At 50.2% G+C, this 70,770-nt stretch overlaps 3 long non-coding RNA genes across 14 annotated transcripts; 1 reads left to right on the plus strand and 2 right to left on the minus strand.

Annotated features, from left to right (window-relative positions):
- The first annotated feature begins 1,667 nt into the window (after nucleotides 1-1,667).
- LOC128112745 (uncharacterized) lies at nucleotides 1,668-55,173 on the plus strand. 8 transcript variants are annotated; one of them, XR_008219137.1, is made up of 6 exons: nucleotides 5,103-5,262; nucleotides 14,563-14,885; nucleotides 15,243-19,927; nucleotides 30,582-30,760; nucleotides 45,928-46,276; nucleotides 52,416-55,173. It is a non-coding gene; the product is annotated as an uncharacterized LOC128112745 (long non-coding RNA). The 8 variants fall into 8 exon arrangements; XR_008219139.1 differs by having other exon boundaries at nucleotides 5,135-5,262; nucleotides 19,802-19,927; XR_008219136.1 differs by lacking the exon at nucleotides 5,103-5,262 and adding an exon at nucleotides 1,668-1,777 and having other exon boundaries at nucleotides 14,563-19,927.
- Nucleotides 2,753-5,341, minus strand: LOC128112746 (uncharacterized). 2 transcript variants are annotated; one of them, XR_008219141.1, is made up of 3 exons: nucleotides 5,231-5,341; nucleotides 4,097-4,243; nucleotides 2,753-2,999 (listed from the first exon to the last, which is right to left on the minus strand). It is a non-coding gene; the product is annotated as an uncharacterized LOC128112746 (long non-coding RNA). The 2 variants fall into 2 exon arrangements; XR_008219140.1 differs by lacking the exon at nucleotides 5,231-5,341 and adding an exon at nucleotides 4,897-4,962.
- LOC128112744 (uncharacterized) lies at nucleotides 15,941-53,532 on the minus strand. Of its 4 annotated transcripts, none has more exons than XR_008219131.1 (7): nucleotides 53,420-53,532; nucleotides 49,888-50,070; nucleotides 45,417-45,524; nucleotides 45,037-45,207; nucleotides 36,683-36,918; nucleotides 21,124-22,516; nucleotides 15,941-19,899 (listed from the first exon to the last, which is right to left on the minus strand). It is a non-coding gene; the product is annotated as an uncharacterized LOC128112744 (long non-coding RNA). The 4 variants fall into 4 exon arrangements; XR_008219129.1 differs by lacking the exon at nucleotides 53,420-53,532 and adding an exon at nucleotides 50,269-52,422 and having other exon boundaries at nucleotides 36,683-36,885; XR_008219128.1 differs by lacking the exon at nucleotides 53,420-53,532 and adding an exon at nucleotides 50,269-52,422.
- Nucleotides 55,174-70,770: the final 15,597 nt, after the last annotated feature.

A 70,770-nucleotide genomic window follows, 5' to 3' on the forward strand; every position in this document is an offset into this window, starting at 1 on the left:
TCAACAACAATAGCCCTTCACATGGGCCCAGCACCTCTGTCCACCTAAGTTTCCTAACGACCTCTCCAGGGAGTAGAGCCCAGGTCTTCTCCTCCATTACCTCAGACATGGGTACCTGACATTGTTGTCCACACTGTGAAGTGCTGGGCAGAGACCGACTTGCTGAGGTAGCAGCCACTCCCGTTTTACAAGTGAGAGGGACCAAGTGGCCCGTGGGCGGCTAGACTGTAAACCACAGACCTAGAACCAGCACACGTTTCTTTTAGTTTTCTGATTCTTTGAGGCAGGATTTCACTATGTAGCCCTGGCTGGCCTGAAACTCACTGTGTAGACAAGGCTGGCCTCACACTCCCATTAATCCTCCTGCTTCTGGCCCCCTGGGTGCTGGGATTACAGGCGGCTGCTAGCCTGCCGGGCTTGCTTCAGCCTCCTCCTGTCATCTCTCTGCTGTGAGCTGTAAAGCTGCCCAAACAGTGACCTGCTTCTTCCAGCACAGCCCAGTGTTCCCAGCTCCCCTGGTACACTGTAGACCCGGCCCCTTCACACCCCAATCCCACACTCTGACTGCAGCCCAGCCTTGAAGGCAGGACTGAAATCCTGGCATATGTTGCCTGAGTGCTCCAGGCTCCTGCCCACACCAAGCCTTGGTGTTCCCATAAATTTTTTCCAGAGTGGGGACCCCTCCGGCCTCCATCTCAGAACCTGCTTGGTTAGAGCAGCCAGGATCAATGTACAGAAAACCCAGTAATAACCCCAGCACAGGGAGCCGGGCTGCTGTATAAAGACAGATTAAAACCTCATCGGGTTGGGATGAGGAAATAACTCAACTGCTCGGCCACCGTGGAAGAGCCCGAGGTTGCAGGTGCTAATGGCAGGACATGGGAGCGACACTGGGGATGGGAGTGCTCTGGCCTTGGGAGTCTGCACCCCTCTGTCTATCTTGGTTCCACCCTCGGAGCCACCTTCCTTTGTTGCCTGCCTGGAAGCCAGGGCTGACACATCCCGGTCCCCTAGGGAGCGGTGAGGGGGAGGCAGGCTGAGGGAAGCCAGTCCCCGCCTAGCGCCACACGCGGGTTCATTCACTCCTCAGCGGGACATTATTTTGCTCACTTGTTAGTCTGGGTCTCCTCACCTAGACTATAAGCCCCCAGGAAGCCAAGGACCTGTTCGTTTACGCCCCGCAGTGTATCTCCTACGTGCAAGAGGCTCAGCTTGCATGCTGAGGAAACAAATGCACGGATTAGAATCCTGCTTCTTTCAGATCAGCCGCTATGCCCTCGCTGGCCTCGATTCTCTGCGCTGTGAAGTGGGCTGGGCTGCCTGGAAGGGCGATCTCAGTCCAGCAAGGGGCTTGTATCTGGTTAAATTTAAACCGGGTGTGGTGTCATACTCCTGTAACGCAAGCACTGCGGTGGGTAGAGGCAAGAAGATCAGAAAAAGTTCAAGGTCATCCCACGCAATGTAGCAAGTTCGAGGCCAGCCTGGGCTACATGAGACCTTATCTCAGAGAGAGAGAGAGAGAGAGAGAGAGAGAGAGAGAGAGAGAGAGAGAGAGAGAGAGAGAGAGAGAGAGGGAGGGAGGGAGGGAGGGAGGGAGGGAGGGAGGGAGGGAGGGAGGGAGGGAGGGAGGGAGGGAGGGAGGAAAAAGAAAAGAAAAAAAGGATTCCGCTAAACTGATTTTTTTCAGAAAATAGAAATCGCGTCTGACTCCCGAGGCGCCATCAGGGGGCGCCCTTGTGCAAGGTGCTGGGCGCCAGGCGCCTTCTCTGGCTCCCGGGTGAGTTCGGCCGTGGCCACCCCCACTCCCCGCCTCCACCTTTGGGGGTTACCTCCCCTCTCCTCCGTCCGGTTCACACGCCCACCCCCACTCCAGCGCGTGTCCCCGCTCCAAGGACTGTCTCCGCAGCCCAGCCCAGCGCCCCTCCATCCCCCGCCCGGCCCAGACTCCTTCCACCCACGCAGCCCCATATGCTGGGAAGAGCCTCCCACTCCCCATCTGTCAAGCCGCTTCCTTACCCCCATTCCCCCGCTCCGCCGCCATCCCCTCCTCCGGGAAGCCCTTCCTGATTGACAGGACGGGGGGGGGGGGGGACCAACATTGCGGGACACTCGCCTCCAGCCCCACTGTCCTAAGCCGAAGGCTGTGTTGGGCGAAGGATGAGCTCAGCGTCTAGGTTTGGGGACAGATGCAGAAACTCCGTGAGCTTCAGATCATGGGAAAAACCTGGCAAGGTTCAGCAGCTAGCAGGGACCCCCCCTCTTTTTTTTTTGTCCCGCCCCAGAGGCCAGGAGAATGGGGCGCAGGCCCCACGCCCCGCAGGTGCGGGATCGTGGGAGGGACGGGGACTCAGGGCCCGGGGAACTGGGTGCGGAGGAACAGGGTCTGCTTTTCTCGCCTGAAGGACCTGGTTTCATTTCGCAGATTGATTATGGCTTCATGTGTGGATGTGTGTGCGCGCGCGCGCACGCGCGCGCTGGGCGTCGTTAGCTGTTTCTTAAATGTACCTTGCTTGTCTAATGAATGTTTGATTGCACCTACATCCGGAGGCTGTTTTAATGAAAAGTGAAGGCTCCTGGAGGGAAATAAATAAATAAAAGACCGTTCCCCATTCCCTCTGCACCTCCTTCTCCCACAACTCTCCGTCCCCAGCTGTCTTCTGAAGCCCGTGCCTCGCGGACGAATCCTGATCCTGTTTGAATGTTCTTGTGTAAAGGATGTTTCTCTCACGGGGAAATCAGCCGCCTCCATCGGTCAATCTCCGGGCTTTTATTAAGGGTGCAAAGGGGAGATGAATGGAGAGAGGGGGCTGAGGAGGAGGAGGGGAGCCCTTTCTCTCCCGCCAGCACGCTGGACTGCCGCTTTGTTCACTTGTTGACTTGTGGGTTCTGTGTCAGCCTTTGCCTACGGTCAAGCTCGAGTCGTCAGAATGTGATCAGCAACCCACAACTGCATTCTGACTAGGAATTTGCTGAACTCGAGAAAGCTTCAGTTTCTTTACCTGTAAAATGGAGCCCATCGTATTCATGTCGTGGATGGTTGGGTGACGGTGCATTATGCAAAGTGCCATTAAGTGCAAAGTAAGTGCTCAGCGAAAGCGGCTGTAAAGATCGACTATGCAGGGGACAAGGGTGACACACAGACCCCGACACTGGTGGAGGCAGTGTGAGCTTGCCTTGAGAGGTGGAATGTCTGAGGTTCATCAGTCCGCAGGCCATTACCAGGGCCTGTGTGCCAGGCTCTGCTCTGTGCTCTGGATTCAGCTGTGAGAGCAGAGATGGTCTCTGCGTTCAGTATGTAGCCTGCCAGCAGACCCTAATAGCTGAGACATAGCTACAGAGTAGGACCACTTCAGAGCACAGAGGAAGGTGCCCCACTCCACCCCTGGCTTCTCAGAAGAAGGCGATTTCATCAGGCAAAGATGAGGCGCATCTGGGCATTTCCTGCTACAGAATGTTGAATTTAAGAGAGTGAAGTCATGGCTATTGTGGAACTAAAAGGTCAGTCCCTGTGTGCTTAGAAAAACAGTTCTGGAGACGGTGTGGTGGTGTGTGTGTTTACTCCCAGCACTGGAAGGCAGAGGCAGGCAGATCTCTGAGTTTGAAGCTAGCCTGGTCTACAGAGCAAGCTCAAGAGCTGCCAGATCTTAACCTCCAAACCCCCAAGACAAGAAAGAAGAAAAATAGTCCTGGGTTCAAATCCTAAGTTTCCTACTTTCTGTCTTTGTGACCAGATCTAGTTATTTAGCTTTTCTGTGCCTTGCTTTCCTCTTCTGTTAAATGGGTATATTAATAATAAAAGGCTCATCACAACACTCTTTTCATTGGGGTTTTGTGGAGAATGAGAGGGCATTCACCAAGCGCTTAGCACAGGCTAGGCATGAGGTTAACATTCGATAACTGCTAAATAGTATTAATACTCATTGGTCCTGGAAGATCATGGGCGGGGGGAAGAGATCAGGAAGTACCTTATAAACAACCTAAGCACAGTAGTGAGCAGGGGAGCCATCAAGTCCTCAGCATCCCTGATGTCATCCCTGGTTCACTTTACACCCAACCTCGGGCTCCTCAGCAGCCATTGTCAGCGCTACTGTCATACCTCATCGCGCCCCTGACGGTTCCTTGCCACTTCCACAGTCAGCACCCTGGTCCCTGCTGTCACCATCTCTCTTCTGCCTGGCTGCGGTGGCCTCCTGGCTCGTCTCCCCAGCTGTCTGCTCTCCACACTGGAGGTAGAGGGATCCTGCTAAAATGTGAGGTAGATCGCATCACTGTTCTGTCCAGGGACCTTACCCGGGGTGGGCAAAGCCAACGTTTTCATGATGACCTGACTGGCAGACACTGAAGTGAGGCCCATTGCCGAATCTCACCCCGCCCTCTCTCTAAAATAAATTACAACTATTTATTTATTCAGTGAGCTCATGTGAACACACCATGGCGTGCATGTGGAGCTCAGAGAGCAACTTGTGGGAGATGGTTCTCTCCTTTGACCTTGCGCTTCCTGGGGGTCCATCTCAAGTTAGCAGGCTTGGTAGCAAGTGTCTGAAGCTGCTGATATGTTTCACTGGCTCCCTTTTTGGTTTTTGGTCTTATTCTGTAGCTCAGGCTGGCCTAGACTATGTAGCCTGAGCTAGCCTAGAACTAGATGGTCATCGCTCTGCCTCAGCCAAGCAAGTACTAGGATTACAGGTGGGTACCCTATGCCTCGCTCCCTCTTTTCTCGGTCCTCCAGGCTTGCGGGTCTCTGCATCCCTCCTTCAGAGTGAGTTTGCAAAGCTCTGTTCTTTCTCAGGATTGCTGCCTGGTCCAGCCGCAGGTGTCAGTGAGAGGATGCTCCCCTACCTCTTCAGGCGGAGGCTCAGTGAGGCCTTCCTTCCCTCCCCCATATAGCAAGCCTACCTCCTGCTCTCTGGTTTCCTCCTTTTTAGTAGCAGTGACCACCACGGAACACCGCAAATTTGCTGGATTACTTACCACTGGTCCCTCCCCACCTCATCAGAGCGCGCAAGCCTCGCGAAGACAATGGTTTTGTTTGTTTCATTGTTATACCCTTGTATCCAGGGCAGTGCCTGGCACACAGTAACCTCTCCATAGCCATGTGTTGAGTGAGTGGGCTGAATGAACATGTGCCAGAGAAACACAAGCGGTGCAGTGCACAGAATGGGTGGGGCCACGCCGAAGGCAGAGAGGGAGACCTTGACAAGCATCCAGGGCAGGGGCGTGCTCGACTCACATGGACCAAGGAGGTATTGCTGCTGGAGAGGGGTGAGCTGCCTGAGAAGTAATTCAGTCCGGTCTGCGTGGTTGGGAACCACTCGGCTGTGGAAGAAAGGATGAAGTGAAGGATGGTGGGCATGAGTGATGCTGGTTTCCGGCGTCTTGGTGGTTGGTGGTGCCAATTACTGAGCTGGAAGGAGGAATGGGCTGGGGTGACTGTTACCGATCTCAGCGTCTCTCAGCCTCTGTTACTTCGTCAGCAGAGTGGGGAGGTTGAGTCCTGCCACTGTCTGAGGTGATGATGAAGACAGAGAGGAAGATGAAAGAAACGGCAAGCCCTGTAGGAATTGCCTAGTTGGTTAGACAGGTGTTGATTTGGGGAGATCTGGCAGGTAGGTGAGATACTGACCTGCAGTAGACTGTAATAAGAGGCTGGCCCAGAAGGAAGGAAATGCCAGGGAAATTGCTTTGGTCCATACATGTAGGCGATAGGAGAGGGAGAGAACAGTATGATATGAAGTGTCATGGCTGTGTGGAGGCGGGACTTGGTTGATTCTGGAGTGAGAATTGGGTACCAGAGCGAAGGTTGAGGTTTAGCCCGAGGTTTTCATGCAGAGAGACCACAGGGTAGCTTGAATTTAGGTGTGGGCGGCAGCAGGATGGGGGTGGCATAGAGACACAGGGTGGATGATACTGACTGCCATAGACATCCTTCTCCGCCCCCGCCTATCACATAAGAGAGACGTGGTGATGCTGAGCACGGAGAAGATAGATCTGAGTAACCGGATGCGAAGCCTCAGAGCACAGCCACTGGGTGTCTTCCTCTCCATGTTACCCCCCAGTTGTGCTTATGTTGGGGGTCAGGTAGAGTGGGATAGCAGAAATTCTGATGTTTTTATTTACTGGATTATGTTTGTAGTTCTGGGAATCATGCGTGCTATGCCACTGAGCCGCACCCCAGGTTTCCCTTTGCAGCTTCTGAGGCCTCTGGAAAGTGCTGGGCAGTGTGGACTTGCAGGCTTGTACCCGCCCTCTGAGAGGTCAGGCTGTGGGGAGCAGAACCTTCCCTGGGCCCATTGCAAGCTGTGCCAGCACCCTTACTTTGCAGGGAGAGGCTTTCCAATGTCAATGTCCCTTGGTTTATAAGAGGTAGAACTGGGGCTTGAACCCACAGGGTTCGTGTCCAGAGCCCGGGTTTGTAACCACAGATTAATCTGACCAGGGTCGGAGAGTCTGATCCGAGTTTTACCTATCAGAGGATAGACATGTGGCTGTGGACACCTGGAGAGGTCACCAGAGAGAAGTGAGGTCCCTGAAAGTAAAATGGCCTTTAGAGGGAGCCAGCCGGTAGACACTGCCTCATTCATTTCTTCTTTCACTCATTCGTTTTATATTAATAATATAATTATATATACAAAATATCGATCTCCTGGGTTCCAGGCACAGGATGATAGAAACAGTTGAATACCTTTCATGTGCCAGACACTCCTAAGCTATAGGCTACTGTAGGAACTAAGCAGCTTGAACTCCTGCCCCAATGGAACTTATGTAACATACATAATATATATATTATGTATATATAATACAGAAGAGACAAAAGAAGCAAGACGTGTGTGTGTGTGTGTGTGTGTGTGTGTGTGTGTGTGTGTGTGTGATAAATAATAAATATCAAGAAGGAAAAACAGGGAGTGATATGAAGTTGAGATTCCAAGCAAGGTGATGGGGAAAGGCTTTCATGGCAGGAGATGAGAAGCACAGGCAAGAGTCATAGTATGCCAGGCCCTTCTGGTGGTGAACATGTATGTATTTATCAGCTATAGCTGTGCACATTGACAATCCAGGCATCCCGGAGGCTGAGGCCAGCCTGGGCTACACAAAGAAACCTTGTCTCAAAAAGCCAAAATGAGGCTAATGATGTAGCCACACAGTGAAACCTAGCACACACCAGGCCTCGGCTTGGGTCCCCATAAATGTGGTTTGGTGGCAAAGGCCTGCAGTCTCAGCCCCTGAGAAGGGGAGGCAGGAGAGTTATAGATTCAAGGTTATCCTTTACTACTTGTGAGTTCCAGGCTAGCCTGGGTTATATGAAACCCTGTCTCAAGGTGTGTATTTTATAAATACATATTCATAGTTGGGCATGGTGGATTGTGCCTGTTAGGGAGGTTGAGGCAAAAGCCACAAGTTTGAGTCCGACCTCAACTGCATAGTGAGTTCAGGACCAGCCAGGGGGAGACCCTGTCAAAAAATAAAAAAATATATATATATTTGTATCTATAAACATTCATACACATTGCCGAAGGCCGGTGGAGTGTTTTGTGTTGAGTGCTTGGCTTTGCTTTTGTGCATGGAATCTGTTTAAGTGTTCTTTGGGCTCAGTCCCCGTGCAAGAGGGACTGAAGTAGGAATGTACACTGCAAGGGTCTGAGGTCCAGGTCCAGCATCAGACTTGGTTGGCCCATGGGGCACAGGAGAGCTAGAGCATCCTTCAGGAGTGTCTGGAACTGGGTAGCTGGCTGCTCTTTCTGGTCAGTTGTGGATATGGAGACCTAGGTGGGTCCTCAGGCAGGTTCCTTTATTTAAAACCTCTAAACTGCCCGCTGGACAGTGGTGGCTCACACCTTTAATCCCAGCACTCAGGAGGCAGAGGCAGGCAGATCTCTGTGAGTTTGAGGCCAGCCAGGTCTACAGAGTGAGTTCCAGGACAGGCAGAGCTACACAGAGAACCCTTGTCTCGAAAAACCAAAACCAAACAAAAGAAACAAAACAAAAATTAAAAAAAAAAGATACAATCTCTTACCCCAAGCTGGAGGGTGGGGAGGAGCGCTGTGCCACGCTGTCCTTCTGAACATGACGGAGCTGTTCCATTCCTAAGTCCACATTGGTGTGGTCACCTGCATAAGGCCTGCACAGGGCCAAGCCAACATCAGGCAACTGCCCAGCAGAAATCACTAACTGGACTCAGTGGCTTAAAAAAAAAGTGGGTAGGGGATTTATTGGGGGTTGTCCCTGGGAAATTAGAGGTAGAGTTGGATAATCAAGATATACCGTATAAGTATATAAAATTGTCAAAGAATAAATAAAAAAATTGTAAGATTTTTTTTAAAGCTAGCTCCTTAATTATTTTATGTGTATGGGTATTTTGTCTATATTTGTCTCTAGCCCCATTTTTAGTTTAATTTAGTTTAGTTTAGTTTAGATTTTCGGGACAGAGTTTCTCTGTGTAGTTTTGGTGCCTGTCCTGGATCTCACTCTGTAGACCAGGCTGGCCTTGAACTCACAGAGATCCACCTGGCTCTGCCTCCTGAGTGCTGGGATTAAAGGCCTGTGACATTTAAATTATAAAAATAAATATTTCTTACCCTCCTTTTTTAAGGCAGGGCTAGGGCTGGAGAGATGGCTCAGTGGTTAAGAACTACTGCTCTTCCAGAGGACCTGAGTTCAGTTTCCAGCACCCACATCAGGCTGCTCACAATCACTTGTAATTCTAGTCCTAGGAGGTCAGACTCCCTCTTCTGGACTTGGAGTGCACCTGCACACATGTGGCACACACACACAAACACATGAGTACATACACACACGTACATACATACATATGCACAGGTACATTCACACACATTCACACACACAGGGACACAAACACACACACACACACACACACACACACACACACACACACACACACACGTAGATAAAAATAAGCTCACTATGGTACCACATACCCTTAATCTTATTACTTGGAAGACAGAGGCAGACAGGTCTCTGTGAGTTCCAGGCTATGTAGTGAGACCCTATCTCAAAATAAATAAATACATGATAGAAATAAATACTTTTAAAATAAGAATAAAGATCTGGGTGGTATATATATATATATATATATATATATATATATATATATATATATATATATTTGTCTTCTTTTTTTTTTTCAGAGCTGAGGACCCCAGGGCCTTGCGCTTGCTAGGCAAGCGCTCTACCATTGAGCTAAATCCCCAACCCCTGGGTGGTACATATTTTAATCCCAGCATTTGAGAGGCTGAGGCAGATGGATCTCTGTTAGTTCCAGACAAGCTTGGTATACAATAGTGAGTTCCAGGATAACAAAGGCTACACAGAGACCCTGCCTCAAGGAGGAGGAGGAGCAGGAGGAAGAGGTGGTGGTGGTGGAGGGGGGGGGGGGGGAGAGAGAGAGAGAGAGAGAGAGAGAGAGAGAGAGAGAGAGAGAGAGAAAAGGAAAGAAGTCTAGAGTACAAGAGTATCAGGATCTTGCCATGGAGCAGCCTAGGCTTATCTGGAACTTAGAATGTTCTCACCTCCGTCTCCTGAGTGCTGGACTTTCAGCCATGGACCACCATGCCTGACCTCTCTCTCTCTCTCTCTCTCTCTCTCTCTCTCTCTCTCTCTCTCTCTCTCTCTCTCAAGATTTATTTATTATGTATACAGTGTCCTTTTGGCCTGAAGAGGGCACCAGATTTCATTATGGATGGCTGTGAGCCAGCATGTGGTTGCTGGGAACTGAACTCAGGACCTCTGGAAGAGCAGCCAGTGCTCTTAACCTATGAGCCAACTCTCCAGCCCCGCCTGACATCTCTTACCCCACCTTAGATGAAGGAGGGAAGGAGGTGTGTTTGCACTGGCTAAGACTGTCTTCCAGGCTCTCAATCCAGCTCTCAACCCCAGCTCTGGGCCCACAGGAGGGGATCAGAACCTGCTCTACTCAAGAGAAGGGGCCCAAGAGCAAATCAGGAAGAGGATGGAGTGAGACATCTATCTCTTGCCTGGAGTGGACCTGTTCTTTAGGAAGGGACTTGAGAGATGGGGGCCAGAGGCTTCTTGGGGCAGCCTTGATGGGTTGTCAGAGTGCCTCTGGTTTCAGTTTCTACTCAGATGCATGACGCCTGGCCCCTGGCCTTGGGAGGCTTTGCTGGCTGGCCGGCCTGCCACGCCCACGACGGTGTCGCCTGCGTGACAAATGCCTTGGATGAGGTGGTTACGTGGGAAAGGGGGGCTCGCGGCCCTCGGGTCTATGCCCCCGGCGACCCCTTATCAATCTGCCCGAATCATGGTGCCAGGCTACACGGAACCACGCAAAATCTGCTTGCAGAGGCTGGCTGGCACTCTGCTTTTTTCTCTTTGCAGCTGTGACTATTGCTGTTTCCTTGTGTATTGATTTCAGGGAGTTAACTCTCAATGTTTCTGATGTGCCCCATAAAGAGAATAATGATTCCTCAAAAGTGGCTCAATACCCCCACCTATAATTCAAGCTTTTAGGCAAACAGTTAAAGAGGGTCCTAGAAGTTTGGGGGAATTTATGAATGACTTAGAACAAAAAGAATTTATGACTCAGAGGGACAAAGAGTCTAGCGAGGAGAGATGAAAGTAAAAGTCCAGGAACTCATAAGCAATCCACACGCGCAGCCAACAGCAGCTGCAAGGAAGCAGTTACAGGAACTAGCCAGTCCTACAAGAATTATCAAGGGACAAATAGAGTTTCTCATCAAGGGTCGGTGGTGGCAACCCCCTAACTTTAATCCTAGATATAATAATTATTTGGAGCCATTGCCCTTTACGGGAGCTTATGATAAACATGGGAACCAATGGGTGAATCATAATAGCATGAAAACAGAATGGCATAAGTTACAGTTCATGGAAAGAATAGCTAGGTCCCAACCCCCCTGGTGCCTTCTCACTTGCAAGCAAAGGTTAAATATTTTCACACAAATGAAACCATGGTTAGAACGATGGTGGGAAGGGTTTAATTTTGATACAAAACAAAGGTCTAATAACTACGTAGAAGGAAAAACTTCAGCTAGGGCCGTAATGTTCTCTGTCTGGATGAGGGACCACAAAAGAGGAAATAACACCTGTACTCATGAGATCTATTAATCATTCTGAGAAAATTGTGAGACCACATTGTTAATTCTATGTCTATCGCCCCACTGGCCGATTGCCATGTTTCCTCAAATGAATGTATAAAAAACACTGCTTGATCTGAGTAAAATTGCAGCAGTTCACAGCATACTCTGGTGTCTGTGTCTGTCTGTCATTCGCCGAATCCCACTTATCCTGAGTACCTTCAACCCGTTCTCCCTCGGTCTGGTGTTCCTACTGAGACCCAGTCCGCGGCACCGGCCCAGGAAGCTTTTTCTCTGTCTTACCAAATAGATGACCAAGCTGCTTGCCTCCTTAGTCACTTTTCTATTTTTATGATGAAACACCATGACCAAGCAACTTATTTTGTGGTTGTTGTTGTTTTGCTCTGTTTTGTTTAAAACAGGGTTTCTGTATGTAGTCCTGGCTATCCTGGAACTATCCAGACTAGGCTGGCTTCCAACCCAAAGATCTGCCTGCCTCTGCCTTCCAAGCACACAGGTTAAAGATGTGAGCCACTACTGCCTGACTGACCCAGGCAACTTACAAAAACAGCATTTAATTTGAAGTTTAGCATTTCTGAGGATTAGAGTCCATGATGGCAGAGCAAGGGTATGGGGTCAGAAAGAGCTGAGAGCTCACCTCTTGACCCTCAAGTAGGAGGCAGAGAGAAACAGACACTGGAAATTGCAGAAGTATTTTGAAACCTCAAAGCACACCCTAGTGACACATCTCCCCCAACAAGGCCACAGCACCTAATCTTTCTCAATAGTTCCACCAACTGAGGACCAAACATTCAAAATATTAGCCTGGGGGTGAGGGCATTCTCATCAAACCATCACATCCCACTCCCTGAACCTTCCCTCAGAGGCTCATGGCCATGTCATAATGCAAAATGCATTTAATCTAACTTCAGAAGTCCGCACAGTCTTTCAGTCTCAACCTAGTTTAAAAGTCCAAAGTCTCGGGGCTGGAGAGATGGCTCAGAGGTTAAGAGCAATGGCTGTTCTTCCAGAGGTCCTGAGTTCAATTCCCAGCAACCATATGGTGGCTCACAACCATCTGTAATGAGATCTGGTGCCCTCTTCTGGGCTGCAGGGATACATGCAGACAGAACACTGTATACATAATAAATAAAATCTTTAAAAAAAAAAAAAAAAAAAAAAGTCCAAAGTCTCTTCTGAGACTCAAGGCAATTTCTTATTTAACCCCCCCCCCCATAAAATCAAAAAGCAAATTCCGTACTTCCAACATACAATGGTGCAGAATATACATTACTGTTCCAGAAGGGCTGGAAGGGAGCATAATGAGGAAATACTGGCCCACAGCAAGATCCAAACTCAGCAGGCCAAACTCCAGATCTTGTAGCTCCATGTCTGGTGGACGCTAAAGAGCTTAGATGGCTCTGCCCTTCTGGATTTGCTGACTACCACACACTTCCCTCTCTAGGGCTCCTTCCACTCCCTGTGTGTAGCTTCCCTTGGCAGCGATCCCATGACTCTGACATCTTCCATATCTTGGGCTCTCCAACGAAATCTAGGCTTCATTTTCACGGCTTCTCAGGACCTCCATGCAGGGACTCCCTTGCCCCATGCCTGGCCTCACCAGTGCTCCTTAGCCACGGGAGAAGACTCCATAACCTCTTTACCCGTGTACCCTTCACATCTCTGAAGCCAGAACCACCCAGCAGATGATGCCCAGTTCAGCTGCCTGCTTGGGCCGGAGCCCACCCCACCCCCCCCAAAGCCCTTGAATCTCATTTACAGCAGCTCTTCTTTGCTGTTGCTCTTCAGGAGCAAAGGACAAAATTCCTCAGGCCTTCCCTTTTTACAAGTTGGAGGCTTAGTTGGGTGGGGTCTCACCCTGAGACCTTCGATTCTGTTTCAGAATACATCTTATCTCTTTAATCTTTCACATCTTTTAGCACAAGCCTTGACTCCCACATTAAACCTCCTGATGCTCTTTTTTGCAGAGGAGGGAACGAAGTCCTTCATTTTGTATTTCTTTTAGCCCTGCTTGTTCTTTTTCATTGTATCCCTGCATGAGAGTGACTACTAATAACCACATGACAGAGTCAACATTAGGCTGTCTTGAAATCTCCTCTGCCAAGAACATTAATCTAATACCTTTCAATTTAGCCTCAGGCAGATTCCTAGGACAAGAGCAGAAATCTAGAATGCCAAAATATCGTTAGGAATGGTCTCTAGCCCAGCTGTTAATATTATTCCCACGCTGAAACCTCTTGAGCTGGGCCTCCGTAGTCCACATTGCTCTCAGCACTATTGTCTTTCAAGCTTGCACTAGAGTGGCCTACTAAGCCCCCATCAAGGCATTCAACGTTCCTAGTCCAAAATTCCCCAAACCTACTATATCCTCCAAAATCCAGCATGGTCAGGCCTGTCTCCCTGGTACCAACTTTTCAGTCTTAGTTACTCCCTGAGTCTGGTCAAAGTCCAGCCTCTTTTGGGGAGCAAAACATAGAGAGGGGGGATTCCAAAAAATGACCCGTAGAGGCCTTTGCAAGGCCTCAGGCTACTGGCTGGGGGGGGGGTGGTGGTGCTCAACTGAGGATAACCATATCAACCCTGCAATTTCCAGCCAGTTTGAACCTTGGCTGCCCCTCCTACCTGGAAGGTGTCGGCAGTGAAGCGGGGGAATTGCTCTATCAAGTGTGACCTGGGGTTGGGGATGAATAGCAGAGATGGTAGGATCAGCTAGAATAACATGTCACACGGTGGGCTGCGTGCAGGAATGCTGGATTGGGTGACTGGCAAATTGAAAGGCTCCTTCATCCTATAATGGTTAAAGAAAAAGGGAATTATCTCATGCCTTTCTTTTCGTCTATCAAGGTGTCAGCATATGCTAATTACCTGGCAGAGGCTTCAACGGGAAGAGGAAAGAACAACTATTATATTTCAGAGGAAAGATTTATCTTGTGTTGTTGGCGCCAGTTGGAGGAGGAGGTGGGGTGGTAGGGGGGGGTCAGAGAGGCAGAGTGAGAGCTGTGGCTTGACTTGAATGGAGTCAGAGATGACTTTGAGCTGAGCTTTCTCGCCTATGATTAGGAGGGGCTTTTGCACTGCATCGTGGGTCAGGGAAGGATGCAGCATGGGCAGAGACCTGAGCGCCCAATGCTTGTGGGCAGGGCTCAGGTGGTACAGCAGACCTGGAGGTTTGCAGGGGCTCCTCCACCCCTCCACTGGTTGCACTAAAGGGCTAGCTATATGAGGTGGGGATAAGGGGTACAGGCTAAGGACCAGGGAGCTCTACTTTGGCATCCTGGCTCCACTTCTGGCTGTGATCTGTGTCACATGACACTATCATCCAGATCCTCAGTTTCCTGGCATGGGAAGGTGTGTAATATCTCCTCTCTGTGATGCCTGTCAGAGCTGAGTGGGATCCTGTAAATGAAAGGCAGGGCAGCTTAACCAACAATAGCACCCATGATCAGAGTTGCTTGACACAGATTTTTTTTTTCAGCACCTACTGGAGTCCAGCATGCAGAAGGGAACAGGGCACTGAGCTCTGCCTGCAAGGGGATCACCACAAATGGACGCCAGACATGTTCTTTGCTCCCACACCCTCAGGGTCCCAGAACATGGACAAAGGGGACACAGAAACAGGCAAAGGCCCTTAAGCCTCACACAGACCATGTTTGGACCTGTTATGATGATAATGACAGTGACCTTGAACTGACTGTTTGATGTGCATGAACTCAAAGTGGAGCTTGTCTAGGGAAGCGATGGGGGCCAAAGGGTCATGGCAGGAAGGGACTTGGACGAGCCAAGCTACTGTTGCTGATGGTGAGCGGGGGACTGGCTTTGAGAGGGGCCAAGATTTGGAGGCCAACACTGATTGATTTCACATCTGGGGGGGGTGTCTTTTCCTCAGGGGTAATGAAGCCTTGGGATCTGATGAGATGGCTTCCATATACTGACCTGGCTGCCTATGTTGAATCCCAGCTGTCTCACGCTCTTTTCTCCAGGACCAGCTGGGTGGGGAGTGAGGGAGCTGGAGAGAGAGGCAGGCTGGTCTGGGAGCAAGCGTACATATAGACTGTGATGGCAGAGATCTGAGTTCAAATCTTACCCTTCAGGAACACAGTAGAGTCTACTGAGTCGGCTGGAGGTGATTTCTAAGCTATGGCCATCTTTTTCCAGCTGGATTTCATTCTATCCCGCCCCGTGGCCTGAAGTAGAACTAACTACTACGAGGATGGCTGGGAGCGGAAGGGAACAGGGTGCTACCAGGTGGGCTGTGTGACAAGCAGAGGCTTTGAGCAGGTAATGGCTGTCAGAGACCAGCAAATCGCAGGTGTCTTGAGAACAACAAGAGTTACCCTCAGACACCAAAGAACAAACACGCAGCACAGGATGCTTTGCCGAAGCCGAGCTGTTTTGATCGTTCCCGGATGTGACACGCGTCACATGAGAAAGGCGAGCCTCTTGCACAGAAACTCCCTAATTGATAGCTGGTGGTTCCAGGAAGAGCGGGTCTGAGTTTGAAGGGGCTGGGTCCAGAGCAGCCCCCTCACACTGCCCATCTCCCCCTTGGCCCCTGGGCAAGCCTTCATCAACCCAGGCACTCAGAGTGGCACGGGGGTATGGGGTGAGGGAGGCTCACTACTCCAGATGCCCTGAGGTCCAGCCTCAGTCTCCACCTTTCCAGGCCCTTTCTTTCTGCCTCATTCCTGGAACCCGGGCTGTGTGCCAATCTAATTGAGCTTCTTGACTCGGCCAAATGCGCCAGGCTCTGTCTGGCCTTCAGGCCTTTGCTGTCTTCTCTGCCTTGGGTCCCTCTCCTGTTCTCCCTCCCATCCACCTGGCCAGCAATGGCAACTTCGACTTAATAACAAATATCATAGCAGCTTATCTTTATTGAGCGCTTACTCTGGGCTAAGTGCTGCCCAAATGTTTTCCCGTATCTAAGTCTTACGACTTATAAGGAAAAAACAGTGACAGTTGACACATCATACATTCTACTGTTGACCAGGAACTGTTCTAAGAACATCATGTGAATTAACTCAGTCCTTACAGCCCCATGACGGGAAAGTTGGCATCATTATTCTGATTTCACATGTAAGGAAACCGAGTCACGAAGAGGCCAAGCAGCTTGTCCAAAGTCACCAGCTCAAAGGAGCAGAGTTCACACTGCAGTTTGACCCAGAGTTGAAGTTTGACATGGCCATCTCATCGGCCTCTACTACCACCTCCCTCTACAGCTGTGGATGAGGGCCTCTACCGACGTCTTGTGGAGATCATTCGTGTATCCTCTGGGCCTGAAATGCCTGACATCGGGGACAGGCTAGCCCAGCATTTCAGTTTCAAATCCTAGCCCAGCACCTGGCATGCAGCCGGGCTCATCTGTACAGACAGCCAGTCTGAATCCTGCAGGAGTAGTCTTCCTCTGGGTTTCCCCGTTCAATCACAGGACTACAAAACGAAAAAAAAAAGATGCAATTGCATAAAATCTAGGTTCTCATTTTTGCATATATCTGAGTTTTGTTGTTATTTTGAGACAAGATCTCACTATGTATCCCTGGCTGGCCTGAAGCTCTATCTTCCAAGTTATGGGATTAGAGTCATATATCACCATACACGGCTTGGGCTTTTTTTTAATTTTTTTTGGTGGGTTTTTGCTGTTGTTGTCTTTTTGATGCACCCGTCTGAATTGATAAAGAACGTGCAGATGGTAAAACTTTTGCAGAATGAGATCAATCCTATAGCAAAATGAGGACGCGCCAGGGTGCAGGCAGCCACTTCCTGGCACTCCTGCCCCCTTTTGAGATACGGGACTGGGTGCAGAACAGGAGCCCTGCAGCAACTCTCCATTATGGCAGATCTGAACTTAGGGTTCTTGTGAGAACATTCAGAGGGGTGTCACCATATTTATTCTCTGCCCAACCTTGGCCACACGTTCAAAGGGTTAAATTTCTGTCAGAGGACCTGGGAGCCAGAGGAGACGGAAGAGTGTGGTGGGCTCTGGTCTCCTTCCAAACACGGTTTCTGTGCTTAAACCACCACACTTTCGCTTCTTGAGCAAGCTCCTTTCTGGTTTGCTTTGTTTTGTGTTCTTGAGACAGAGTCTTGCTATGTAACCTTGGCTGGCCCAGAACTCCCTACATAACCCTAACTTGCAGCAATCCTCCTGCCTCTGCCTTCAGATTGCTGGGATCACAAACGTGAGCCACCGTGCTTCAGCTTAATTAAACTCTTCCCCCAGAGTTGATTTCCCCCCTGCCAAACTCGGAGTTGTGGGCTAATGCCAAAAGAATGGGGAGCTCCAGCCGGAAGTGAGGGCCTGGCCCAGAAAGGGCCACTGTGCTCTCTCTACCGCTCTGGAAGAGGTGGTCTCCGGCTGGCCCATCCCCTGTGGTTCTAACGAGCAGGCAGGAGCCTCAGCCTGCAGCTCACCCTGTGAGCCAGTGACAGCTGGGGGTGAGGTTCTGACAGCCTTCACGGCCGCCGCCGCACCGCTGCCCCGCCCCCCAGGTGCACAGCCTGCCCGCTCAGGCTGGGAGGTGTGAGTGCCTTCCTTTCCTCACCAATAAAATGTAGATAATGATAATACCTTCCTCCCAGGCCTGCAGTGAAGATCAGATGAGAGGACGTGGGGAAAAGCGACTTACATGCTATAAAAGACTCTGACAAATGCTCATTATTTCTTCCTATTCTTCTCCTGGAATTTATCAAACACTTTATGAGCCCTGGAGGTGTTTTTTTTTCTTTTTCTTTTTCATCCCTTCTATCTTGCATGGATTTCTCTGGGCCACAATTCTCCTGTCCTTTCCTGCTGTACCATAGAGAAGCAGGGGTAGTGCAGTGGTTAGGGAGCCACAGGCTGGCATGAGTTTGAATCCTGGCTCGATATCTTTCTAGGCCCGATGCAGGACTAGGAACACAACCTCTGTGAGCTCTGTTAGCTTTCCCCTGTATAAAATGGGTATAAAAATTGAGCTTAAGCATAGAGTTGATAGGAGGACTGAGATGATTTGTGTAAAACTCAGTACTGTGCCTGCAACAAGTTCAGGCAACGCCTGCTGTACTGTGCTGTCAGGTACTCTCTCCGGCGGGCATGGCTACCCTCTTTGAGTGGTAGGACCAGTGAAAATAGACCTTGGACACGATTTTCACAGACTTCCTTGTCTTCACGGGCAGAAAGGGGTATATTCATTCATGCAGCAAATCCTTTCTGAGTATCTTCTTGGTGCTGGGTACTCCTGGGGCAATAGGAAGTCTAGCTTGTAGTCCCTTGCACTAGGGGATCCCACATTGCAGTGGGGCAAATATTCATTCATTCATTCATTCATTTATTCAGTGCTCAATTCTCATCCATTTGCAGGGTCTATAAAGCTCTGTGCTGGCCTTTGAAATAGAAATCTGGGGGTGGGGCAGGGAAGGAAAGAAGCAAGATCTGGTTAAGGTCCCTTGAAGCCTCGGCTCTCCAGGACATGTCTTCCTACTTCCTGTCGCTTGGCCTCAGTCTCCCCGTTTGTATGCTAAGGGGTCACTCAAGCTGATCCCCAGTCTCCTGGCCCACACCAACATTCCAGGTTTCTGAGCCAGGACGGACAAATGACGAGTGACACCCCGTCTCTGCTCCCGGCCCACACGCTCACTTGGGTCTTGGGCATCGATCGGCTAGGAGCTCATTAGTGGCCGCACAGCCGTCGCCGCATGTCACAGGCTCTTAAAGTCTCCATTACTGAGGGACCTCACTCCTCTGTATTTTTAGCCTGCATCTGGAGGAGATGGCTGGCATCTCCTGCAGTTATACACATTAGGTTCAGTGCTTTCGACAGCTTCTCAGGCCTCTGGGCACCTGGATGGAGGTGGGGGCCCCAGATCTGCTCCTGGAAAAAAAAATAGTGGGAGGTAGGGAGTCAGGGGTCCTTTCCTCTCCCATAAAACCCCAGCCTACCCCTATAGGACCACCTTCCATATAGGACAGAGTCGAGATGACTGCCACACTTCCAGGACACTGACAGCTCCTTGGATACACAAGAACGAGGGCAGGTGATGCCCACTTAGGAATAAAACCCAGGCCAGTAGGATGTCCCCAAGGATCAGCCACCATCTCTAGTTACAGACAGGTAAAGCGAAGCTTGCTGAAGCCACCCAGCATGCCGTCATGTCTCACAGTCAGATCAGGGTTCTGTCTGCCTGTGGGGGACTGAGCCGGCCTGAGTAGCTACCCGGCCCCGAGAGCTCTGGGCCCTCTTTCATTATGTAAGGACTGCATTTCCCAGACCCCAGAGGGCAGGAAAGGATGCTTTGCAGGCAATGACTCAGAGAGTAGTGGGACTTGTGAGAAACAGAGCATCACTTGCTTGGGAAGCTAGGGAGGTTAGGAGGGACCATGAGGAGGAGATCCCTCCTTCAGTAGAGGAGGGGCCAGTCCCCAGCCTGAGATAGGAACAGAGCTGTGACCATGTCGAGCCTGGACTTCAGGAAGAACACAGACTCTGACTCTGTCAGACACTAGATACATCCCTCCGACGCGCGCGCGCATTCACACACACACACACACACACACACACACACACACACACACACACTAGCCATGAAATCAACTCACTGGCAAAATAAGATGACAAGATAACAGTATCGGATTTTTCTGCCCCAACCCCAGTGTACCAGATACGTGCCTTGTGTTTCCTTGCCAGAGTAGTGATCTTCCTGTGAAGGTGGGAGCTCTGGTGGCCATTCTTGTCTTACAGATGAAGGAAGTGGAGCTCAGAGAGACCAAGCAAGTCACCCATGCTCACACAGCTGAAAAGCACCAGAGTTTCTATCCAGAGGGCCAGCGAATCCTTTGCTGTACCAAAGCCAAGGAAATAAATAAAGTGAGTTACCCAGCAGTGGCTTTTTTTTTTTTTTGCTGATGATAAAGTGAGAAGACCGGGCTGGAGAGATGGCTCAGAGGTTAAGAGCACTGGCTCTTCTTCCAGAGGTCCCGAGTTCAATTCTCAGCACCCACATGCAGGCAGAACACTGTGTACCCAATAAAAAACTAAATCTTTTTTTTTTTAAAAAAAGTGAGAAGACCATAACATTGTGAGGTGTTTTTTTTTTTTTTTAAGATTTTTTTTTATTATTATGTATACAGCATGTATGACAGCAGGCCAGAAGAGGGCACCAGATCTCATTACAGAGGGTTGTGAGCCACCATGTGGTTGCTGGGAATTGAACTCAGGACCTCTGGAAGAGCAGTCAGTGCTCTTAACCTCTGAGCCATCTCTCCAGCCTGGGTGTGGAATTTCTGCATGAGGCAAATTATCTACTTCCCTCTGGGCTTCAATCAGGGGCCGGGTTGAAATGGGGAGGAGCTAGCCTGGCATGGTGATGCACGCCTTTAATCCCAGCACTCACCAGGCAGAAGCAGGAGGATCTTTATGTTCGAGGCCAGCCTGGTCTACAGAAGTGAGTTCTAGGACAGCCAGAGCTACACAGAGAAACCCTGTCTCAAAAAAGAAATGGGGAGGGACGAGTCTCACACTACACACTCGCTCTGAGCTCCCCTCGACTGACAAGATGATGAATGATAATAACAGAAAACAAACATAGCTGGAACATTTTCCCAGAGCCAGGAGTATTGCCCGTGGTGCTTCGTTTAATCCTCATCCCACCTCTGTGAGCTCTATCCTTAAATGAATATGGAAACGGAGCTCAGAACGGCCGAGCAATCTGCCTAAAGGTGCACAGCGAATAGGGAGTGAAGGTGGGATTTGAAATGCAGTATGCCTGCCTTTGGGGTGTCGGTCAGTCCTAGAGGCCTGTTTGGAGAAGTGGGAACTTGGGAGGCCCTTAGTCAGACAGGGGCAGAGGAGGGGCTCCATGCTTCCAGGAAACACTTAGCATTTTCCCGTGATGCTAACAACTTCCTGATATTCAGGTTCAGGGAACTGCTTGCCTCTCCTGGTGCCCTTTCACTCCCTCCATCATAGTTCTCCCTCCTCACTCCTCCTCCCCCCTCCCCCCAGTGCCCTAGAGCTTCAGCACAAAGTGCCCCCCAAAGGAGGAGGGGAAGAGTCTGCTATACCTTTGTGCATCTGGAGGGGCCAAGAGCAGCAATGGGGATCACCGAGCACAGGCACCTGGGAACTTCTGAGCCCCGGCATCATCTCTGTAATCACCAGATAGATACTGTGCCTATATGGCGTCAGATGCCATCAAGGGCACAGTTGCCAAACACTGTCGTGTTCTGTTGAAACCCTCCGGGGCACCATCCGTCCATAGATGCACACAGTCCCATGGCCGAGCTGGGGATGTTGTGGCAAGCAAGGCAGAAGTGACTTCTAAACCCAGACCAGAATGACAAATGGGAATGGCCTGCTTATGGGCGGGGAAGGGGGACAGAAGGAAAGTGTAACCAACACACAATATGATACGATTCTAACATTAACACAAGCAAAGGGGCTAGAGAGACGGCTCAGTGATTAAGAGCATCGTCTGCTCTTCCAGAGGACCTGGATTCAGTTCCAGTTCCCTGAGATCTGACACCCTTTTCTGACCTCCATGGGCACCAGGCTTGCATGTGGCACATAGACATGCATGGGAGCAAAACACCATACACATCAATAAATCTAAACAAACAAAACAAAAAACCTGAACAAGAGCACTCGGAGCCTTTGGTCTTTCACTCCATCAACCCATTTCTCTGAAGCAGACGGAGAGTACTTATTCCTGGAACTTTCACTGGAGGGTGACCCATGAACTGGGCCTTTCCGGGGAGAGAAGAGGGAGAGGACCATGCAAGAGAAAAGCCCATGAGCAAAGGGTGTGGCTAGAGATTTGATGGGACGCTAGCCCTGGCCTCGATCTTTGCCTCTCTAGCTAACCTTGATATTTTATATTTTTTGAGCATGTCTCATCTGTTAATAAGGATTCAGATAGGAGTGTAGAGATCAATGGATGGCTGAGGACCCTTTGAGGTACTCTCTGGAGCAAATGCTGGGTTTGGGCAGTTCCTTACTTCTTCAGACAGTTCGTTTCTCACACATGTGCTTTCCTGGTGATGCCTTCTCCAAAGATGTGAGGGCTCCCCTCCAGAGCCCAGGTGGCTGCAGTCAGTCTATGTTGTCCTGGATGATTGTGACAGGAGGTACCTACGGGCCCACAGGCTCCACTTTCAGCAGCAATATGTGACATATTGGGCGTGTGGCTTCTCCTTGGTTTGAGGAACAGGGCCTCTGGCCTCCCCAGAGCAGAGCCCTAGCCCTGAGATCGTCTGTGTGATCACTGAACAAGAAGCCTGAAGTTTGCCTTGTGGGTTGATTGGATTAGCATTTTGGAAGAGTCCCCTTCTAGTGAAGTATATTAACGATTCATTCCAGCTGGTCTTTCACCCAGGGCGGGCTCTTTGTAAAGTGCCTCAGATTTCCTAGGGATCCTCAGAGACACTTTGACATTCTGATTGTCACTGCCAACGTGGGCTGCGAAGAAATTAATTGACATGGATGAAACCCTCAATTTCCAAGGGCTGTGTAATAAAATAAAGGTTATTGTATTATTGCGGATTCCACTACTAATGAAAAAGGGCTAAAGACCATAATCACAATATGGCATGTTTAGTGGGGCTTTGATTTCCACAGGCAACTATCCTGAACTATAGAGACTAAGAAGAGTGATAGTAATTATTTATTGAAAAGTTACATATGCCGGGCACTTTACCAGCGATCTATGCGTTATCTCTTCCCACAAATAAACCAGTGAGGGAGGTGCTGTCCATCTCTGAGGCCCGAAGAAATGGAATGAACGTGGCAGGAAAGTGTAGGCTAGAGCAGATACCCTTGTGGATAAAGCACTCTGCTCTTAGATGTGGGGGAATATTGAAAGATCTGGGCAGGCAGGGGTAGCCAATTAGCCAAGTACAGGGCATTCTAGGGGGCAAAGTATTAGGCGAGTTTGTGTGTATTTTCTAGACTTGAGAAAACATCTTCATCTTTCCCCCTCAGACCCCAAGAGTTTCATTCATCTGTCTCCTCATCCATCCACACAAAAGAGGCCATCCATTTATCATCTACCCATGTACCCATCCATTTATCTATCTATAAATCTACTTGTCCATTGACCTGTCATCCACCCATCTATTAATGCACCCATTCATTTAGTTATGCATTCATGTATTCATTTACTTAGTCAAATCAACAGTGTCTCTGATTAATTCCCAGCACCTGTCATGGAGGTGAGTGTCCACTGTGGTCTGGATGTCTGCCACTTAGCAGGTGGGAGAGAAGCAACAGAGGAAAAAAGCTTGGAGGAACAGTGTCAGCCCCGCAATTTGTAGAATTTCTCCAACTTTCTCATCTCTAGTCTCCCTACATGGATAATGTGGATAACATTTGTATGACATTGTGAATTAAAAGGCAACAAATTTAGAAAATGTTTTCCAAGCCGGGTGGGGGTGTCGCATGCCTTTAATCCCAGCACTCAGGAGCCAGAGGCAGGCGGATCTCTGTGAGTTCTAGGCCAGCCTGGTCTACAATGAAAGTTACAGGAGAGCCAAGGCTATTCAGATAAACCTTGTCTTGGAAAAAAAGAGCTTTGCATATGTTTATGTATCATCATCATCACTAATATCACTATCACCACCATCACCGTCATCACCACCACCACCACCACCACCACCATCACCACCACCACCATTATCACCATCATCACCACCACCACCACTACCACCATCATCACCACCATCACCACCACCACCATCACCATCACCACCACCACCATCACCATCACCACTACCACCATCATCACCATCATCACCACCACCACCACCACCATCACCACCATCACCACCACCACCACCACCACCACCATCACCACCACCACCACCACCATCACCATCACCACCACCACTACCACCATCACCACCATCATCACCACCACCACCACCACCATCATCACCACCATCACCACCACCACCACCACCACCACCACCATCACCATCACCATCACCACCACCACCATCACCACCACCATCATCACCATCATCACCACCATCATCACCACCACCACCATCACCATCACCACCACCACCATCACCACCACCATCATCACCATCATCACCACCATCATCACCACCACCACCATCATCATCACCACCACCACCACCACCATCATCACCACCATCACCATCACCACCACCATCATCACCATCATCACCACCACCACCATCACCATCATCACTATCATCACCACCACCACAACTATCACCATCATTGTCATTATCATCATTACTAATGCAGGATATTCTGGAAACTGAAATATCCCTAAGTTTGAGAAATCACATCTACCACAGAAATCCTGAATAGGTTCAAATATGGAACTTGATGAAATGAAATTCGAAACTTCAAATCATGAGATTCCTCAATTTTACAACAGTCACATCTATTTCCTATGCTCTTGGTGCTACGGTGTTGGGCAGTAGAACTGGAAAATGACTTGGTAAAAGGACTACTCCATCATGATATACCAGGTCTGCCATTTCCAGGTGAGTGGATAGAACTCTCCATGTGTCAACGTGATTGTTCAAGGGCTAGTCCCTGTTGGTTGCAAGGACAGATCGGGAGATAGAGTATGGAAATACGTTTCTGGAAACTCGGGAAAAGACAAACAATGCAGTTCCAGAATGAGCAGGAGCCACAGGAAGTGTAGGCTGCGAAGATACTGTGTCTGTCAGCTCAGGTGAGTTTATGCTGTGGTAGCAAAAAGTCCCCTAGCCTCAGATCTCTTTGACAAGGTTACATCTCCTTTGTGTGTCTCTCTTGGGTCAGCAGCAGCTCTGTTCCAAATTTTCTTCACTTTGAAACCCAGGCCAAAGAAGAACACATTGGTTCTTTATAATTTTTATTATTTTTAATTTTTATTTATTTTGTGTGCGTGAGTGTGTGTGTGTGTGTGTGTGTGTGTGTGTGTGTGTGTGTGTGTGTGTCGGGGGGTGCACACATGCCACAGCATGCATATGGAAGTCAGAAAACAATTTCCAGGAGTTAGTTTTCTTTTTCCACCATGTGGATGCTGGGATCAAATTCAGATAGTCAAGGTGGGTACCAGGCACCTTTACCTGCTGGTCTGTCTCACCAACCCTGGCTAGTCTAGAACTTGAAGCAATCCCCCAGTCTCAGCCTCCTGAGAGATGGGATTGTAGTGCCCAATTATAGGCCAATCTTGAATTCATGATCTCCTGCCTCATCCTCTTTACAATTTTCATATTGGTATTATCTTATCGGAGTATCTACCAGGGCTAGCCACAATGTTTTTGTTTGTTGTTTGTTTGTTCTGAGAGAGGCCCTCACTGTGCAGCCCTGGTTAGCCTGGAACTTGCTATGTAGACCAGGCTGGCTTTGAACTCACAGAGATCCATCGTCCTGTCTCCAGAGTGCTGAGAGTAAACATATATGCCACCACAGCGGGTCCCCAGTGATTCTTAAAGCTTCACCTCACATTTTATGGGCCAAAGCTAAACACACGGCCAAGTCTGACACCATGGGAGCAATATTCCACCCACGTTTAGAGAGGACACCGAAGGAGGGACAGTGGATGTTTTGAATAGTGATCCAATCTCCCTTAGACTGTAACTGCATGAGATGTCGTTTGGAACCTCAGGATGGCTTGGAGGAAGGACCTTTGCAGGCAGAGGCTGCAGTTCAGGTCACGCAGCTTTCCTGTGGGTTTGCTTCCTCCCCATTGACACCCACTGGCTCTGGGTACGTTTCTATCTGAGGAGTCTGCTTTTCTGTTTGCTGTTTCCTCAGCTTGCCATTTCCTCACGACTCTGCTTTCCTCCTTATGGTATCTTTGCCCTTTTTCTCTTTGTCCATTTTGCATGTGTATGTATATGTGGTGTGCTTAGTATGTATGTGCATGTCTGCTTGTGTGTGTGTGTGTGTGTGTGTTTATGCCTGTGCATGCATATGTGTGTGTGTGTTCCTGAGGTTAATGTCAAGTGTCTTCCTCAATTGCTCTCTATGCAGTATATTGAGGGAAGATCTCTCTTCAAATTTTTTTTATTTTATTTTATGAATATGTGTGTGTGGACATGCATGTATGTATGTATACCATGTGTGTGATGCGCTTGGAAGCCAGAAGGTGTTGGATGTGACAGTCGTGAGCCATTTGATGTGGGTGCTGGGACCCAAATTCAGTCTTCTGCAAGAGCAGTAAGTACACTAGCTGCTGGGCCATCTCTCCAGACCTGCGGCAGGGTTTCTAACCCCCCCTCCCCAGAGCTTGCTCCTTCAGTTAGGCTGGCTGGCTAGCTTGGCCCAGGGATTCCTTATTGCCATGTCTCCTGTTGGGATTACGGTTGTCTGCCATGCCCCCTGGCTTTATGGGTGGATCCAAATTCCAGTCCTCGTGGTTGCCAGGCAAGCGTTTTTACCACTGTGCCCTTTCTCCAGCCCCTCTCTTTTCTTATAACTGTTTACCTGATGGCCTATGCTGTGAATTCAACAGAACTCTCTAGTTCAGGTACTAGAAGTCCAAACCAAACCTATGTAAAGAAAGACGGTACGTCCATTATATTTCTCACTGCTGTGACCAAGCACCCGGTGGGGAGCAACTTAATGGAGGGAGGGGCTTATTTGGCTCATGGTTTGAAAGGACAGCTCGTCACATCAGGCAAGCGGATCTTGACTGTGTCGGCAGCACCATGAGGCTACTTGCTCACAACTGGGTGGATCAGAAAACAGACAGGACAGAAAGTCGGGTTGGCCATAAAACCTCAAGGTCTATCCCCGTGACCCACTTCCTCCCGGGAGGCTCTACCCCTTGAAGATCCCACACCCTCTCCAAAAACATCACCAGCTTGAGGCAAGCATTGAGACACTTTTCGGTAACATCTCACATTCAAACCAGAACAGAAAAGCTCTGGCCCACATGTGAAAAGTCACGGGTAGAGCCGTAGGTCAGCGCGGTCCACCCTGTGAATCCCAGTGATTCTCTGTCGTCTCGTCCCTCTTCCCACAGTGTGAATGTCTATGTTGGACATACTCTATCATCGCCTGATGGCCTGATTCCCAGTAGCCATCTCCCTCTTCTTCCATGGGGGCCAAATATTTCGGTTGGTAATATGGCCCTTCCCTGCAGCTAGGGATGGTTCAGACGTAGGTCCTGGCTAATGGATGTGAGTAAAGGTGATGTGCACACTTTGTACTCCCCTTTCCCACTGCCTCTCTCTGGCTGCAGTGTGGCTGTGTGGACAAGGTGAGCTCATCCACAAAGCAGAAGGCACCCGAGCTCCTCAACCTTGTGTGGGACAGAGCTACCACAAACACTTGGGAGAAAAAAAATTAACTTTTGTCTTGCCTAAAGTACTGCTGTGTGGGTCTTTGCTACAGCAGGCCCAACTAGAAAGAATCTCAATTAATTTAGTCTCCTTCACAAGCCCAGCATGGCAGTCCAGGGCTAAAATCTGCCAACTGAGTCCAGTGTAGTGGTGCAGGCCTAAAATCCCAGGTCAGGAGGCTAAGGTGAGATTGTAGGTTCACAGCCAGCCTGGTCTACAATAAAGATTGTATCTTAAAAAAAAAAAACCCAAAAAACAAAAAAACAAAAAACCCAACAATAACAACAACAAACAAACAAACAAACAAAAAGCCAACAACAAAAATCAACTGACTGTCTGGCCTTGGATTGGGCCCCTGTGTCAGAATCTAGCACCTGAAAAGGGTGAAGGAACTATTCCTATAGAATACTGGGGTGCCATCACCAGGAAAAAGGGGGCTTGCCCTCATGGCAGCAAAGCCCATTTAAGGGCCTCATTCCCTTTGTGTATTGCCTAATGAGATTCCCTGAAGAGGAGATCTAACTTCTGAGTGTCCCAACTTGGCTTTTTCCTCTCACTAGGCACCCGAGGAGGCCTCTGGTCTTGTGCATCATCTGCTAGGTGCCTGGGAACGAGGGAGGTAGTGTCTGTGATGGACACATCCTGTGTGGTTCGAGTGTCTTCAGAGCCGTGTGAGCCCCAGCTGCCGTGAGTGGGTTTTGTGAGGTCTAGAGGGAACTAAGGAAGCAGCTAGTGTTTTCGTCCATTTGGGTTGCTACAACAAAACACCGTAACCCAGGAGGCTTATAAACAACAAAGTTGATTCTTCGAAATTTTGCAAACTGGGAAGAGCAAGATCAAGATGTTGATAAATTCAGTGTCTCCATAATATTCCTTTTGTCAGGGTCTGTTTTCATGGTTCTTGAATATATCTTCTCACTGTCCTCACATGGAAGAAGTGCTAAGAAGCTCTCTGGAGTCTCTTTTAAGGGGCACCCATCCCATTCAAGCCGGCTGAACCCCTGTGATCTAATTGCCCCAAAGATCCCACCTCTAGACACCACCGCATAGATTTTTGTTGTTGTTGTTGTTGGCTTGTTTTGTTTTTGAGATAAGGTCTCTGGTAGCCCAGACTGGCATGGAACTCCCTCTGTGGGAGAATTCCCCTGAGTTTCTGATCCATCCCCGTCTCCACCACCCAGGTTTAATGCAGTGCTAAGGATTGAACCTGGAGCTTTGCACATGCTAGACAAGCCCTCTGCCAACAGAGCTAGTTTCTTAGCCCTTGATTTTCAATATATGAATTTTGGAGGTGTTCTTGGTCAGGATTTGAACAACCTAGAGTCACCTGAGAAGAGAGCCTAATTGAGGAATTATTTAGATTTGGCTGTCCTGCAGTCACGTCTGTGGGAGGACTGTCTAGTTAACTGGCACAGAAGGATCTAGCCCATTGGGAAACACCATTCCATGGACAGGAGGTACTGAACTACGTAAGCCCGGAGAAAGCTGGATGAGGACGGCAGACAGGCGGCAGGGGTGCATTCCTTTCTCTCTGCTCTTGACGGCCCATGTGATGTGACAGCTGTGGAAATCCCTGACTTGACTTCCCCGAAATGATGGACGGTAACTTGAGACTGTAAGTCCAATAAACCCTTCCTCCTCGGTGTTGCTTTAGGTCAGGGCATTTGTCAGAGCAACGTATGAACAGCAACAGGAGGCGAACGAACGTTTAGACAATAGCAACTGGGGAATGGCTGAGGGCAAAGAGGGTCTGGCTGGTGGCATCTGTATCTGTGCCCTCTGCCTGCATCCTCAGTCTGTCTCTGCCAGCGATCATCTCTGCAAAATGACACAAGGATCCTAGTTGGGTCATCTTTTCTGTGCCAAAGGCAAGACAAGTCCTTTAAATTTACTGCAAACACTCATTGGGGATGGGCTAGAGTGTTTGTTAGCGGCAAACGCCAGTAAGTGTTGATAAATAAAGCCATTAAAAATGTGTTATGGCTCTGACACTTGGCGTAACATCTTCCCTCCTGCTTTTCCCCATGTAACATTTACTTTAAATGGCCCCAGCCAAAAGCCAAGCACCAATAAAACTGGCCCACGTCTCCCAGAACATCTTCACTTGTGAAACACTAGAAGGTTCTGCACTCAGGCGGGGGGGGCGGGGGGCGGGGCGGGGGGGGGGGGGGGGGGAGGAGAACCACCGGAGGCCCCACCCAGAGGCCTCACTGTTGTGTAAACTGCACATGTTGCACTTCCTGTGGTTGACGCCGAACTGTACATCACATTTGCAATTTTGAAGCTTCAATTGCTTAAAAATATTGTAACTGCTCCTCAAACAGGAAAATTGCATTTAGATTTCCCTCTGTGTTTAACCTTAGACTAGCAAGAGATGGTCTTCACATTTTCCCAGCAAATGAAATCATTTTTGGATTGAGATTGCTTAGGGATGGTTCCTATCATAAGGAAAAGAAAACCTGGGAACAAACACAGCCATATATTCTGCGCAGGCCTGTAATGCGGACAGTAAATGATCGCTTTTGGCCTATACTCCTTGGCATGAAGGGCCGAGACAAGGAAAGACAGTCTTGAATATGAGGTTCAGTCACATCTGAACTGTTGCTGAGGGAATTACAGGCTCCTGCACTCAATTTTCCTAGGGCCAGCCTTCTGCAAAATTGGCATTCCTTTGGCACGTTTCATATCAAAAATTCCTTCTTCCTGTAGAGGCTCAAAGGCTTTCAAACCACATCTTTCCCCTCAATCAAGCTTATAACTCATTCGCCCTAAAGTATGATTGCTTACCTCTTAAAGGGAACCAATAGAAATTGGGAAATAGTTTACTCGAAGGGAATAAGTGACATTGGAGAGATCCTACACAGTAAGAGTCTATTAGGTGACTGTTAAATGGAAGTCTTTTTCTGTCTACGCATAAGTCTGGTGACTGTTTTGTTTGGGTCTCAAGTAGCCCAGGCTGACCTCAAACTCAATATGTAGCCAGGGATGACCTCCAACTTCTGATCCTCCTGCTTCCACCTCCCAAGTGCTGAGATAACAGGCTTGCACCACCCGTTCGGGCTTATGTGCCACTCTGGATCAAACCCAGGGCCTCCTGCCTACTAGGCAAACACTCTACCAATAGAGTTACAGTGCTACCCAGCCCATGAGACTAGTCTTAACTCTGGCAAGTCTGTCTTTTCTCCTTTCCCTTCCTTATATCCTGTCAGCAAACATCACTGAGGAGCTCTGCTTAGAACAAGAGCTTCCTGTCACAGAGAGGACAACGCAGCCCAAGAAGCAGCCGTCACAAACATGTAGCTGTTGTGGGGATGTACTGTAGGAGTGCCCACTGCATGCCAGGGGCAGCCTGCCATGGACAGCATTTTCTTCTCAGCACCCCAGCCAGGTAGGCAGCACAGTTTCAAAGACAGAGGTAGCAATTTTTTCTCTTCCAGGTCACACATAGGAAGGCACGGTGCAGGGCTATCAGCACGGGCAGTTTGATTCCAGAGCCTTCTGTTCCAAGTGAGATTAGATTAAAATAAGCATATAGGGCAGGCTTTGAGGAGACTGTCTTTAATGTGCTCTGCACTACCAGAGAAGCTGTGATGAGGGGCAGGAAAGAGGGCCAGCCTCTTGCTGAGCAAGAGGAGCCTCGGGTGAGGGCAGCTGCAGTGGGTCACCCCGCTCTTGCCCCCTTCCTCCTCAAAACCCCCCTCCCCTTACCAGCAGACACCAGAAGCCAGCAGGCTGGCTGCGCCCCAGGCAGGCTCTGGTCAGGAAGAGGGAAGCTTTTGTGAGCTGCAGGCCTGGTCTCTGTTAATGCCAATTAGCGTTTCTGCCTGCTTGGAGCTGCAGGGCCAGCAGGCTTCTGTGATCCTGGTGGCTAGGGGTTCTGGCCTAGAAACGCTCCCTATGTGGGACGAAAGTCAGAGAGTCTGAGGGGAGGGACTTCGTCATTGAAAGGAGAGGAAATGGGGTTTCACAGACGCTCCACGGGGCCCTGCAGCCTCAAGAGCACAGCTCCCTGGGGCCAGAAGAAGAGAGAGAGAGAGAGAGAGAGAAAAAAAAAACCCAGCTGGCCTGCCTCCAGCTGCCCTAGCTGGCCTCTCTATGAACCAGGGTCTGGCTCCTGAGAGAGAAGGTGGAAAGAGGTTTCCCATGCTCCTAAATTTGTTGGAGACCTTGGGACAAAGCTCGTCTGGGACTTGAGCTATCTAAGCTTGTGATGCTTCCCAGTCCTCAGGATCTGTGGTCGTCTGTTTGCATCAGTGCGAATAACGACAACGCACAACAGCTCGAGTGCTTAGGAAGTGCTGGGCCACGCTACCCTCTCCCTGTTAAAATAGGCTGCCGCTGGGCTGCCAGGAGGGCATGACCGAAGGACCCCAGGTTTCTGAGGCCCTGGCTTTGGCCCCATGTCAGCTTCCCTGTCCTTTCCTGACGGCCTGTCCCCTAAGCTGCTCTCCTGTAGCTTCTACCCGCTTCCTGTGGCCCTGACACCTGTCCCGTTTGCTCCCTCCCTTGTGGTCTCTTCTCGCCCTTTGCTCACCACAGAGGCTGCCTGGCTGGCAAGGCCTCCAGCAGAGTCATTCTTCTTTCTCCCATTCCCAGGCCTCCTTGAGCCGGACCACATCGCCCTCCGCCTTCTGTGGGAGGACTGTCCCTTGTGTCACGGGCAAAGCAAGCAGACACAGAGAGCCAGGATCTGGTCCCTGTCTGTCCCTTCCCTCTCTGCTGGCTTCGGCTCTAGGTAGTTAATAAGTTGCCCTTTTTTTATTTTATTTTATTTTTATTTTGGTGAGTCACCCAGGTGTTCCAAGGGCATAGTTTCCCAAAACCTTGTCACTGCAGCTTCAAGGAAAACACTTGACCTTGCCAGCACCAAGCTTGTCCTACCCTGATCCCTAGGGGTGGTTCCCCTCTCTGCTCCTCTTCTCTAGGTGTGTGTGTGTGTGTGTGTGTGTGTGTGTGTGTGTGTGTGTGTGTGTGTAAGCCAGAGGACAACCTTGAATGCCATCTTAAAGAATGCCATCCACCCACTGAGATGGAGTCTCTCGTTATCCTGGAGCTCACTGAGTAAGCTAGGCTGGCCAGCTAACGAAGTCTGTTTTTACCTCCCCAGTGGTGCTGGGATTACACGTGTGTGCCACTGGATTTGTACATGGATGCTGAGGATCGGACGTGGGTCTTGAGACTTGAGAAGCTAGTGTGTCATGAACAGAGGCATTCCCCAACCCCCTTCTCTCCCGGTCTTGAGATATGCTCTTACTGCGTAGCCCAGGCTGCCTTTGAACTGTCGATATTCCCGCCTCTGCCTCCTAAGTTCTGGAATTAGAACCGTACCCCATACTCATACCCAGCTCTAGCAAAGTCTTCCCAAGAAGCACATGTAGAGGCAGAGACAAGGAGGTGGTATCCACGGCTGGAAATCATCGGGCTTGGTCCATTTCCCGATCCAGACCCTTTTCTCTTTCTTGCGCACCTCACTTTCTTCTTGGGAGTTTCTGAAAACTCCCAAGGCTTTCTAACTGAGGAAACAGACAATTTCAAGGTTAGAGAGGACCCGAAGAGTGACAGAGGGCTCACACTGGCTTCTTGTGTCCCAGTCATCGCCTCCTCTGACACTTCAGGACAATACCTCAACCTAGAGCACAAATGACTGGTTTTTTCCCCTTTTTTGGGGGGGGGGGAGGGGAGACAGAGTCTCACTATGTAGCTCTAGCTGTCCTGGAACTCACTATGTAGCGCAGGCAGGCTGGCCTCAGACTCACAGAAATTCGCCTACCTCTTCCTCCTCGGTGCTGAGATTAAGGGTGTGCGCCACCACACTCGACTCAAATGACGATTTCCAACAAAAAAGTTTGCTCCCTCCCCGGAGTCTGAGGTGGGTAAGCAACTGTCACTTCATGCTGTGTTGGCCACCTGCTGGCCAGCCAATGAAGTCCAAAGTCCGTAAGTCTGGTTATTGTTTTGTTTTGTTTTGGAGACAGGGTCTCATGTAGCCCAGGCTGACTTCAAACTCAATCAATATGTAGCCAGGGATGACCTCCAACTTCTGATCCTCCTGCTTCCACCTCCCAAGTGCTGAGATAACAGGCTTGCACCACCCCTTCCGGCATATGTACCCCTCTCTGGATCAAACCCAGGGCCTCCTGCCTACTAGGCAAACACTCTACCAATAGAGTTACAGTGCTACCCAGCCCACGAGACTAGTCTTGACTATGGCAAGTCTGCCTTTTCTCCCTTCCCTTCCTTATGTCCTGTCAGCAAACATCACTGAGGAGCAGACTTCGCTCAGGGAGACTTGGGGCACTGCTGTGCTTTGTGGCAAGAGCTGAGAAAGGGCCTTAGGCTGCCGCACACTGGGTGGCTCATCAGCAGAAGAGGTTTTTCTGCTTGGGTTGAGATTGGATATCCTGGGCTCTGGTTGTACTTCAGCCAGAAATATGAACGCAATTGGAGCCGGAGAATTCAGACTGTCATGTACAGCTCCTGTGTGTCGAATAGAGTCACTGAAGTCTTTGTGGACAGTGCTACAATGATTGCTGCTGAGGAAATGGAAGCTCAGAGGGGTTAAGGATGTGACCACGAAAACACAGCAAGAAAGGAGCTGAGGGTTGAGTGGAAATCTGTCTGGCTCTGGAGCCCCGAGATTGTACAATACTTCCTGGATACGACTCTTAGGACCACTTTCCACCCCCCCACACCCCGAATATCTCCATTGCTTCAGCTGAACAGAATCACTGCTGGGGTTCTGAAAGCACGGAGTTAGCGTCCTTGAAGACCATCTTAAGGGACCTTACGATGTGGGAGCATCAAGATTGGGAAGGATCTATGGAGTTTTCTTCCCATCCATTAGCCATTTTTTTTTTTTTTTTTTTTTTGTCATTGGAAGCTGGCAGAGGATGCTTTACCAACAAAGGTATCACAAAAGCTTTTTGCCAGCCTATCACCTATCACTCCCTGGGAAAGGGCAAAGAACAACAGTCTAAAGGCCCAGGGGCCAGCCAGGTCATGGGACCAATCGTTGGGCTTAAGCCTACCCTTCTAGAAGGTGCTTGAGTTCTGCACTGGTCCCCACAGCCTGAGGCACACGGGAAGGTGGGTGGTATTCACCGATTCCTTGGGGCATCCCCTGACTGCTCCAGCCAGCAAGAGCTCCAGCCTCCTGCCCTCATGGCTTACACCATTGAGCTGGACTCTGACGATCTATTGTCATGCATTAGTCTTATTTTCCCAGTTAGCTCATCAGCCTCTTGAGGGCAGGAGACCCTCTCCCACTGGACTTGGTGAAGGGGTGTGCTTTCTTGGAACTCAGCCAATACTGGCTGGCTACTTGGAACCCTCTAGACCATGTTCAAGGACTGGCATGCACATGTGTATAGGTTTACTTGTGTACATGTGTCTATATGATATATGTCTGATATATACATAGGGTATATATGACCCATACATACATACATACATAGGTGCATGTGACCATATGCATCAAAATGGCTCACATGCTTGTGCCATGTTCCTACATAATGTGATTCACCAGATATTAAGGACAAATTGAGTATGAAATAGACTGTCCAACCCCAGAGCTAGGAAAGAGACCATTAGAGGAGCAGTAACAACATGTGGCAACGTGTATCTGTAATCCCATCCCTACGGAACTAGAATAAAGAGGATCGTGAATCTAAGGCTAGCCTGGGCTACATATGGAAACCCTATCTGAAAATTAACAGCCTTCAGCAAGTTGAAGCAGATGAAGTACCACGATTGGAAAGTACATGGCAGAGTCACAGCTTAGTCAGTCTAGGGAGAGGGATCAGGGAAGGTTAACAAAGAAAGGGAAAATTGGCCAAGACTTGAAGTCTGTTGGGAATTGAACTGCCCCCCCCCCCCCCGAACCCTAGGATGTGTTCATCTGACTCCTAACACATGTGAACATGACCTTGTGTAGAAATTGGGCCTTTGCAAATATCATCAACTTAAGATGAAGCCATGCTGAACAAGGGGACATCCTAATCCAACAACCAGTGTGCTTCTGGAAGGACATCTGGTCACAGACAGAGTGACAAGAATGTCACATGACCAGAGAAGCAAGACTGAGGTGATAGTCCAGTCTCCAGAAACTCCTGAAGGTCGTGGGCCTCAGGTGACTGTTGTTGGTGGTTTTTACTCTTTTGGGGGGCCCGCTACCTGGCTCCCAAATAGATCACTCACAGAGGCTTATTCTTACAAATGCCCGGCCTTAGCTTGGCTTGTTTCTTGTCAGCTTTTCTGAAATTATCCCATCTACCTTTTGCCTCTGGGCTTTTTCCTTTTCTTACTTCTGTATACCTTACTTTCACTCTTACTCCATGACTGGCCATGTGGCTGGGTGGCTGGCCCCTAGCATCCTCCTCTCCTTGTTCTCTTGTTCTTCGTTTCCTCCTAGATTTTTCCTCTCTCTGCCTGCCAGCCCTGCCTATCCCTTCTCCTGCCTTGCTATTGGCCATTCAGTTCTTTATTAGACCATCAGGTGTTTTAGACAGGCACAGTACCACAGCTTCACAGAGTTAAACAAATGCAACATAAACAAAAGTAACACACCTTAAAATAATATTCTACAACAGGTGACTGTTCCCTGCCTACCCCTGTGAACTTAGACAAGAGTTAGAACTTTCTTGAGACTCAGGCATAGAACAGACCTTTTCTTCAAAGCCCTCAGGAAGGAACTTACCCTGATGACATGACCTCAGAGTTCTGGCCTCCAGAACTGTAAGTGAATAAATTCCCATTGCCTTTAAACCACCTGATTGTGGGAATATGTTATGGCAGCCCTGGAAAATGAAGCCAGAGGTGTCCTAGGAATCCACTGGGTGGGGAAAAAGAGGAAAGAATGATTCTGTCACAACGAACCAGCTGCACTGGGGCCTGGAGGAGTGAGAGCGCACTGCAGAGGGTAACAGAAAGCTCAGTAGATCAGGAAAGTTCCCTGGGAGGTGGGCAAGGGGGATTACACATTAGAGCCGGCATATTTATGTGTATGCTTTACAGGGCTGTGTGATTACATGAATGTGTGCCCATGCATGTACTTCCTGGAATTCCACTCTGCTTTTATGATTTCTGGTTTAGTATGCTCCTGCGTGGTTGGTGTGTGCCTTGACCTGGATGTGTGACTTGTATGCTAGGGCATTAATGTGGACAGTCTACAAGTCTGTGCGTTGAATTCAAAGCAGCCATAGGGAGACTGGAGCAGGGACAACCCTGTTTCTGTTTGCATTCTTGGTGCACACTGTAAATACGCCTGGCCAGAGTATGTGATGACAGGCAGAAGGCAGGGGCTGGGGCTTACCTGTCCTGGTTCAAGAAGATGAGACAGGCCAGGAGGCCTGTGAGGAACAGAGGTGTTCTGTTCTTGGACTGGAAAGATGGCCCAACAGTTAAATGCATGCAGAGGATCTCTTGCAAAGGCCAGGGTTCAGTTCCCATATGTGCTTGCAACAGCCTTCAACTCCAGTTCTGGAGGATTGAATGCCTTCTTGCCTCCTTGGACTCCTGCAGGTATGTGGTGCACATATATTCATGCAGCTTCACACATATACACACAAATTTAAAACAAAACCAGAAAAAAAAAAGTGCTTAGTTCTTGAGATTGACAGCTCTAGGTGGCCGTAAGTATGGTTATGGTCCCTTTTGTACCTTGGTCCAGCCTCACTGGCACAGCTCCTGAGGAGTCCTCAAAACTCAGTTTACAGAGGGGCAGGAGAGATGGCTCAGTGGTTAAAAGCACATACTGCTCTTGCAGAGGATCTGAGTTTTGTTCCTATCATCCATGTCAGGCCCCTCCTAGTTGCCTGTAGCTCCAGCTTCAGGGTTATATGACACCCTTTCCTGGGCTTTGGGGGCACTTGTGCACAAGTGTGTGCGCTACAAGTAATTAAAAAAATAAAATGATCTGTAAGAATAACTGAATTTATAAAAGCACACTGTGGTTTGTTTGGTCAAATCCCCACCTGCCTGGGAATCTCTTCGAGGAGCCCCACTCTTTGGAGAAAGGTTACAGCTGAGGGCAGGACCCAGGGGAAGGACCACCCAATCCCAGCTCCTGCAGAAGGTTGCATGTGTGTATGCTTTTTTTCTGGGGACATCCCAACCAGCAATTTCTATGAAATGTAAGAACCACTTCTGTGCTCCAGGCTGACATTGAGAGCTTGAGTGTGTGCATGTTGTGTGCAGGTGTGTGCAAGCATGCGGAACTTCCAACCTGCTTCCTCTTCGAGAATATGGTTAGATCAGGATGTCAAGTGCAGCCCCAGGCCCTGCCAGCTGCTGCCGTGGTCAGATTGCAGGGGGCTGTCCTTGATGGAGCCGGTAGAACAGACAGAGCCTGTGGTAAGGACAGGAAGAGAGGCGAGGCGGAGGCTGCTGCTTTGAGGGGAGGGGCGGCTCCCCTGGCTTGGCGCTCTCTGAGATCAGCCTTTGACAGACACTTAGACTGAGATTGTTTCAGGCAGGAGCAAGTCTTAAATTTGGAGCTGGGATGGACAGGTAGGATGAGGATGAGAGGTGAGTGCATGCAACACCGTGAGGAAAGAGCTAGGACTTTTCAGCACCTTGGCCAGTACCCTCGGGTTCTGGGGGCGCCAAAGCTGTCCACCAGTTTCCAGATGCCTGGTCTGGGGCAGGCCTCTGGGTGCAGTGGAGATGCTGAGGGAAAGGGAAAGGCACACCTAAAACTTACCCGGGGGCTTTATTGGGGTTATAGAAGCTCTTGAGAAGCTGGATGTGGAAGAGGGTCCCTCACAAGTAAATAGAGGTAAGCCCCCCAAGAACGAGGAAAGAGGACCTTCTGGGGCTCAGATATGGGAAGGAAGAAAAGCAGCTTGCAGGTGGGGGGTCATCTATGCTGGGATTGTATTTCTTTGTCCTCTGTGTCAGGCACGGGGCCAAGCATTCTGGGCTTTAGCGCGTTCCACCCCTGGATAACCGAACTCTATTGTTCCTTTGGGAAGCGGTCCAGGAGCAGGGGCACTCCTGTAGCTATTCCTTGAGGCTTCTCCCATGTCCTTTCTTGCCGCTGCCTGACACGCTCCTGTGCCTGCCTGCTGCTGCCACAGCCCTGCCCTTTGCAGCCCTGTTACAGCCAGCAAGACTTCACTGCCGCCACTGCAGGGATGCTCCTCGGCCTCCCAGACCCCATGGCTGTCTTCCTTCCAAAGAACTTTTTAAGAGCAATTAATCAACCTTATCACATCCTTTCTATGGAGTCCTGCACAGGGAGGGATACAGGAATAAAAAACATCCTGCTCCTAGAAGCCAGTCATGTGGATATGTGGGTACCCAGGCAGCTGGTTGACAAATTCTTCCCTGGGGACTGCCACCTCTTCCAGCTTTGGAAGTGACTGCAGTATGTGTCAGACCCGGGAGGAAAAGTGGGGACACTCTGCTTGCTCTCAGCCTTGCCTCATTTTCTTACTCCCTTCCCATTCACTCCCTTCAGTTACTTCAAGTTTGTTCTCCCAATCCTTTCCTAGGCAACTTCTTGGGTCAAGGGTTGTGTGCAAAGGATTTGGGGATGAACAGCCATGAGTGTAGAGAAGGACAACCTCCATGAGTGACAGTCTTTCCCTTGCACATGGGGCCCACCATTTTGCAGCAGCCAAGGACATGGACAAATAATGTGTCTGAATGCAAATGGGTCCAGTCCATCCAGCAGCACACAGTCCTTTGGACAATCTAGCCTAGGCTCTGATGTTTTGGTTTTCAGAGAGTAGCACATCAAATAATGGGGCCCTGGGTGAGAGGAATCCTAGGGCCATCTTAGCTGGTCCTGATGCCAGTACATGGAGCCCCATCACCACTCTGTTCTAGGATCCATGCTGGGTCTGGGGATGTCCCTAGTGGGTAATATGGTAGCTAAGGAGAAGCGGAGCCTAGACTAGACCTAGAGAAAGAAGACTGGGGCAAAATGAGACATTAACTATGCACCAGCTGGTGACAGTTCCTACCCTACATACCCTCCACAAATGAACTCATATTGCCCATAAGCTCTTTTTTTTTTTTAATAAACACTTTTATTTAATGTGTGTGTGTGTGTGTGTGTGTGTGTGTGTGTGTGTGTGTGTGTGTGTGCCATGTGTGCTGTTGCTCATGGAAACCAGAAGAGAGCGTTGGAGTTCCAGGCAGTTGTGAGCCACCTGCTGAGGGTGTGGGAACTGACTCAGGTGCCCTGAAAGAGCAGCAAGCATTCTTTTCTTTCTTTCTTTCTTTTTTTTTTTTTTTTTTTTTGATTTATTTATTATGTATATACAGTGTTCTGCCTGCAGGCCAGGAGAGGGCACCAGATCTTATTACAGATGGTTGGGAGCCACCATGTGGTTGCTAAGAATTGAACTCAGCCAGTGCTCTTACCCGCTGAGCCATCTCTCCAGCCCTCAGCAAGCATTCTTAATCACAGAGCCATCCATTTTTCCAGCCCCCTCTCCCACCCAAGAGTTCTTAAGGGAACTGAAGTTTAACAAAATGAAGCTTACAAAGCCAGTCCTGGACCAAGGTGGGAGGGGTTTAGGGGTGTTTGTTTGTTTGTTTTGTGGGGGAAGGGGTTCAAGACAGGGTTTCTCTGTGTAGCTTTGCGCCTATCCTGGAACTAGCTTTGTAGACCAGGCTGGCCTCAAACTCACAGAGATCCGCCTGCCTCTGCGCCCCAAGTGCTGGGATTAAAGGCGTGCGCCACCACCGCCCGGCTTGTTTTGTTTTTAATCTCAGCAAAAATTTAAATGTAAGTCAAAGAGCCCCATTCCCTGCTTACATCGCTCACACAGCTTGCCGGTGCCGTTAAGAAGAATCCCTTCTCCTTTCCATGCTCAGCAAGTCCACGCAGCTCTAACCTCAGCCCCTCCTGCTCTATCACCCACTCCACACGGCTGGTGGCCTCCTTTCGGAGCTTCAGCACACACGCTCCCTCTCTTCTCAAGGCCCTTGCCCTCACTACACTGCTGCTTTGCGCACTTTTCCTCCAAATCTCCACGGGGCAGCTTCTCATTTTTCAGGTCAAATGCCACCTCCTCAGAGAGGCCTTTCCCCACTGACGCGGCACCAGTGGCCTCCCTCCTTTCGCCCCAATTTATTTTCTTCACAGCAATTAAAATTATTTATTCCTCACCTTAATCATCGGCTGTCTTGTAGCTAGAACAGAAGTTCCTTCAGGGAAGAAACCTTGTTTGTTCACCATGGTATTCCCAGGGCTTGGTGCTTAATAAGTGTTCAATAAATGTTTGATAAGTGAGTGGTCTCTGTAAAGCTTCAGGGGCCTCAAGAGTGACATGACGATGGGGGGTGAGGAACAGGGTATGGAGAGAACTCAGCCAATGGGCCGTGGAGTACGCTGCAACCTGATCACTGGGCAGCCAGGCTGTCCGTCTGTCCATGAGGTAGCCTGGCCTCCCTTGCTGAATGGAGAATGTATGTGGACACACTTCCTCAGACACTGCATGAAGTCAGGTGGAAGGGATGAAGTTACCCGGTGTTGCTGATTCAGAGATGAGGGCCCTTGGGCCCCCCCCCGGGGTCCCCCAGCCTTCCCAGATTTGGGGTGAGGTTCAGGGAAGCTCTGGGGCCGGCTTTGCTTGCCCTCAGGGTTGCAGCAGGCATCGCCCGGAGGAGGGGGAGGCTGCTGCTCAAGGAACCTGATCTTTTGCATTTGCTGACATTCTTAGATTTGGCATTTACAACCTCAGGGTTCTATTCCAAGGAGGCCTTTTGCATTTGATGTAAATATTATGGTGATGAGAGGTGACACAGAGAAACCCTGTAGGAAATCGAAATCCACCCCCACCAGGCTGGGAGCCTCTCCCGCTGCCTCTTTGGGTTGGTATGCAGTGGACTGATTCCTCCCAGGTCTTGGGTTAATCCAGAAGAGCCCCCTCCACCCATAGGCAGCAGGGTCTGGGAGCTGCACATTAGTTATTTTTCCAATTTGTAGAACCACATTCATCCATCAATGTGGGAAGCAATCAGGGTAAGTCCTGAGCCAAATGGTGCTACAGCTATTCTTTGGTGGTGGGGGTGGGGGGCGTTGATTTCCAGAGGAAGGGTGGGAAGTCTTTAGCTGGACAGGAATGGAAATGAAGGCTCCTAGCCCTGGGGTGTTCCCTAAATCCGTGGCTGTCCCATCTACTTCTTTAGTGACTACCAGTTCAAATTGTCTCCCAGCAGTTTACCTTGGATTTACATGTCTATGCTAAGTATTGGGGCCCTCTGGCAACTGCAGTGTTTCTTAGGGACAGTTCTCTTCCGAAACAACCTGGAAGATGATGCGCGGGCACACACACACACACACACACACACACACACACACACACACACACACACACGCTTTCAGCAGGGTGCTGGGACTGGAGGTAGTCTAAGGATCCAGAAAAGCAGCAGGGCCTTTACATGGATAGTTCTTTGATACGCTGTGTGTCCAGGGACAATTTGCTGATCTCTCTGAGTTCTGGTCTCCATAACCTTCAAATGGGGAAGATATTGTCATGGGATTATCTGAGGATCCCACAGAGTTATGTGCCCAGCCCTTGGCATGAGTGACTGATCAGAAAGTGGAGCAGGGGGCTGGAGAGATGGCTCAGAGGTTAAGAGCACCGACTGCTCTTCCAGAGGTCCTGAGTTCAATTCCCAGCAACCACATGGTGGCTCACAACCATCTGTAATGAGATCTGGTGCCCTCTTCTGGCCTGCAGTCATATATGCTGTATACATAATAAATAAATAAATCTTTAAAAAAAAAAAAAAAGAAAGTGGAGCAGTAATGATCAGACACAGAAGGCTTGGCAGGGACAGTGTGGACCTGGGGCCAGCCACTGCTCTGGAAGCCCATCATTTACAGCTCCTCTTCCTGCTGTGCCATGCATGAGCCCTGCCTGAACACTGGCGAGACACCCAGTTGATAAACTGGTTGTTGGATCAGTAAGCTAGAACAGCCACGCTGCTATTCTACAGCCAGAGACAGACAGGAGTTCAAATCCCAGTCAGGTATCAGACAGCCGACTTTTCAAAATTTTGATTTCTTCATTTCGAAGAAGGAAGTGAATTTTACAAAGATTAAATGGGAAAGTGCTTGGCATTTATCAGGCCCTTTCTGAACATCACTGTAAAAGGTTTTATGTTGTAATGGGAAAGACCTAGGATTTGAGATCGAGAGATCTAGGTTAAATCTACCTCCATCTCTTATTTACTGTGCTATCTTTAGCCAATTATTGCACCTCTAGTTCCCAATCTATAGAAAAAACCATGTCAAGTGGAACACCAAGACTCACACTTGTCATCCCAGCACTTAGCAGGTCAAGGCAGGGAGGGTGCAAAGAGTTTCAGGCTTGCCTGGGCGACAGGGTGAGACTTGGTCTCAAAAACAACCAACCAACCAAAAAAAACAAAAAAAAAAAAAAAAAAAACCTACAGAAAGAAAGCATGCAGGAGTGTAATATCATCCAGTTAAAGTTGCCATGAAGAAAACTGAGAGTTTGCCATGAAGAAGATGTTTAATGCCTATATAATGAGTAACAACAGTGAAAAGATTTAGGGTGTGGATTGAGAGAACTTGGTTAGATTGCCTGGGTTTGTTATTTGCTCTGTGCATGACTTGCGACAAGTGACTTCACCTCTGTGAACCTTGAGTTCTCTTGCTGTAAAATAGGATAATACGTATCCCCAGCATTATTGTAGAATTAAATTAGACGGTTAATTTTTTTTTTTTTTTTTTTTTTTTTTTTTTTTTGGTTTTTCGAGACAGGGTTTCTCTGTGTAGCTTTGCGCCTTTCCTGGAACTCGCTTTGGAGACCAGGCTGGCCTCGAACTCACAGAGATCCGCCTGGCTCTGCCTCCCAAGTGCTGGGATTAAAGGCGTGCGCCACCACCGCCCGGCCTTAGACGGTTAATATTAAAACACCTCATAAACCGTAGGACGTTGTGTTCACTCTAGTTTAACATTACTTGGAAGAGAGCTCTGGGCAAGGAGCTGTGAGGGCTTCAAAGTTCTGTTCTAGATGACCTATGTATGTTAGCCATGGGGAGAGAAGGCACAGAGCGAAGGGCCGAGCTCCATGGAGATCTCCCTCCATTCACTAATTACATGCATGTTTACAGGGTGTCTTCCAAACTCAAGGTATGGAAGATCTACTAGAGATTTTAGGTTAGGTCTGGCAGAGGAGCTAGAAGGCCAAAATCAGGCTTCTAGATTTACCGTCCTGTGGGTAAAGGTCTCTGAGGGCTCATATGCTTGTGAGTTACCTTGTGGTGACTTCTGGCCAGCTGAGTCGCTTCGCTCAGTCACCTCTGAGGCCAGGGGATGCAGGGACAATTGTGAGACCATTTGAGTCAGCTATTTAGTGGGTGGCCTCTCCCCACAGGTCAGAGGCCTATCTGGCTACCACAGCTGGCGGTCACAAAGGACCTGCCGAGAATCCAATCTAATGGTGTTGCAAAGGCTGAAGCCACTCTTCTGGGAAGGGGAGGGTGAGTCGCAAGGTGATTTTGCTGCTGTCACAATTTCCCTTCAGACACAACCTGTCTCGAGGGCCAAAATAGCAGTTTTGCAGGCAGGAAAGTATTGTGACATCATCCCCAGATTCAGCCAGATTCATCAACCCCTCTCCAGCCAGTCAGTCTCCCTTGTCCCTTGGAAACATGTGCCAAGGTCCTAAGGGACAAACTTGGTAGCCCAAAGGTCCCATCTAGCTTCTTGGCCCCAATTCTGGGCTCTGTCTAAGAACAAGACATTGCTACCCCCAGCTGATAGCCACTAGGAGAAGAAGAAAGTGTTTGTGCCTGTGGCTGTAGTTTCAGCCATTCCCCTGCCCCAGGGCTGAGTGTAAGACCTGCAGGGTGAGGAGCATACAGACTGGGCTAGAGATGCAAGGATGATACCTGGCCTGGAGGCTGTTCTGAGCGGTGAGAGGTCAATCTGCAGTTGCTGGGAGAGGGAAGGGAGGGAGGAAAGGAAGGGTAGAAAGAGAGCAGAGGTGTGTGTGTGTGTGTGTGTGTGTGTGTGTGTGTGTGTGTTACAGCAGAAGAAGGCAGGCAGGAATGGAGACTCCACAGCCTCCACTGATTAGAAGGGTTTTGAAATTGATAAATTACTTTGTATCAGGGCAAAATGATTTGACCAGATTTCAAATGTCTTAGAGAAGGGAAGCTTCTCTTGGGCCAAGTATTGATTGCATTTAATAGAGCTGGGACTTTCTCACTTAAAAACAACAAAATAAACATCTGGGAGAAGGCACTAATCTCCTCTCTCTCCCTCTCTCCCTCTCCCTTCCTCCTTCTCTCTCCCTTTCTTCTTAGCTCTTTCTCCCTCCTTCTCCTTCTTAAGAACAGCAAAGAATACAGAGACCCGCCCCAGCCTGGGGCACTGCTGATGTTGAGCTGAGGAGCTCCTTTGGGGCAGATTGATGGTGGGGGTTTGGGAGAAGAGGGGGCCTTGGGTTGGTCCCATTCTTCACAGATCGATTTTTGCCAAACAGGGACTGTCAGGGCCTTTGATAAATCACTAGTCCAAGTGATGAATGCCCTGAGGCAGGATGGGGTGGGATGGGGGTAGGATGCTAGTCTGGGAGACAGCTCAGGGAAGGACAGGGGCAAGGAGAAAGGGCTGGTGGGCAGAGGGAACTGGGGAAAGTTAGCCCTAGATAACTTGACGAGATACACAGATACCTTGTCTCTCAACAGGATTTGACCACAATCATTGGCTCAACGGCACTTCAAAATCCATTTTCTGCCTGTCTCTCGTCTGTCTCTTGCTGTCTGTCTCAATGTCTGCCTCTTTATCTGGCTTCCAAATGAACTCTGATGGTTTCCTCCCAGGAGAGGGTTTGCTTGGACTTCCTGGAAAATGGAGAAAATCTTAGGGAAGTGGGAAGCGAGGAGGGGTTTGGCAGTGACAAGTGAGCAGGGCAAGGCAGGGCAGGATGGTGCAGGGTGCCCCGCCCCCCCCCCCCCCCAATGTGCAGGGTGCAGCTACAGCAAGGACCAGTAGTAGCAGAGAGGAAGGGGGCTGTGGGAATGCACTTAGGAGTTTGTAGGACAGCTCTTACCAGGAACAACCAGGCTTCCAAGGAATCATGTCCTCTCTAAAGGGAAAGCCATGTGTGTGGTTCTCATATCCTTCCAATGGGAGGGGAGATTGGCCTCAGAGGGGCTCCCTGAAAAACAGAAGAAAGTGTAGAGCGGGTGAAAGACCATCCCAGAGGCACAGGAATGAGCTGTCTTTATAACAAAGCCTGCTTGGAGATGGCTCAGATCATAGATTATTGATGTGAATCCTCCCTCACTGGCTTGGACACTTTGCTCACTCAACTTCCTTATTTAAAAAAATGGGAAAATAGAATCATGATCCAGTATGACACATTATCTTAATTAGTACAAACCTGGGCCTGGCCCAGAGCAGGCACTCATTGGTGAACATTAGCTAGGGAACCCTGCTGTTCTTCCTGGTGTAACAGCAAGACAGATTCTGAAGTCACAGAAACACAAAACATGTCAGCCGCTGTGGGAACTCCTAGCTCTGCCAGAGGGTGACGAACTGTACTGATTTTCCATCTACAGGCCCATTTATGTCTGTCCCCACAGCCAGCGCTGGTGCATCGTGGGCCTAGGGCTCTATTAACTTCTCTGTAGTAGAAGCAGCTGGAACATAGCCCACCAAATATCCACAGGGCCCCCAGCTGGACTCCTGAGCCTTGAGCTAGGTGCCTCTTCACTGGCGGGACCCAAGACTCTGTCCATGGTGCTAACCCTCACCCCACGCCTTGCCTCAACCCTGCACTCCTGACCACCAACTCCAACATCTCTGAAGACCTCCTCATCTCGGGGATGAATTCTGAGCTCATGTTCTGGACCGCTGCCAGGAAGAAGGACGCAGCGTTAGTTGAAAGCATCACACAAAAGGCCGCAGGTAATTATGTCTCTTTTAAGCTGCTAACAGGATTGGCCGTTTGATAAATGGGAGGATTTGAGGCTGTTTTGTCACTGACAAGCTGTTGTAAGATCATATTGGAAGCTGAAGACAGTTTATCTTCATGTGTGTGGTGGAGAGAGGGGAATTCTCCGTGGATTTTACACCCTCTTCAAATTAATGTGATTTCCTAGGCTGGTCCTGGGCACAGAGTGAGTGATCTTTATGACTTACCCCCTGATTAGATTACCTGGCTCAGCGGCCACCTCCAGCCCCTCAGAGTGCCCTGGAGCTCACCAGGCCCCTCCCCCACTTCATCCCTCCAGCTCTCCAGTACCTCAGGCTTCCCCCTGACCTCCCTGCTCTCCTCTGCTAGCCTTACTCACAGGCCCATCTGCTAAGCAAGCCCACAGCTCAATTACTGCTGGCTGGCCCGAGAGCAAGAGAGATCTGGTTTCTTCAGCTCCTCTGGAGGGAGCAGAGAAGAGGCAGGCGATGGGAGTGGGAGGGGGGGGACACCAGCAAAGGAGAGTAGAAATGAGACAAAGAGAGTATTGAAACAGAAAAGCAAGCTGAGCCAGAGACAAGAGTAGACAAAAACAGTAGCAAAGGAGAGGAATGGTGTATTTGTTTTATTTCCAGAACCTTCCCTAGAACCACAGGTACCAAGACAGCCTCCTTTCCTTTCCTGAAGCCTGAGTTAAACAGGTCCCTAGGCATTTCCTACCAGATGATGGCTTTATTGTCTTCACGACACATACCACCTTTACCCTGCTTAGTTATTCTTCTCTGTGGTATGTAAGACTCATGTGAGAGCAGAGGTCACTGTTGTTCTTCCCAGTACTCGAGCACACAGTAGGCTCTTGGTCAGTGTTTATGGAATGTGTGGTGGGGCGGGGATTTGGAGAGGGATGGCCAAGGGGCAAGGCTGGCTTGGCATCCTGGCACACATTTGAAGGCAAATGGAAGGCTGCCTGGTTTGGGGCTGGGTCCTTAAGGTCACCACCACTGGCTAGATTTAAAGAGACAATTTCCAGTGAGGGAATGCTTCAGGAACTCTTTAGGAAAATGAGGCGTCCTCCAGAACAAAGCTTCTCGAGATGTGACCTATGCAACACTTGTTGTCTCATTTCTCTACACATTTCACGGAATTCTAAAGTGGTTTTGTGGGAAACGGGTCAGCCGGAGGCTCCTGGCTCCTGCCCGAGTGGCGTAAAGTGCGCGCGTGCGCGTGCGCGTGTGCGTGCGTGCGTGTGTGTGTGTGTGTGTGTGTGTGTGTTGGAGGGTAGTGGTTAGAATCCTTGCAATGGAATGGGGGGGGGGGCTAATGCCAATTATGTCTACTCCAGTTCATTTTACAAACTTGAAGCAGCTTACAGGTAAGCATTCAGGGATAAAGCTAGCAGAGCGGGCAGTTCTTCCACCTGCCCAAGACTTCTGAGGAAGAGGAGGACAGCAACAGCTGTGAGAATGAGAAGGAGCCCTTCCTGCTCCAGGCCAACTGAGGCTCTGCAGCTGGTCAGCCATGCATCATTTCCCCGGCAAGCTGTGCACCCACCCCATACCCCAGGCTAGGTTCCCTGCTTTTTCAGGGGCCTCCCCCCAATTGTCAGCAATCTGTGTTCCATTACTGATTGGATAGTATGCCAGCATATCAGCCTACACACACACACACACACACACACACACACACACACACACACACGTTACAACACAACCCCATCATAATATCAGACATGGTCAGGGTCCTCATTAGACACTCGGCATATAGTAATAGGTGCTCAAGAATGAAGAACAGTTTGCCTGAGTCATGGTACAGCCCGAATATATCCATTCTATGTTTCAGCCTAGACTGAGAAATGTTGGAATTTGTGGGGGTGATATGGAAGCCAAGGTCCAGTAGGTTGAAAAAAATAGCTTACCCATCCCATTACTGCCCAAGAAAACCAAGGCATGACAGAGCTACCACCACCTCCCACCCAACCTACACTCCAGCAGCCCTGCCTTACATAATACCTCAAATAATGCATGCTCTGGGTGCCTTAGAAGCATCCATTGCTCTGTACACGATACTCCTTTGCATCTTAAATCACTCCTACCCTTCAGTCTTCATGGACCTTTCTGCATCTCTGGCTCTCTCTGTGCTGTTGGCATACTGAGCACTCGCTTACCAAAGAGATATCTGGTATCTGTCTTCTTCTCTGGACTGAGAGCCTCATGGTAGGAGTGTCTGAGTCTTGCCCATTGAGGGGAACTCTGGTACTACTACCCACAGGGCAGGGCATATTGCAGGCTTTGAGATGGGAAGACTAAGGCTTAGGCAAGTCCATTTGTTTTGAGGAGTGGTTCCTGAACACCCATTCTCAAGGCCCTGAGGGTGGGTTGGAAGGCTGAAAGGTCATCTCTCTCCCCTCAGAGAGGCTATAAACTTAGAGTGACACGCATGGGTGTCAAGTGGTTGTATAGATTCATGTACAGGTGCAAATGTGTCAAGTGCTGTAAGGAAGGGGCTGACTGGGCCAGGAATACACAAGAGTACAGGGCAAGCAAGCTGCGGTATCAGAGCTTCCTCAGAAGAGAATAGCCTTAAGGATGATATTACTCTGAGGTCGGAAAGTCTATATGGAGCCAAGGTAGAAGAAAAAGTGTTCTGGAGAGAGGTAACACCATGTGCAAAGGCCCTGCATCAGGACAGGACATGGCCTCTAGAAGGAAACAAAAGACCAATATGGCTGACGTGTGTGGGGTCTTTGAGGGTGCCTGGAAGCAGACAGAGGCCAGACCACCATGCAGAGCCTTGTCAACTGAACCCAAGTGACTTGCTGGTGGTGTCCACACCAGCAAGCCACGGATTTAAACCCCGAAGAGTTCAAACAGCACAGGGCGTGGGCATCCTCAGCAGTGATAAGATAGAATTGCATTTTGAAAAGGTCATTATGGCTTCTGTGGAAGAAGGAGGAAGGGACTTGAGGAGAGACAAACAGGTCAATCGGCTGTGCGTTGTAGCCATTCAGACTTGGTCCCTCAAGGTGAAGGCAGAGATGGAGAGTAGTGAACACTGTGTGAGAGAATGTTTTCAGTTGACACCATGGATGGATCGAGGACAAAACCAGAAAAAGCATCTATCCTTAACCTTTGCCCTTTCTTATAGTCATTGGCTTCCTTGTCAAGCAGGCAGGTCACCAAGGAGAAAGGGCTTCCAGGCCTCCTCCAGACGCAGATGTACAACTTGCTTTCAAGGGGTGGCGGCGAGGGGCTGGGGTTCCCTACACTATGTTCTTCCATGCACCTTTTAGGCTGAACCCAGGCAGGGGGTGGATTTCTTTCATCCCTGCAGGTGCATTGCGTGCTGGGAAATGTAGTTCTGGAGCAGGAAACGGGGCCCGCTCCCGGCTGTGGGTCTGGCAGGCAGCCTGGTTGCCATGGCAGCAGCTGGGCTGGAGCCACCGAACCATTTCATCCACAGCTCTGCTGGTTCTGAGAGCTCCCAGCAAGAAAGCTTGGGCTCCAGGGAGGAGGGAGGGAAGAGAGGGAAGGAAGAAGGGAGAGGGAAGGAAGAAGAGGGAGGGAGGATCTTTCGGGCCTTCCCCAGAGGCCTAGGCTAAGCTTACCACTCCATGGGGCTTGTGGATTGAGCAGAGAGAAGTCGCCAGCACAGGCTCACAGAAGGAATCAGAACCGTTGGAGCTGTTCGCCGTCACTCAGACCCTGTAGGTTCAGCTTTGTGAATGCAGAAGCCCTTGGCCGGACCAGAGAATGGAGGAAGCAGCCCTCCTCCCCAAGGGGAACACAGCCTGAGTGGAAAGGCAAGAGGGTGCAAAAGCATTACTTAGGAAGGAAAAGCCCTGCCCATCTTTTCTCCAAAGGGTCCCTAGGACACATTCCCTTCTCTCTGCCTGTTGGCCACAGTTCTAGTTCATTCTCTCTCCCCGGAGAAGGCTTTCTGAAACACAAATCTGGCCCTGCCACCCCTCCCCCCCCCACACACACACCCCTGCTTAAAATTCTTCAATGGCTCCCCTTTTGCCCACGGCTGGACTAGGTCCAGGCACTCTAGTACGATCATTCATGGCCTTTCTGATTCTGGCCTGCAGCTTGCTGTCCAGCGATCCTCCTGCCTCCCCATCTGCTACACCATATCAAGGTTTTCTCCTTCGCCCCTGTCTCTGCACATGCCCCTCTCTGCATGATGTGTCCTTCCCTCCACCTCCTACCTCAAAGCCCACCAAACCTAGCCAAAACAGCCCCTCCCAGTTCAGTTTTCCGAACTCTTCCAGCAGCGGAAGAATGAATGGCCCGCTGCTCTGAGCTCCCAGAGCACTTTGTACTTCTCTCTAAAGCACTTATCACCCATGTTGTGAGGATTGTCTCCGTAGCTGCCTCTTCCCTCTCTCTCCTCTGCATTGGAGCCATCCCCCCACCCCACCCAGGGTCCCCAGAGCCCAGCACAGTATCTGGCACAGGGTAGGCCCTCAATAAATGGTGAATAGGATTGAATTTAGAAAAGGAAGGCTTTTTGGACCTTCGCCACACTCCCACTCTGCATTCCTGGACCTCTCCTCTACCAGCTTCTCCCTTGGGTGCCTGAGTACTTGAGCATGGAGTACTGAGCAGTGTACCACAGCTGACTAGTGGACCTTGTCGAGAGAGTGGCGTGTTCTACTCTGGGCAGGGGTGACTTAGGCACCTACACATGGAGGCTGTAAGCCTCTTCATGTCACTAGGAGTCTGCACCAAGTCACACCCAGGTCTCCAGAGACAAGGCGTCTGTATCTTCAATGGAGCCGTGATTTATGAACCCAGCTCCAGGATCCGAGAAAGCCAATTAGGCTTCTGTATTTCTCCACCTGGAGGCAGAATAATTCCAGGAAAGTGCTTCCTTCTGGGCAGAGGCTCCATCTGCCTGGGCCTCAGCCTGCATCTTGCCCATCCAGCCTTCTATGCTGCTCAGTTGCTCTAAGCTTCCAGGGCCAGGAAGGAACCATCTCGGGAAGGATGGCTCCAATTCTACCATGGAACATCTGGGAGGCCCTTTCTAGGTTGCCATCCTTCCTAAACCTTATTTCCTCATTATAACAAGAGGGGTTTGTTTGTTTGTTTTTAAGTCCTTAGTTGTCTAGATCATTCATTCATTCATTTACATATGAATCCACTTGTTCATTGATATATTCTCTTAAAAAAAGATTCATTAGGTACCTTCTTGTGTGGGAGCCGCATTAATCACAAAGAAGTGATTCAGAAGCATGGTCTCTACTCTCAGGAGGCTTTCAGTCTGAGGCTTACTTACCTTCAAGTGCTTTGAGGAGGAAGTATAGCCTGTTACCTGCAGTGACTGGCCTGATTTGAGATGTCAACGATATTTTTTTTGCTCATTGCACCTGTGGTATGGCAGGTGTGGGAGAGGAAGGTAGAAATGATTCAGGTGTTTCCCTTCCAGACAAAGTGGAGAGAGCCCCACCCCACCCCACCCTGGTGTTAGGTTCTACATCAGTGATAGGGCCAGGAGAGAGGGGGGTTGTGAACTGCTGCAGCAGGGGCCCAGGCTCTCTAGGACCTTGGGGAAGGTTCTCTAAGACAGGGAGACTGGTCCTTTTCACCCTGTAGGAGAGACTGTGGATGGGTGGAGCTTTGGCAAGACTGACTTAGCTAGAGCCAGAAACAGCCTTCTCTGGTTAAAGGTAGGGATAATGAATTAAGGTGTCCCTATTGGGAGAAGGGAGGGTTTCAGCTTCACAACCTGCAGGAAGTGGGCGTTCCCAGAGCTCTTGGAGGCTGTGATGTCACCTCTGCAGTGCAGGGATGAGTCCCCTAAGGGGTGGAGAGCAGGAGCTGGTGCAGAAGCTGGCTCAGGTTCTTCTCTTACTGCCCCTTCTACAAGCTGGGCCCATAGCCTGAATGATGTCCTCAAATCCTGTTGATCCCGTGATCCCAGAAGGCTAGGGCTTGGGGGAAGATAAGTCAGTCTAGGGACTAGAGTTTGGGGGAGACCGGAGATGCTAGGGAGCAGAGAATGAGACTAGATGGTGGAGATCTTTGATGCTTTTGGATTGAATGGCAACCTTGCTCTGTAAGTTTTGAGTCTCAGTTCCCCTAGGTATAAAATCTGCTAAATGCTGGACGTTTCTGGGGAAATCCCCAGGGCTCTTTGGTTTCTTTCTTCTGCAGTTGGAACGGGGTGACATACGAGAAGTTACAGAGAAATGCTGGCTCCACCCTCTGCCAAGGGACTCAAATCAGCATTTGTTGACATTTCTCAAGACACCCTCAGTGCTGGTGACATTTCAGAGACCTGCTCTCTGACAGGGCTGGAGGATGTGAACCTGACCCTGAAGCCTTTGCTCCAGACCCAGACCCACTGGAACAAACGTTGCCTTCCCTCCAGCACCTCCGACCAGTGCTGAAACTACCCAGGGGGCTCTGGTGCCAACTTGAAAATGCTGACGAGGCAAGACTGGAGCAGGTGTGGGCTCAGTCCTTCCCTCACCAAGCTTCAACATCTGCCTCTGTGGGATGGAAGTCACCGTCCTTGCTTCCCTCAGAATAGAGTTGTAAGCGCATAATGGTGAGAAAAAGGGAAGTGTTACGTCTGCTGTGTACTGTTGTCCAAGTGTGAAGTTCAGGTGGAGGTATTAGGGGCGGGGTAGGGGTACAGTGTGGAGGATCAGCAGGTGCACAGGCTGGTGGAACCAATGACTCTGCCCATTTCATACGTTGGAGAGGGTCACTTGGTGGGTAGAGGTCAGCACAGGGAACCAGGGGGATTCTTGGATGCTCTTGTTGAAGCTAACAGAGAGCAACAGAGCTGTGGACCATATCAGAACCAGCCCAGTCTAAGGCCGGACCACCCTGAACTCGCCTGATCTTGGGAACTAAGGAGGGTTGGGTCTAGTTAGTCCCTGGCTAGGGAAAGCAGCCTGTATCAGGAGGGAGAGCCAACCTCGCCAGTTCCCCTCCTTCATCTCAGGCTGGTTAGGAAGCCGATTTGAAAGGTCGGGTCAGAGCGATGACAAAGTGTCTAGATTTCAGAGTCAGCAGAGCTAATCCTGGCTCTACTGCTCGCTAGCTGTGTGGCTTTAGGCAAGTACTTCACCTTTCAGAACACTGTCTTGCTCAGTTCTGAAGAAAGGTAGTGATGCGGCGTACCTTGCAGGCTTGTGAGGAGAATTGGAGAGGATGATGCTTCAAATTTCTTAGCATGGACTGCCATAGAACACACGCTGATCTGCTTTGCCGGCCTCTACTGTTAGTGGCATCCGCTCTCAACCGGGAAGCAGGTTGGACCTCACCAAAAACCTGCCTCACCTCAGACGGGCTTCATCCATAAAGAGAGAAGACCATCTCCCTGGCAGGTGCTTGTGCATTTGAATATGTGCCAAGTACCGGATTTCTACTCAGATTCCAAATGTGCTGATTATGTGAGATAGATTTCCCACCTGAGTCTCAGGTTTTGCCTCTTTAAATATGCAGAGCAGGGGGCTGGGGTTAGGGTTTGGAGGTTATGAGTGCTTGCTACTCTTTCAGAGGACCCAAATTTGGTTCCCAGCACCCATGTCAGGTGACTCACAACTGCCTGTAACTCCAGCTCCAGGGGATTTGATGCCCTCTTTTGGCCTCTGCTGTCACCTGCCCACACATGTATACACACACATAGGCAGACACACATATAAAAAACAACGAGTCTTAAATAAATATGAGAGTAACCAGTCAAGGATTATGGATTGGTGTTAATAGCCATTAAGTGAATTGCTGGTCAAGCAAACAAGTGTGTTTGGTGCCAAAGTAACACACAAACATTATTTCCTAGGGGGTGAGGATGAAATTATAGCCACCATGATGTCTGCCTAAGCGTTTCTAATGGTGAGAGAGTGAGGTGCCTGCCTCCTGCTGCCGTCCAACAGGACATATCAGCACTGCCTCATACGTGTTCCAAAGGTTTGCTTTGAACTGCTTCAGCCTTTAGATCAATTTTCTAGTTTCCAGGAAATGCTAGGAGAGTGTCATAAGCCAAACAACAGTACAAGGTAATAACTAGATAGCTGGGAGAAGGGATGTGTAGAGGAAGGCCGATCTGGATGTTCTAATGGATAAATAGCCCAGAAAAATGGACTGCATCACGCTAAGCAATGCTCTGCCCAGGATGATCAGGTACTGTCCTCCCACTGGACTCTGGCAAACCAACTAGAAAAGACTGGGAGGGTGGTGAGTTGGAGAAATTGGTATATGGGCTATGTACTAGAAGAGAAGACATTTACTGAAATGAAAAGGTGGAAATTTCTGGACACACACCCCTTGATCACCTTTCCCCCCTCATTTTATGTGTATGGGTGTTTTGCCTGCCTGTGTATCTATCTATGCACTACATTTATGCAGTGCCAGTGGGGACCAGAAGAGGGCGCAAAATCCCCTGGAACTGGAGTTAGAGTCAGTTGTGAGCCTCGATATGGGGGCTGGGAATTGAACCAGGATCCTCTGGAAGAGCAGCCAGTGGTCTTAACTGTTAAGTCATCTCTCCAACCCCTTGATCACATTTTGGCTAAATAAACAAACTAACAAACAAAAAAAAGACTTCTAAGTTTAAAAAAAAATCGAGAACACCTGGGCATGGTGATGCACACCTGCAACCCCAGCACTTTGAAGGCAGAGGCAGGAGGATTGCCACAAGTTTGAGGCCAGCCTGGTCTACAGAGTGGGTGCCAGACTAGCCACTGCTACATGGTAAGACCTTATTTCAAAAGCAAAAGAGAGCGGTAGTGGGGAGGTGGTGTTAATGGTTAATAGGTATAGGGCCGGGTTTTTATTTTTTGTATTTTTGCTGTTTGTATTCATCCCATTTCCAGAATGTGCATGCATTGCTTCTATAATAAAATGCTATTTAATAAGCAAAATGGAAACAGTAACAGCGTGTACCTGCTGGTGCTGTCACGGTGCAATGAGGTAATGATGAGAAACACAGGCTTTGGCACAAGTGCATGCTGGGCAGTTTGGTGCCACTAAGGTATGTGCTGTTCTACCCCCAATCAGCATTACCTTGAGCTGGCTTATGGGGGGTGCTACCCTGACCCCAAGTCCTGGCACATAGCAGGCCTCTGCTGATATTTGTTGAACAAATCACTTCCTTTGGTACAGCTTTTGTTGGAAGGAAGCATGCCTCAGAGCTGCCTTCCTCTCCCTGAGCCCCCAGGGTGTGACTCTCAGCCAGGTCCTTACAATCAGCAGGAGGCAACCTTTCGCTGGTAACAGAGAGCCCCGGTGGTCTGGGTCAAAGGAAACAACCTTGTCCCCACTCCCACGGGCTATACTCTCTGTTTACTTTCTTTTTCATTTCGGAAACAGAATCTGAGTGTAGCTCAGGCTAGTCTGGAACTCACGATTGTCCAGTCTTAGTCTCCCCGGTGTTGGGATTATAAACATAATTTCCCCATTCCCAACAGCTTTTGACTTTGACTTCCTTGTCCACCCTAAAAACTCTTGGCCAGAGGTTGAGAGTGAAGCTCCTCTTTGAATACAGACTGGGATTAAGGCTAACCCTACCCTAGCAGCCGGTTCTTGGTCTGGTCTGAGCCAGCTTCCCAGATAAAGCCTCAAAATTAAGATCGGGCTGCAGCAGGATTATCTTATGGCGGAGGACTGCCCTGAATTGAAAGCCAGACTTTAGACAGGGAAGCTCGGGTCCCAAGCTTGCTCTGGACCTAACGCTGAAGCCGAGGCGGAGTGTGATCCGGCTTGAGGCCGAGGTTGCACCTGCCAAAGGATACTGAGCTGTTGCTTCGCAGAGGAGCCAAGGAGGAGGCCGTGGGCAAGCGGACCGCGGGGCGGAGCTCGGGCAGCCATGCTGCACCAGAGATGGAGAGACGCCTTGGGAGGCTCCAGCCTGCCCCGCGCTGAGGGCTGAACCCGCTTAGGGTGGAGGGGAGCAGCGTCTGCCCGCGCCGACTCAGAGCGATCAGGCACGCAGGGGCGGGGAAGGGCTTTGCGGGCAGCCGAGGAGCACTTGCCTCCAAGGGATCCCCCGCTCTGGAGAGGAGCCTCCGGGCCCAGAGTCTGTGGTTTGTGCCCTATTACCCCAGCTCCACCCACCAGGAGCCCGCCGGGCTCTTTGCTCATTAGGCCGACATCCCTCTTTAATAAAAAATACATGAATAAATAAATAATAACAGCCATAACCGAGCGGGAAACCGCTTTCCACTCTTCTTTCTGTTCTGTTTCCTCCTGTCCTTCCTTCCAGCCGCGGTCGGTCCGGGGGCTCTCGGTGGAGTCGACTGTAAATCCTTTGCTCCCCACAGAGTGGCAGGCATTCCTGAAGACTGCGGCTGGGACCACTGGGCTGGCTGGCTGCTCTTGTGCGGCCCTAAGCCAGAGGAGGGGCTCTTCTGGTTGTTTGTTGTTGTTTTGGTTTGGTTTGGTTTGGTTTGGTTTGGGCACAGTCAAGTCTTTAAGGGACAAGACTCGAACAGGCAGGGACAGGCATAGACTGGAGCAGTATGGGAGGAACTAGAAAGCGGTATCTAGAGAGAAGCAGGAGCAACACCGAGCTGGTCTTAGGAAGAGGAAGGGACTGGGAGGGAAGATTATCTTTCTTAGGCAGAACGACCAAAATCTCACTTTTCACATCGCTCCCTTTCTCTCCGTGCCTCCGGGTCTTACACGCTTTCTGTCTGTTGTGTGAGACTTCCTTTCCGGGAGACCCTCTCTTTCCTGATCTCTGCCCCTCGAAGTTAGTAGAGACCTTTGCGGGCCTACCCACAGTTCAGGACCATGGAGAGTGTCCTGCGAGGCACGTGCCCTCTCCCGAAGGACGCTCAGTTCAAATATAGGACTGCCATAGAGGGTAAGACACAGGCTGGGTGGAAGCAGGGTAGAGGTGGTGGTCAGAGGGACGAGTAGCGTGGAGGGGTGGGGCGCCATTCCAGCCCGATCCTACTGGGATATGCTTTCTAAACTGGCATTTAGAAATGTTGCTGCTCTGGATCAAAGGCTGCGCGCGCACGTGTATACACACACACACACACACACACACACACACACACACACACACACACCCTGAATCACTAGATTTTGGAGGATTGGGAAGCAAAAAAAAAAAAAAAAAAAAAAACTACCCATCCTGGGATATGTAGTTCAGGAGTGCAGCCCTAAACATAACCAGCAAATCCTGGCACAGAGAACGCTATGACCCGTGGGTAGGTGCTGGGGAGGCTGGGGAGGCAATGTTGTGCACACAATCCCAAATCTGAGGGTGCGCTCAAGAGTAGAAAGAGTAGGCAACAGGGACCATGCTCTCTTAGGCCTGTTCATTCTGTTCATCTGGCAGCTGCAGGCTGGAAGTGGGGGGTCAGCCAGGGCCTTCCCTGGCCCTAGCTCAGAACTAATGGGACCCAGGAGTTTCCTCTTCCCCCAGCAGCTCCCTCTGGACAAAACCAGGAGCCAGATTTCGGGAGCAGTCCAGATGTTCAGGGAAAATACAGGGAAGTGGAACAGATGGGGCCTGGGATTCCAGTGGGGGCAGGGGAGGAGGGCGGCAGCTGGAGGCTGTGCTGGGGCATGTGTTAGAGACAAGGTTGGCACAGTGTGCCAGGGCATGCCCTACAGTGTGAGCCCAGGATACAGGACTTGGTTAAAGATCAGGTGGAGTCAGGTGGCCCTGAGAACCTTCCCTGGACCAGCTACTAAGATCTGAGCTGGCTCTCATGCCAGGGCCCAACGGGTGTACCCTGTGTCAGAAGTGTGACAGAATACAAGTGAACGTGACAGACCCTGCCCCTGCACCTGCATAGAGGAGCGTAGTCTGTCTGTCTATCATTCAGGACTTGGATTTGAGCGCATCTGCCACTCAGCAGCCAGAGTGGCCGCTCCTTCTAGGCTCAGGGTAGAAAGTTTTACCCAGAGAAGGCCCAAGCTTTCTACCCCAGGAGACAACTCATCTCCCCATGCAGGGCCTTGATCCATGCCCATGCCATCCCTGTCCTGTGGTTCTGAGGAGGCTGTGGAGCAGGAGTATGGACACCTACCACAAGACTCTAGAACTCTTACCATCCTGCCTCCAGCATGGACTTGAGGTCCAGAGGCTTTTCCTCCCCACCCCCATTTTACTTCACCCAGCTGTTTTCAATTCCCTGAGGTCACACCGGTGTGAGAGAAGAGCCATGAGCTCCCTGGGAAGATGAGCAAACTCGGGTGCATAGGAACAAACTTGCATGGGAGGCACAGTTCTGCCGCAAGGCGAGATTGAAAGCTGTCTCCAAGGCTTTGGGACAATGTGGTCATCAGCAAGTCATGTAGCCCCGAGCATGACTCTCCCCACCCACTGAATGAGGAGGTCTGAACAGGTTGATCTCCAAGACCTCTTTATGCTCCACTCGGCTCTGGGAAATGGAATGGTGGGGGTCAGCTACGTTGATGGTACCCCAGCTGAGGACAAGGCAGTGATCAATCTCCCTCCCTTTCTAGGCTCTCAGGAGGTCAGGAGATTTGGCAGGGTGGGTCTTCAACAGGCTTCAGTCAGGGTGGGGTTGGAGGACCATCTTGGGGAGGCCAGATTCTGGATGAATGGGCTGCCTGCTCAAGAAGGAGAGCAGGGGAGGCGTTGGGGTAGAGAGCAGAGCTAACTGGGCAGGCCAGCAGCAGACAGGCAGAGCCAGGCAAACAGAGCCAGGCGAGCAGAAAGCTCTAGGGCTTTACAAATGGATTTTGCTAAAACGGAAATTTCCACCCATCCCTGAAATGGAGCCTCGTAGCAGTATGGCCAGCTCTGGTGGGGGGCTGCAGCAAGTGGGGACCCAGGCAGGGACAGACACCTCAAGCCAAAACCCATCTCTCCCCGGCACCCTCCTTCCTCCTCTCCTCCCCTGATGACAGGGGTCATCGGGTTCCTTAGGGACCTGAAGCATCCTCACACCTTCTGAAACCTTTCTCACCTTCCCCCCTAACCTCTGTGTGGCTCACGCTCCCCGAGTCCACATCCTCCTCCTCCTCCTCCTCCTCCTCTTCAGGCTGCCTCTACCCCAAACAGCCCTCACGCCTCCCTGCCTCCCCCAAGACTGACCTGACCAACTTCCCACCTCTACCTTTTCACCCTCTTACCCCCCTCTGCTCACCCTCCCCCCTCGCACACCCTCTTACACTCTCCCCTCAGCTCACCCCCAACCCCGGTCACACTGCATTCTCCTCACTCCACTTTTTGGAACCCTCTGATGCTCCCAACACTCTCTCACCCTCCATTTCCCTCCTCCTGCCACTCCATATGACACTGCCTTCCTAGCTTGAACCCCCCTCTCCTACACACTTGCTTAGAACTATTAATAGTCCTTGGGGGTTGCTTTCGGAGACAAGGTCTTGGCTCTGTAGCCCAGGCTGGCCTTGAACTTGGAATCTTCCTACCTCGGACTCCTGAGTGCTGGGATTATGGGGGGGGGGTTGTGCTCCCACACCCACACACCTGCCCCCCACCATCAAGTCCTTAGAGCTAAGTAGCTCCTGGGAAGGAACTGGGTTCTCGTATCAGACTCCTAACTCGACCCTGACTGTTGGATGAACCAGGAAATTGTCTGGTGCCTCTGAGATCATTTCCTTACCTGTACAGTGGAGTTGACAACTAGCCGCCCCTGCAGTGGGGCTGTTGCGCAGACTTCTTGGTGGAACGCTTGCCTAGCATGCAGGAGCCTTAATCATGTCCATTTGCTGTTTTGTAATTAATTGATCCTTAGGGGGAGGGGAAGGATGGAGCGGATGGTGCAAGCCCAGAGGGCCAGAGTAAAGGAAAACAGTGAACAACTCCTGGGAAATGCGGATAGCCCAGACTTAAAGAGACATATGCAGATACTGGCCGTGGGCTATCACAGAGAATGAAGACACCCTTTCCTTCCCAGGCCAGTGCCCAACACTGACTTCCATGGACACCACCCAAAGGCTAACCTAGGAGTTGGAATTTGGGATGGAGTCCGGGACATCCTGGGTCCCTTTATGAGTGACTAAGAAGAGTGTTGCTGGACTGAGACAATACAGTAGTAGCCAAGAGAGTAAGCACGAAAGGTGGGGGGGGGGGGGGGGGCGTTGCCATGGGTTCCCTTGGGGATTTCTTGCTGCAATCACAGAGCTTAAGGTCTATACAGATAGGGGACTAGTCAGCACCTTATATGAGGTCTTGAAATCAGGAGATGTGTTAGGACCTCAGGGCTGCAGAGAACAGGCTCCTGCTTCTGGGGGAGTGGGGGGGGACAGCAGAGTATGAAGACTGGGCAGGACTAAGCCTGGGGGCTGCATGAATGTGGCCTGCAGTCAGAGCAGGCCAAAAGACTGCATTTAACCTGAGCAGGTGGGGCACGGAGGGGCACCTGGCAGGCCGTGGGGGTACGGTATGGAGCCCACCTTTTTCTTTGTCAGCTTCACTTAGAATTAGCAGGAGAAGCCGGGCGGTGGTGGTACATGCCTTTAATCCCAGCACTCGGGAGGCAGAGGCAGGTGGATGGATCTCTGTGAGTTTGAGGCCAGCCTGGTCTACAGAGTGAGTTCAGGACAGGCTCCAAAGCTACACGGAGAAACCCTGTCTCGAAAAACTAAATAAATAAATAAATAAATAAATAAATAAATAAATAAATAAATAAATAAATAAAATTAGCAGGAGAATTAGCATCTCTCTGGCTTTCTCTCATTCTAGCCCCAGGTGCTGCGTACCAATCTCAGAGCCTGGCCTGAGCTGGGCCAATCTGTGGAAGACCAGGTTGTCACAGGGGAGAGATGGCTGTGGGTGAAAGGTGATATATAAGGACAAGCAAATAGTCACTTGGAGAAGTGGCCTTGGGTCTGGGGCCTGGCAGAAAGGACAAGTAGGAAGATGAGAACTAGGGAAAGAATACATCTTCAGAATGGCCCAGGAACAGGGAGCCTGAGAAAAACTGGGGCACAAGCAAGACTGAGGATGTCTGGGAGGTAAGGGCGAGTGAGTGGACCAAGGTGGACTGTGTTCCAATGACTGTGAGCGAGACTGAGCATTCCCTGGGCTTGTGGGCTTGTTCGTAAGAAACTGAGAGTTTGTATCTCTGAACACTCAGAGCTGTGGGGGAGGGGAGAGGAAGAGAAGGAAGATAGAATTACTTTCAAGTCTAAAGCCTAGACTTCTCCAGGCTCGGCAGGTGGGCTCGTGCACACACTTTGCGGAGCATTGTGGGATATTGGTTATCACTGGAGCCTGGAGGCTCACCTCACCTCAGTTCCTGCAGTTCCGTTTGCCTTTCCATAGGAGAGGAAAAGAGGAGCCCTGTATCCTTGGAAATAGGGGAGTAGAAATCTGACCAGGCCCAGCCTGCTGCTCCCTCATCCAGACTAAGGAGGTCCAAGTCAGAATGCTGGCGCTCCCACATTCTAGCCTATGTGGCTTTGGCACATAGCTAACTGCCCTAGCATCCTCATTTTAAAAGAAGGATAATAATAGTGATAACAGCCACGTTGGTGAGACACGGTGCTAAGCATTTACTCTCTTGAGACGCTGAGACCAGACCTTATTTGTTGATGCTAGGCAGGCATGCAGCCTCATTAGCTAAACCCCTACCTTTGGTTTTTTGTTTGTTTGTTTTGAGAAAAGGTCTTACTCTGTAGCTCAGGTTAGCCTGGAACCTGAGATCCTCCTGCCTCAGCCTTCTGAGGGCTGAGATTACAGATGTGTGTTACTAAGTTCAGCACTTAACACTTTACTAATGTCCTCACACAACCTTATAAGGAGGTTTTGCAGATGAGAACACAGGAGTCCGAAAGACTAAGTGATTTCTGTTGCCTGTGGTCACCGGGCGAGTGAGAAGGCGGGGACTCTAGCCTCAGAGCCCTGCCCTTCATAGAGTACGGTATCTATGTCTCCAAGTCACCGTGAGGGGTAAATGAGATAATGCACATAAAGAAGTATTTAGCTACTGCCTGGCACACAGCAAGTGCTCAGGAACTAATGTTGTCATTACTTATTCATTGGCACGGGTGCTCCGGGTTTTTGGTTTATGGCTGGGCAGATAGCAGGGGGCTTGGGAAAGGAGGGAGAAACTTTTTGGGGGTGGATGCAATTGTAAGGAGGCCACAGGTGCAGGGGGCTGGGTGCAGAATGCGCTGGTGGGAGGGTGAGCCGGTGAGGCAAGCAGAGGAGAGGGAACGGAAGTGAATGGCTGTGTATTTACTTAAAGATCACTCCTGTGATCTCACTGGCCAGACATCTGGTTTGCCTGGGCATCCCCAGGGAATGGAAGTCAGACAGCATTACTTCAGCGGCTCTGATGCCGTTTACCTCAGGTCTGCTTGAACTGGCTTGACAGCTTGAGGGCTCAGGCCATTTCACTACAAACTGAACCACAGCTCTAGGTCTGGTCCTGGAGCTTGCTGGGAGTGGCAGTCCTTTCTGGATTGGTTGCTCTCTGCTCAGAGCTGGAAAACACAATCTGACTCCTTGTCCAGGTCTGTCCTATTACAGAAGTCGGAGGCCGCAAGGTGTTGAGAGGATCACTGGGTGAATCCCCACACCTCTCCCCTCCCTGACTACCTGGAGAAGAGACCCCAGGAGGGCATTCACTTGTTGGAGGAAAGAGTATGAGTCCTAATGGGCAAGGAGGAGAGCAGCTGGGAGAGTTCTAGAAGCTGTGGTCATCAGGTGAGACCCTCACAGGGCCGATCAGCCACGGGGTGGTTCATTACATCCTTCTTTCTCAGCCGGGCAGTGGTGGCGCACGTCTTTAATCTCAGCACACGGGAGGCAGAGGCAGGTGGATCTCTGTGAGTTTGAGACCAGCCTGGGCTACAGAGTGAGTTCCAGGAAAGGTGCCAAAGCTACACAGAGAAACCCTGTCTCGAAACAAAAAAAAAAAAAAAAAGAAGGAGGAGAAAAAAAGAAAACATCCCTCTTTCTCAGGTGGGGTCCCGGGGAATCAAAGAGTTCCATGAGACTCAGTGAGGGAAGCCAGGTTAGGGCCAGACAGGGCTGCCTAGCTGATGGGGAGGGCTGCAGACACCCTTGCTCTTTGCCTGGTTCTTGCACAGCCTCTCCTCCAATAAACACAGGACAAGGACTAAATGAATGCTAGTTGGTTAGAAGAGGCACCAAATTGCTCGTCTGTCCTTGGCTCTAAACTTTGGTTCTGCCCATTGCAAAAATACCATAGTGATGCTTTTCATGATCCCCTTCCTGTCTTGGGTCATGCTCATTCATTCATTCATTCATTCATTCATTCACTCATTCATTCTCCTCTTCACTCATTCAGCAGGCATGTCCAAGCATCTACCTTGTGCTGGCCCTGTCTTAGAACTCCTGGAACAGCAGCAAACTATTTTCTTTCCATTTTTTTTTTTTTTATTCCTATGAGCCACTGAACCTATAGGTGTTTAGATGCTTTGTGTGCCAAGCCTAGATTAGGGAGGGGTGGGTCAGAGCAGTCTATAGCCTGGTCTCTGCCCCAGGAAGAAATCCCCCCTTGGAGTAACAAAAGATCTCGGTTGAGGCATCATTTGGGGCCTGTCTGCTGCCCAGCCCAGCATCCCTACTTTTTCCAGGTTTGTATTCCCAGCTTTCCAAACACCCCAGGACTTCATGAGATCTAATAAATTCAGGCTGGTCCTTGCTCTGTGTTTGTCTTCATGTGAATCTATATGAATGTTCATGTACACGTGAGTATTCATGCAAGTGTGTGTATATTCATGTGAATATGTGTATTTATGTGTGTGTGTGAGTGAATGTTCCTGTGTGTGTGAGTGTGCCTGTGTGTGTATGTGAGTGTTCCTGTGTATGTGTTCCTCTGTGTGTGTGCACAAGTGTGACTATTCCCATGAGTGTGTGTGTGTGTGTGTGTGTGCATCTCAAGCAAGGACTGTCCAGAGGTGCATTCTCCCTGAGCAGATCCCCAGCTGGACAGCTAGGGTTTGGGGGGCAGGTGATGTCAGTCTCCACCCCTATCCCAATTGTAGACCCCACTGGGTCTTTCTGCCAAGAGGGGCTGCCCACAGAAAATGAGCACCCAAACTAGGCTGACAGTGGTTTCTTAGTCCCGAAGGAGAACCTGTGGAAAGGTCATGAAGTGAGAGGGAGTAAAGGCAATGAGGCACCTCAGAGTGCATGACCTCACTACCAGCCAGGGTCCCTGGGGTTTCATTCCCTGCCTGGGCTTCTGGGCCTTTTTCCAACCCTGAAGGTGCCCTGACCCAGCAGCCTTGTCCCAAAGGCCCTATTTGACTTGCAGAAGAGGCAGAAACAACCCCGGGAGATTAGGTCTTTGTCTGTGTTCTGTGGCCCGGCCTCTGCCTCTCCCCGACTCAGAGACCGGTCAGAATGTTCTCTGAGGAACTGGATTCTAAGCAACAGCTGGCCCAGCAGAGGGAGGCTGTGAGCAGCAGGGGCATGTGTGGGGGAAACTGGGAGCTGGGTACCACGTGCCGAGAATGGGGGGCCCGCGTCTGCACAGGCGCCCCCCCCAACACTGTCTGACAAAACGAGCTGCGTCCTTGCCGTCTCTATTTTTAGTCGGAACTGGAAGGAAAGGAAATTCGGGGGCCAAGCCACCAGCCCCGGCTGCTGCTACCAGCACCCACTCCACGTGGTGCGGGGGCACAGGAGGAGCCCCAAGTACCAGAGTCTCAGGGAGGCGGCACATTGCTCCCTCCCACCTGTCAACCCAGATACCGGGGCCTGATGGAGCCTGGAGTCAGGGGACATGCTCCGGGTTCCCAAAGCGGGAGGCAGTGCCTCCTTCTTCTTGCCTGACCCGGATGCCCTGCTGGCGGCATCCTGCCGGAGAAGAGGATAGAGGAGCATCCAGACCCAGTTTGCTCTCCTGAAAACAAGACTTTGGTAGCTCTACTTGTGGGCTCTTTGGGTGGAGCCCCTGCTTCCTTCCACAGGCTTAAACAGCTTAGAAGGTCCGTTGTGGCTGGCTCTTCCTCAATGGGAGACTTGAATCGATAGACCCGTCCAACCACCTCAGCAAGAACTAGGGGCAGACGGAGGAGTGTTTCAGTGTCTCCACTTGGCAAAAGGACAGCCTAGCTGAAGCCCACAACTTTCACAGTCGTGACTTCTGAGTTCAAAAAAACACAGTCCAGGTGGCAGTGGAGTCCAGTGGTTAGAGCCTGGCCTCCAACCTGCAGACAGATGTGGGCCCGGTCCTGACTGCCCTGCCTACTGGCTGTGTGACCCTGAGGAGGTGAACAAACCTCTCTGAAATTCTATTTTCCCATCTGTAGACAAACCATACCTTCCTTGTTAGGGAGATTCAGTGAGGAAATGTGATAGAACTTAACCGTTGGCTAATGGAATTTAAAAAGCAGATCCAGAGCCTGTACGGATGGCTCAGCAGTTAAGAACTCTGGCTGCTTTTCCAGAGGATGTGGGTTCAATTCCTAGCATCCATGTGGCCACTAACAACTATTTTAGCTCCAGTCCCAGGTGCACGCCCATGGTGCACACCCATGGTGCACAGGGATAGATACACGCAGGTAAAACACCCATACACATACAACAAGTAATAAACAAATCTTTGAAAGTTTAAAAAGAAGATCCAGGACAATCCTGGGTCTGAGCCCCATGGTGTAGCTAATCTCAGGCCCACATTGCAGATCCATAGCACTGGGCAGATTCCCCAAGTGACCTAGGATTCCCCACACACAGAACATTTAAGGACCACTAAAGACCTTGACCCCAAAGTTAAGAGATCTGGATGTTAAGATCATGATGGCCTCTCTCTACCTAGGAAGTCCCCATTTCCTTTTTGATTGGTTACACAAAGTGAGCTTTGTGGTCCATTTGGGACGTCCACCTGAAGGCTATGAAGTATAACTAGTTAGTTAGTTAGTTTTGAAACAGGGTCTCTCTATGTAACCAGGCTGCTGTCTCACTCATGACCCTCTTGTCTCAGCCTCCCAGGTGCAGGGATTGATAGGCATGTGCCACAATACCCTGCTCTCTGTGAAGTCTAGTGAGCAAAGATGAAGAAGAGTACGAAGAGCTGGCCTGGGGGCAGGATTGAAGACATCGAGGGAGGGCCCCTGCCTACTCCTTCCCAGGAGCTGGTATGGTCCATCAGCCAACATGTCAGCCAGCCAGCCGACAGAAACTGAGCTGCATCCCTCCACCAACCCGGGAGGCTGTTGCCATGGCAACTTCATATTTATCCACTTTAGCTCCTAATTAAGGGGAAAAGCATATAACATATTGGATGTCAAGGAGGCTTTGTGAGCCTCAATTTAGCGGCCATGCCTGGATGTCAAACTCAAGCGTGATTGCTGTTAATCACCTCCCAAATTACCAAGACAGGTCACAAAGGGAGAGGGTCCCCAGTGGCAGGGCCAGCAGGGCCCAGGGGAGATGAGGTGGAGGGCAGGAAGGGTGACTTCAGCCTCATGACCTGGGAGGCTGCTGGGTAAATGCTGGTCCGATTGTAAGGTCCGTGGGGACAGTGGCCAGGTCTGTTTTCACTGACTCTGTATCAGAGAGCTTCACCCTAGAGAGTCACAAATAAAGGCCCTTGGTCTGTAGAAAGGAACTGGCCAACTGATGAACCAGGAGGAAGTAAGGACCATCTGGTAGCTCCTGGTATCAGAGGAAGATGGAAAGATGACTGGGAATGGTAAGTGCAGGCCAACCTGTCATCCAGTGGGATGACAGCCACCACATGGCAGATGGGCGGTCCAATGGGGGTCCGCTTATTTACCAGTTCACCCATGCTCTCCCAAGGTTGGTTCTTGAGCTCCAGTTAGGTCAGCTCCTGCTGTGGTGATGCTGGCCTGTGTCATTGGGTGGTACCTCAAAGCCATGCTCCTTGAAGCTTTGGATAGTCCCTGGGGCCCTGTGCAGGCTGACAGCTGTGTTAGGAGTCCAGGGTACTGATAGGAGGACATTAGCAGAGTAGGGAAGAACTTGAGTTTGGGGAGAGTTTCACCTTGATTATTCATAGCTGTGTGAGTTTGATCACATCACACAATCTCTCTGATTCTGTGTCATCATCTGTCGGGGAGGATTACGATAACTCCTATGTCATGTGTCCTATGCGGTTCCACAAGACAATGTGGAAGGTTGGTACCCTGGCATGTGGTATGCCCTCAGTAACTGTGCAGAGAGTACTATTACCTGAGAGGCAGGCTTGGAAAGATGGCACAAGGGGTGGGGATTGAGGGCTGGGCTTGGAGGAGTAGAGGAACAGTTCTTTGTGTCCCTTTTTGACGGCTCTGAAAGAAAAAAATCCAGAAGGGAGCCATGATGGAAGGGGTGGAGGATGATGGGAGCGAGAGGGGATGGGACCACGGATGCCTGTGGGACCTACATGGGGGTGTTTCTCAGTCTAAGAAAAGGCCATAGGAAGGAGGCTCTGGGGCTTGCTTACCAGCCAGTCTAGGCAAACTGATGAGTTCCAGATTTCAGGGAGACCTTGCTTCAAAATAGGGAGTAAAGAGCAACAGTTAAGGAAGACACTCAACACTGACTTCTGGACTCCACGCACACATACTCTCTCACACACACACACACACACACACACACACACACACACTCACACACACACTCACACACACATTCACACACACACTCACACACACATTCACACACACACTCACACACATTCACATACACACACATTCACACACACACTCACACACATTCACATACACACACTCACACACACATTCACACTCACACTCACACACATTCACATACACACACTCACACACACTCACACACTCACACACATTCACACACTCACACACACTCACACACACACTCACACTCACACACATTCACACACTCACACACATTCACACACACACACATTCACATACACACACTCACACACACATTCACACTCACACTCACACACACATTCACATACACACACTCACACACACATTCACACTCACACTCACACACACATTCACATACACACACACACACTCACACACACATTCTCTCTCTCTCTCTCTCTCTCTCTCTCTCTCTCTCTCTCTCTCTCGTGCACACACAATACCTGGGCTGATTCCACTCTGTACTCATCACAGACTTCCTGAATGAGAATCAAGGCCTGTGGCCTTGTGACTCTTCTCAACATTCCCTGGGGTCTCTGAGACTCAGCCCAGCCTGTGACTTAATGTTCAGAACCAAAAGGTCACTGCAGGTCAGAGCATGGAGCAGAGAAGGACAAACCCTCCCCACGCCTGCCTTTTGCAGGTAGTGCCCAGGTTCTGCTTGAAAACTTGTACCTGGAAAAAACCCACAGAAAAAAAACTTCTGAAGCCACTATTAATACTGATAGCCCACTACCATGGACCAGCCAAGAAAAAGCATTTGAAAAATACCTATGATGAGGATGAGGATAATGAGGAGGAGGTGGATGAGGAGAATGAGGATAAGGAAGAGGAAGAAGAGGAGACCGAACCAGGGACCAGTTAAGGGCATCTCATGAGTGATCTCTTTCAATGCTCACAACAGCCACTGAGTAGGTCAACCCATTTATACAGAGGAGAAAGTGGAGGTTCAGAGGGCTATGTCAAAGGTCACAGAGCTTGTTCGTGTGATTCAAACCTTGGTCATCTGAATCTGTGGCTGACACGACCTCCTCTTTCTCTACATATAGTTCAGGAAACAGGAGGCCCGGAGAGCTTGCAGTGAATCTCTCAAGATCACAAAGCAGATGGGTGGTAGCGGAAGGACTAGAACCCCTTCTCTTCCTACTCTCCATTCTTCAGACTCGGTTTGCAGGCAGGTTAAGGATGGGTCGAGGGGAGCGTTCTCAGGTCTGCACTTCCACTCTAGATGGAGAAAGAGGAAGCAGAGCGACAGAGGCTGACACACAGGGAGAAGGAGCAACTTGGGACAAGGTGACCGTGGTGGCCGTGGCAGCCTCCCTGGCCTGGTAGGAGGAGTTGCGTGGCCTGGTTTCCACAGATGTGGGCTGCAGCCGCCCGCTGAATGGGAGGCTATTAAGGGAAAATGCTTTGCAAGGAGCCGAGCAGCCGGGTGCACAGACCATCGGGTGCTGAATGGGGGCTTTGTCTCTCTAGCCTCCAGCAGACGTCTGCTGCCTGGGTCTGTGTCTGGGAGGCTGGCTGGTCATGAGGCCAGAGGGTCATTCTAAGAAGGCTCTGTGGCCTCCACTTCCTTCATGCCCCCCGCCCGGGGTGGCTCTGGGGGCCGATCAGAGAGCACATGCTATAGTTGACTGAAAAGTCCTAGGGACCCAGTTTTGCTGTTTGAGCTAAGGAGGGGATTGTCTTTTAACCTCATGAAGGCAGAGCCTGAAAGGAACCTCACCTTCGTGGTGCTGGGTGGTAGCTACAGTGAATGTTGTGTGGGGCCCCGAGGCTTCCCCTTGTTCTCACTCCATCCCACTCATCCCAGGGAAAACTTATTTCAAGTCTCCCCACTGTTCCTCCCCACAACAGACAGACAGCAGCTCATGATGGCCGTCTTGTGTGAAGTGAGGCTGTGTGTGGAGAAAGTTCGACCCTAAAGGAAGAGCTCTGAAGAACACGCAGGTTCCAGGCTGCATTCCCCCTTGACTTAGGACACCCTCAAAGGCTGAAATGTGCATGACAGTCAGCACCACAAGCCTTTAAGGATGTGGTCCTTCATTTGTGTGCCTTCCTCCCGGACCCTTTACCAGTCAGCTCTTCCCTGTGCTTTGGATGTTACAAGCTGCCTCAAGGAAGCCATCCTTCAGACCCCAGATCCTCCAGACAAGCACCCACCTCTCTCTTTGGGGCATGGAGTCCTGTGAGGTTAGAGATGTACGGCCCATTGAACAGAGCTTGGCCCACAGTAACCCACATGTAGATGTCTGCCAGATGAAGGAGTGAATGAAAAAGTGAAGGAATGACTTGATTCCTTGGTCCAGGGGAGAAATAAAGTAAAAGGGAATATCTGGTGGGATGAAGAGAAAGCAGAGGGGGCTTCAGGAGAGGCTGTGAACACACCGGGTGAGGGACTGAGCTGACCTTCTTTCCTGGGACCTGTCTTAAAGTTAGACTATCATCATAGCTGGTGGTTGCTGAGGACCTTCTGCAGCTCAGCCACCACGATCAGCGCGCCATACCCTCACACATTGCTCGAATGCTGCTTCGTTGACTCTGTCCCACTCCCCACACTAAGAACGGAAGCCAGGGCCTCAGGCATGTCAGGCAAGTGCCCTCTTCCTGAGGTTCGTTCCTCGCCTTTTCATTGCATTCTTAAAGCATCTCTGTGAAAACAGGCACCATAATTGCCTGCATTGTTTAGAATAGAAAATACAAGGCGAGTGTGCCCAAGGTCACGCAGTCAGCGATGGTGGAGCTACAGGTAGGGTTAGCCCTCAAGCCTGTGTGTTTGCAGAGTGGAGCAGAAGTCCTCACTCCACCTCCCAGGAAGCAGGAGTTGATGGGAGATGAAGCTGGAGAAAGCTCAGCCATTCAGTCAACTTTTGGTGAGCAACCAAGTACTGGGCCCGGCAGGGAATGCAGAGCTGGCAGGTAGCCCAGCCAGCCAACTCTCCATCTGAGCAGACAGACAGACCGAC

The sequence above is a fragment of the Peromyscus californicus genome, unplaced genomic scaffold, assembly GCF_007827085.1.
Source record: "Peromyscus californicus insignis strain IS unplaced genomic scaffold, ASM782708v3 Scaffold_17__1_contigs__length_78620276, whole genome shotgun sequence".
Taxonomy (NCBI): Eukaryota; Metazoa; Chordata; class Mammalia; order Rodentia; family Cricetidae; genus Peromyscus; species Peromyscus californicus.